Source organism: Musa acuminata, chromosome BXJ1-7 (assembly GCF_036884655.1).
Source record: "Musa acuminata AAA Group cultivar baxijiao chromosome BXJ1-7, Cavendish_Baxijiao_AAA, whole genome shotgun sequence".
Lineage (NCBI taxonomy): Eukaryota > Viridiplantae > Streptophyta > Magnoliopsida > Zingiberales > Musaceae > Musa > Musa acuminata.
This window is the reverse complement of record NC_088333.1, coordinates 39018959-39082299: the sequence shown is the minus strand read 5'-3', so window position 1 is coordinate 39082299 and position 63341 is coordinate 39018959. Positions and strand designations below refer to the sequence as shown.

The following is a 63341-nucleotide window of genomic DNA, read 5'->3' as shown; positions in this document are numbered from 1 at the left end:
TATAAAGTATCAATTAGCATATCATTCAAGAACTATCTGAAGGACACATGGTTGGATGGGCATTTCGGGTAGTGTCTATGGCCGATTCGCTATCTTGTTCCGTAGCAGTGTCATATGGGTACTTGTGGGGATTTTTGATTGCGATAGACTATTTTAGACCCTTTGTCATACAACTGTTCAGAGCTTGCAGAATCTATATTTGTAATTTGCATTGTCTATTAAGTGTTTGGTGAAATGACTACTTATGGGATCTTAGGTTAAACACTTTCTCTAACCCATTTTCTTTTTTACAAGTTCTTAAGGAACCATAAAAGATTTTGGGGAGGTTGACCATTTGCGAACGGACAACAATGGTATCACATGACCTAGGCAAAACCAACTAAGTCCATAATAAATGGTATTAGAGTGGGATAAGCACATTTAGAAACACTTAGCATGCAAATATGAGGGATCTAGTAGTGCTGCATTGAGGGCAACCAGCATGCGTGACCGTTTGAGGGAAACAAGCGTAGAGACATGGGGAAAGGAGTCCTTCAGAAGAGCGGATATCCGAGATTAGCATTTAGAGGAATAACTAACCTTTTTATATAAGAGGCACCACGAGGACAAGCGAGTTGGGAAGAACACGTAGCGTACAAAGGTTTTGATGGTTGAGTTCAAGCTATGGCTCGACATTGGTAACCAAACTTGATAGTGCTTAAGACAAGTGGGACGCTTGGCAAAGGATAAGACCATGCAAGGAGAGATGAGTTGCTTAATGATAAAAAAAGTTATGCAAAGCTCATAGATGTGAGGGAAATTGTTAACTCGAAGACTTCAATACTCATGCAAGGGCTTGTATACGAATGATGGACTATTTGTGATAATCCTAAGGTGATCAAAACTTCAAGGAGCATTGAAACTTTCTCTTCAGCATAGGAATGATACGTTTGTAGGAGGTTGAAATGTATAATAAGTTTAATATTTTACTAGATTTCTCTTACTCCAACGAGATAAATATCCAAGAAGGATAAGTCTCACTTCTCTAAAGAGAAAATCATATATAATAGTTTACACATTGAAAAGTGATATCTCAATATAATAGTTCCACAAAGCTTAATGGACCGAGTGAATGATAAGGTGTCATTGCATGATCTCGCATGAGATAATGCGTTAGTGGATGCATTGTAAGATCAAGTGAGGGAGCAATCCAAAACAATACCAAATGAAAGCACACTTAGAGTCGATGTGGAGATTAGACTCAACAAAGGGTTGACTAGTAGAACAATAAGCGCGAGGGCCACAATCAGCTCAATGCAAATCGAGGGGCGTAGTAACAAAGCGTAAAACTTGGTAAAATGTCCAAACCATATGAAGTGAGTCGGCATAAAAATTGAAATATTAAATAGAGGCACAAAGCTTTCTTTGGATTGAGGTCAATGATACAAACTTTTACAAAGGCAAGAGCGAGATCATGTCATTTCATGGGTCTCTCAATCTAATGGAGCGGACTTATGTTGCATGGTGCCAAAGTCGAAGAGAGCTTCTAGGCACATGCACTTTATTTCGGTAAAGCATTTGATGGTGGAACTAAGGTGACTCAACTTGTAGAGATAAAGTTGGGGTCGGAAGACCTCGGCACAAGGCAAGAGGATATGAAGGTGTGTACTTTTGAAAAACATGTTATATGTCATAATGTTGCTATTTGAGTTGCCACGAAGGAAGCAGTGTATAGCGAAGATTGTGTTGGGGGGCAAGAACCCCAGATATAGATAATGGCGTATCAATTTTAGTAAGTTGGTGGACTTCAAGAGCTGCTAGCTGACAAACTATCCTAAAGCTACGCTTCGTCCGAGTGTGACATGAGAGTAGGTGGATTAAAGTCGATTATCAAAGGAGCAAATACAATCGGAGGTGGTGGAGGCCTTGCGATGTGCCAGTAAAGGCCACATATAGAGCGATCGTAGTCCAAGTTCATCCCATAAGGATCAGAATGCAATAGAGATATCACCAGAAGGCAACATATTATAACAAATTATGGTGAAATAGTTTGAGGCAATGCAAAACACACGGGACAAGTCTCACGAGGGATTTGATCATACAAAGGTATGATCTAGAGCTATTGGGAGCATCACTTTAGTAAGCAACACAATAACAATAAGGGCTATGGATTCAAGGAATGAATGTCATGGTACCACAAAGACGGATCTTACGTGCGTGTATCGAATTTTGCATTGGATGAAAGCATACGAGGGTTGTATACCATTGAGAGACAATTTTAAATGCAAGTAGCCCCATGAAGGAGACGTGGTCATACAAATATATGATCGAAATGGTTGGAGAGTTGGACTATTCTAGAGCTCATATTCACTTAAGAGAGCCCAAAAAGTCAGAGGACAAGATCGAGTAAGCGAATATTGCTACCAAGGACACAAAGGAGAATAGAATTGACACAAGCCCTATAACATGATAACAAAAGCGATGCATGAAAGTTGTAATTTATCTTTCTATCAATTAAGAGAAATTATTCAGATAACACAGAGGTGTTAAAGCAGGTGGTCGAAAGGGGCGAGGAAGTGACAACGAGTCCAAAGGGACTTAGCTACCCAAAACCAAGTATCAATTAGAATGAATGTGGACTCGAAGGAGTGTCATAGTATTGCAGAGATATATCTATCAATCGCGAAGAAAGGAATGCAAATATGAGGTGATGGATAGCAAGGCCATAGGCATGGTAGTGCCATGGTACTACAGAAGTGAAATTTTCATACAGTCATCGATCCATTGTCTCATGAAGGGAGAGTGCTTAGTCATGAAATAGGCCGAGGAGGTGGAGAATGTAAAGACAAATTCCAAGTACTGAGGCAAGGTTGAAAAGAAAAGACCAAGGTACTTCGTAAGATTAGTGTCAACGAGCTTCTTATCAAAATAGCTGAAAGTAAGAGACTTTGGGTCGATATATGAGTGCTTGACTAATGAACAAAATAGGCAGTATGCAATGCTATACCTTTTCTTTTTAGAGGAGTAGATGATAAAAATGATAAAGAAGATGGTACAATCCCAAAGGCAACCAAAACTATTAGAGATTTGCTTCAAGTTAGGGTAAAATTTTACTCTTTTCAAGCAAAACTTTTTGCATTCCAAAAGTTCGATGGTAATGAGAAAGTGAATTGCAGTAGCTAACTCAATGCAAGGAGTACAAACACTTCGGGTGTATGAAGTATAACCCTTTTGATACATGAAGTATAATACTCAAGGAGGCAAGCGTAGTCAAGTAATCTTTGTCTTCTTAACTCTTAAGAAAATTGGTAAAACTGAGTATCTCAGTTCTCTTATTTATATAGCAGAGGAGGAGCTCTACATAGGTTCAAAGACCATTCAAAGAAACTTAGTGGAAGATAACAATTGTCAAATCCTCATAAATAGTGATTGATGCTACCTAGAGTAGATTGTCCGCTTCATTTTCCAACAAAATACCAATCGAAAGTAAAAGTGATGAGGACATATTTTGAAGCAATAACTAAGTGGAAGAGGAATTGATGGACATTTTACATATGAAAGGCTTCAAAAACTTCAAAGTTAGTGAATCGATGCTCATTAAAGCTCCAACAAGCATCTACCTAGTTCAATCGGTGCGAGATATTTAAGAGACTAGCGCAAAACAAGAAAGGTCTTTTCTTTCATCTGAAGGATCTGCAGGAACTAACAAGGATCATCATAAATTGGGTAACCCCACATTAGAGTCAAAATCATTGGCAGGTTGAAGTAGCATAGCGGATCAAAGTTCAACTACTCAAAAAATAATTACGGAGAGCAGTTGAGAGTCAAGAGGATCCGCAGGAACTAACAAGGATCACCATAACTTAGGTAACCTCACATTAGAGTCAGTCATTGGTAGGTTGAAGTAGCATAGCAGATCAAAGTTCAACTACTCAAAAAACAATGACGGAGAGCAGTTGAGAGTCGAGAGGCATGTTGCAACTAGAGCAAAAGATTAAATATTTAACGAAGGCGAGGAGATGTAGTATCCGCAAAGGCTTCGATGAGGACATCGAAGGAATAAGTGTGGGAGAATGTCACAGACAAAATTGTAAATAAGAGGTTCCATATAATGCTCGTGTATATTCGTGACTTTTGTGGTCGTTTCAAAATTATAAATACAAGTTATATAATGCTCGTGTATATTCGTGACTTTTGTGGTCGTTTCAAAATTATAAATACAAGTTATGTGTAATCATTATGCAAAGACAAAATTGCATATAAATAAATTATACAAGTAGTCATTTTAAATATTTTTTAACTCCACATAATAATATTTTTTAAATATTCTATAGTAATGTCATATGAACATTTATGGAGACTTTTGACCGTGGTGAACTGTCTTGAACACTTTTGTCATTTAAAAGTCTATATTTGTAATTTATATTATCTTTTTATAATTTATATTATATTTTAAGTATTTGTTGAATCTATTGCTTACTAGATCCCGAATTAAATGATTCTTCTCACTTGTATTTTTTACTATAGGTCCTTAATATATTATAAGAAGTTTCGAAAAAATAGATCACAAAATCAACTAAGCCTGTGATAATCTGTAATATCAAATTGAAAGTCTGCTGTAGCCCTCCATTTTGAAATGGATCCTTCGTCAGTTTACCAGCAAAGAAACCCAAATGAAACCTTGATGCATTAGAAACTCTTTTGTTACATAATTTTACCTCAGCACAAGTAGAAACGGAGACATAAACATACAAGAGGCTGATCGAGCCACATTAACAGAAAACAGCTTCCCACTCTTAACAGCAGGCATTTAGCTCAGGGAAATAACCTCATCAATAAATTTCTTCTATTTAATATGTTCAATAATTGCACATATATTTTCACAGTAAATCTTCATCCTTATGGATCCATAAGAAAGACAGATGCGAGATGGACAATGGGCAAGCATCAAACTCCAGGCATAGAAAAGTAATTAAAAGAGTTCAATCTTAAACATACGAGTAGAACCCCATAAAACTTGCAACTCGACTACCCCTCTGATTCTGCAAAATATGATGGTCTCGTTAGTGCAAGAAGAACATTAACCTGTATATTCACAAACATAAAAGCAAAATATTAATAAAACAAAAAAGCAGATAAAAAAGTGGTTTCTTGCTTCAAGTATGGAGTTCATTGTGATGTCAAATTAGCAACTTTGAACAGGAAGTAAAAAAATTAATGTAATGCTGAAAATAATAAGAACATTATTCTTAATGTTATGGTTTCGACATCAGAGCATATGTATCAAGAATGGTCTATCAAGCATCAAGAGCATAAAGATCTATCAATCTCCAACCTCCTATTATCTGTAGTATAAGAATACTACAGATGTCTTCTTTTAGTTTTATCTGTAGGATAACTAAACTAACAATGCAGAGCTGGAAACATTAAACAGCATGCTTCAGGCAATAAGTAGATGTGACTATTAAGGTTTAACATTTTAATCATTTTTACAGGGATGAAGCAGAAGCAGAGTAATGCCAAGATAAAAGAAAATCCATTGTCTAACTTAGTCCAAGTATGAAAGTTGACCAGACTTCTTAATTACCTCCATTCTTGTCCAACTAGGGTTGCTTCTCAGAAATCTTCCTAAGTTTGCATGTTTAAATTGGAGAGGAGAGGAATCCGGTGTTTGATGACTGACACCACCTACACAGAATTAGATGAAGATGTTCATGCATATTACATCAAATAAACCTTCAACTACAGAGGATACACCCAATACAATTTCTGCGAAAACATATTTGTAATCATGAGACTGATGAGGAAAATGTCACACGTACATCAACTTAAGCCCACGAACAGTAAGTACGATGCAAAGGATACACCCAAACAGTTTCTGAGAAAACATACTAGTAACTATGAGATTGATGAGAAAAATGTCACACGAATATCAACTTAAGCCCAAGAGCAGTAAGCTGGAAAGAAGTAAAATTATCAGCGCAAATATACAAGAAATTGATGATCAATTTTATTTCCTCAAGAAAGTGGCAATAACAATGAAATGGCTGAGGAGTAGTACACTGTAAAGCTAACAAGCTCGAAGAGTTCCAAGGGAACCAATGAACATGCAGCTACACCGAATTATTATGTGCCATATTCCTGCATGATCCACGAGAACACTATCCTGTTGAAGGGCAATTTGGAAGAAGTTAAATATATTTGGCTTTAGATTAGATGAAGGCAAAGCTAGAAGATGAAAGGAAGAAGATGTATCTCGAGTTTTACATAGTAGAAAGTGATTGCCCTATCAAATCTGAAAATTTCGAAAGCCAGAGTGCCCTGGCACAATCGGTGTTTTATGCCCTTTGACCAGCCAATCTTGCACATACTCGTACTGCAAGAAGATATGCAGCATATCTTCAGACAAATCTCAGCAGCCCATTACAGCACAGTTATACACAAAGCTTCCACAGTGCTTCCTAGCAATCAGTTTCCACTCTGGAGGTCCATCTCTCGGTGTCCATGAATTTAGTTCAATCATCCCTCCTCCAAGCACCCTCGGTCCACCGATCACTAGGAGTCGATCACCACAAGCCCGAAAAGCTAGACCCCAACCGTTCACTGAATCTGGTCTCTCAGGCAATCTTCCAAGAGTGACCCAAGAGTTATTCTCCTTGTCATACTTCCTGACCTCCTTTTCTGCATAATCAGCTGCATATAGCTCATTATTGACTACTGCCACCAATGGAGGTGCACCACTTGGACCATTCAGTCCTAGAGACATATTTGGAATGACCCTCCAGCTATGTCTCTCCGTATCATATTCTTCCCCGCACGTCAGCAATTCGGTAGGGCTACGCATTCCGCCAATCACATAGAACTTGTTGTCCATAAAGACACCTGAACACATTTTCCTTGGTTTATTCATACTAGGAAGTGTTACCCACGTTTGCGTCTCAGAATTATAGAGCTCTGCAGAACTCAATATAGTATTTTGAGCATCTACACCACCGGCAACGATAGCTACTTCGCCAAAGCTGGCGGATCCAAACAAGCACCTAGGGGAGTTCATTTCAATACCTTGGGACCAAGAATTCGTCAGAATGCTATACCTCAGCACTATATGGGCAATACGAGAGGTGTAGTCCCTCCCAAAAACGAGGAGCTCGGTGCCCACAGCCAGCGATTCCTTATCAGAGCGCATGAAGAAATCATTCTGAGGCATTTTTGGAAGAGTAATCCAGTGCCCACAATAGGGATCATATGCTTCCCACTCAAGTATGTTGCAGGAGAAGTACACCCAGTGCTCGATGATCCCAGTCTGCCGCCGTAGCTTGTAGAGCTCACCAGTCCGGAACAGGGAATTGAAAGCCCGGTTCAGCGATGCAAGGGCACCATAGTCCGACCGAGAGCAGTGAAGGAGACACTTTATAGACATGTCGCAGCCGATTTGACCAATAAGAGAATTTGTATCAGAGTGCTGGCCATTATAATTGGATTCATCAAGAGGCAATGCTTTTTCTTCCTGAAAGGGAGGTCCCAGGTCGTCTGCAGATTTAGCCTTCTTTATCATAGCAGCTTCATTTAGCTCGAAAGATTCCACGATCGTAGGGCGTTTGTTGGTAGTGATCTCAAGGAGATGGTAAGTCATGTAAGCCAATTTCGATTCTTGCTCACAGGAGCTCGGCAATGCTCTGGAGATCAAAAACGACTGGCTCTCCAACATGTTTTCGACGCGCGACCGAAATCCAGGCCCTCACTGGAAACAAGTTTGAGATATCTCCCTATGCCCCTCTCAAAGTTATGAATCCACAATCTGCTGGAGAGGAATAAACATCAGCATGGTAAATAAATTAATACAAGAAGAAAGGGGAGAAAAGAAAGAAACTTCATTAACAAGAATACAGATCAAGCGAACTATCTTGCGGATCAAATTCACCACTCAGAACCGAAAAAATTCCCTCGAGAAAGACCAGACAAGCAGAAATTTCCATAAAGATCCAATCTTTCGTGTGTTCTGGGGAACCCTACCAATCAGGACGAAGAATTGTCGATCTTGCTACACAAGAAAAGGAAGCATCCTGCAATATGCAAACGTTCGGGTAAGAAAAGAAAAAAAACAACATCAATCACCAAAAGAAAAAAGATCTTAAAGAGGTAAAACCCTAGCAAGGACGACCGCAGACACAGATGTCCCAATTTCTACCAAAACAACACCAAAGATTCCAAAATTTTCGGTTCTCCGCAATCTACAGCGGGCGATGCAAAGATATACTACCAAAATCCCACAATATCTGCCAAAAAAATCATCCTTTTTCTCCTATCATTGTCAACGCGGGGGTATGGGAAGTAACATGGTAAGTAGAAGAAAAGAAGATTTCTTGAACTTACATGTGGACTAACAACATTGAGGAGGAGGCAAAGAAGCCTTGCCAGCTTGAGAATCAAAAAGAAGCTGGTAACGATCTCTTATTCCTCGCTTCTTCCTCCCCCTCTCTCACATTTGTTGTTGGTACTCCTCCTCCTCCTCCTCCTGCTCCTCAGAGAGAGTAATCTTCTTCTCTTTCGATTCGACCCGTCCTTGCGATCCTTTCACAACGGTGCCCAGAGTGCCCAGCGCCTCATCCGCTTCGACCTCCGCGAGCAGCTCGTTTCCTTCCCTTTTCTGGCTGCCTCCCGCCCCTCTTTCTATTGCCTTCTCTTCCCTTCCCTTTTCCTCTCATTTTTATTTTATTTTCTTTTTTCTTTTCCCTTTTTTTTTCCTTTAATTAATTTATTTATACTCTCCCATCTGATTCTTTCCCTCAACTGCTTTTTATCCCTTCAATTATTTTAATTCAAAAAATCTTACTAAGGTTATTTATTCTTCCTAAAGAAGAATATTTTTATTGACTTATTGAGTTTTTAGAATAATAAAAAAATCATATTTACTTTTCACTTTTTAGTTTTCCCCTCACATCTCTTTTTTCCTCAAAAAAATATTTTTCTATAAATTCATTACATTAAATAGCACAATAGACTTCAATTCGAGAGCTATCACTTCCACAATAATTCACTAACCAATCAAAAATCTGTTCATAAAATTCTTTTTTATCCAAAATATTCAGGATTTTTTATTTTTATTGTTGAAAAAATACTATTTTTTATTGAATTATTGCAAAGTTCTCCTTTTTTATTATTAATTACAAAAAATACTCATCTTTTTCTCTTCGAATCAAATAATTACCCAAATGGAAGCATCCGAAACACTCGTAAGTCTCTGTGCATCAACTGCAGCAGCTCCGAAATAACAAGCACCGGTGGCCGCCGCCACCACCACCGACGGTGCTGCTCCGGCGGCCTCGCGTGCGACTTATCGGTGTTGTGTGGGCGAATCGAGTTCCGGGTGGATCCGCCACTTGGGAACGGCAGCTTCTTATGACTCGCCACGAAAGATGTCGACAGCATTTGGCACGTAAACTTAACCTCCACAACTATTACTGGTGATGGTCATGGAGACGGAGCAGAGGAAGGTTAGTCCTCACTGCTGCTCACATGGAGTAAGAAGACATGTTCTTACTTTGCTACCCCAATCCGAAAGGACTATGGATCCCACTCCATCTTATCAAGAACTGATTCTGGATTTTGTATTTTGGCAGGTGATAATTTTAATGCTGTGAAAGGAAGCCTCTGCAACGAGCCTGCAGCAATCGGGAAGGGCTTAAGACTAGCCAGGAGAGAAGGAATCACTGACCTCGTGATGGAATCGAATGCTGAGCAAGCTATCATTGTCCTCGATAAGCGCGCAATTTCCCCATGACGAGCAACGAATGCTGTCCCCCATATATTTCATCTACTCTCTTGCTTTGAGCATATAGCTCTCTCGTCAATTCGACGAATTGATGAATCCTTTGTGATATCCTAAACTGACACTGCATAGCATAAAATGATGAAGACTCTAAAGAAGTTGAGAAGCTGATCCAAGCTTCTACCGCACACTGATGACAGTTTTCCTCGGCTCGATGAGATGAACTTAGAATAGCATCTGAATTGTTCTTTCTGTCACTTGATCACAAATCTGAATCAGTTATGTCTTCCAGATCTGTAAATTGCAGTCTTTTATGTGCAGGAATAGCTTTGGTCCTCCATCCCCAGTGGCAGGAACATGCTCATCGAGTAAAGATTCTTCCAGGTAAAGTTCATCTTTTTGCCGGCAATCTTTTGGCCTTTGTCCTTAAATCCATAGGCAAATCAGGCTGTTCTTTAGGTCATCATGCTCCACTTTCGCTTGTCTCAGGCACAAGATCTCATTTTGTGATGGGATACGCAATGCAACAAAAATGTTTGTGGAAATGAGAGGTAGCCCACCTCAACATATCTATGCAGCTCGTTCTGGTTTGTCTTCTGTGCATGCAACTATTCTTGTTCAGATTTAGATGCAGCACCAACCTGGTTATCACAGAGCGGATTTAGGGTCTGAGGATCCAGATTGACCAATCCAGGTTTCTGACACCAACTCACAGCATCCTTTTAATTCTTTCAGATCCTGTGTTCAGCAGACTATGATCCATGATATTCCAAGAATTGCTTGCTCAAATTTCTTGGGGGAAGAGAAATGATCCAATGCTAAGGAGTGCAGTGACACTGTTGTATCTTCAGATTAGTATTTTTGGGGTGATATGGAATACATTCTTCTCTTTTGGTTTCAGATCGAGTAATGTGTGCAATTTCCAGAGGATCTGAATGATCTGTAAAGCTACTGACCCTTTGTGGTGACAGTCCACCTATAAAGTTCTGAAAACAAATCTTATCTGTCATAAGCACTGTAATGTGAGGCCACATTAATCTTAAAAGTGGGATAAAGTATTGGTCTTTTCAGTGATCTCAACAGTGACAAGTCCCTGTGAAGGTTGCACTGCTTGCCTCAGAACCGTAATGTGTGGATTTTGACATGCATCAAGTTGTTGGATTGCAGCATCAACAATGGAATTGTCTTTGAGATTTCAGAATCTGGAGAGGTGTGGCCTACCACCCAACGACCAAGAATGAGAAGCTGAGCTTTCAAATCAGCACAGCTAGAACAGAGGATTTGATCCCTGATGTCCAGGTTGTATTGCTTTAATTTTATTACATGGTGATGGGTTTCTCAGCTGTGTCTTCCTCACTCAAGAACACAAAGCATTGGATGATGATGAAGAAGAAGAAGAAGAGGAAATGGAACTGAAACAAAGAAAAAGACGAAAGAAGCTAAATAAACCTTCCAAAACTCCTTTATGCTTCCTTCATCTCCTTCTGTACATGCAACAGCAATCCGTCGAACACTTGGCGCAGCGTCAACAGCACAGCGAGCACCGCACGAGCCCGTTCTCGTTGCAGTCGGAGCACCTCCGGAACCCTCCGACGTCGTCTTCTTCCTCCTCCACGTACACCTTGCAGCTCCCCCAGCACGTCTCGCAGGGCACGAACCTGACGTCGCCGCACCCCTCGCAGGACGATATGACGCTGCCTCCTTTCCCCCGCGATGGCATCGTCTCGCAGCACTCCAAGAACTTGCCCAGTCGCGCCGCCTCGTGCAGGTGCCGCACCTCCTCTGCCCCGCCCAGGTAATTCCCATCGGCGAAGATCCTCGGCAGCCTATGGCCGCCGTACACCGGCCCCAGTATGTCGATTAGCTCTTCCTTGAATCCTGCATGCAACGACACGTCTCTTTCGTCGACGCGAACACCGTAGCCTTTCAGTATCATGCTGACGGCCCAGCAGTCCTCGAAGGTCTTCCGTATCCCACGGAGGCTGGTGAAGTAGAGGACGACCTTCCCCTCACCGCCGGGCGGGCATTTGGAGGAAGGCGCCACCTTTGCCGAATTGGCGTTGATGTTGGTCTTCCTAGCGTCGATCTTTCGTTGGAACTCGTTGATCCTTGCTCGGACAATGCTGGTGTGTGTTGGAACTTGGCGGCTGTCGACGGACTCTGCTGTTCGTGTTCTTGGATGAGATAGCTTCTTCTCCACCTCCTCCTCCTCCTCAGGCTCGGGAAGTTGATAGATGGAATTGGATTGATGATGTGGTCTTTCGGCAGGCTCTACTGTTCGTCTTCTTGCATGAGATGGCTCCTCTACCTCCTCCTCCTCGTCTTCAGACTCGGGAGGCTGAGGAATGGAATGGGACTGATACGGTGGCCCCTTGGCGGGTTCTAATGCTCGTGTTCTTGCATGAGATGGCTTCTTCATCTCTTCTTCTTCCTCCTCCTCCTCCTCCTCCACGTTGTCGGGCTCAATAGGCTGATCGATGGAATAGGATTGACGCTGCGGCGACAGCTCGTCGAGGGCCTGACGGAAGGAGGACAAGATCTCCGGGTCGAAATCGTAGATGACGGAGTCCCCTGGGCTGAGTTGCATCCACTGCGGTTTAGGCGAGGACGAGCCACTCGAAAGCTCGGAATCCGGTGGCGAGCGACGGGAGTCATGCGAGGTGTGGGAGGAGGAGGAGCGGTCGAGGGCGGCAGGGGGGGGGAGGTTGAGGGGGCTGGCGTCCTCGAGGCCGGCCATGAGCTCCCAGGCGTTGATGACCTCGGGATCGTCGGGCGGAGTCATCGTCGGGGTCTTGGGGATCCGGCGGTCGGTAATCTCAGACCACGTCCTGGCGCGGCCGAGCTCCTTCGCGATGACGGCGGTCGCCATCTGGAGGTTGGTGGCGCTCTTCACCATCGTCTCGTCGTCGGAGCTGAGGTCGCCGCGGTCGAGCACCAGGGAGCCGAGAGTGGTGGAGGAGAGGGCGACGGCGTTGTGGCCATCCCCGGACCGGCCACCGGCGGCGCCAGCATAACGGATGGGAAGGGAGTGGCTGCGAGAATAAGGACTGGGGCTCCGCCCGCTGTCCCGTCGGAGCTGCTTCGAGCCCGTGCAGCCCATGGCGAAGAGAAACAGGGGAAATCGAAGAGAGATGAGCTGACGGACTTCAGCAACGCCTTGAGAGATCGTCACGCGATCCGAAAAGAGTAATCTTTAGGAACATTCCCAGAGAGAGTCTTCTTTCGCATTTCTCGATGACGAGAAACCCCAAACGGATGAAACCTTCTATCGATCCGAGAGACCCAAACAGAGCAGAAATTGCGAATTCACGATCAAACACAAAAGGAAGACACCGAAAGAAAGGGAAAGAAGATTGAATTGGAAGGAATTCAGATGATAACTGAACAGAGACATTAATGACCAAGCGGACGTCTGGAAACTGCACAAAAGCTTCGATTTTGATCGGAGAAACTAATTAAAGGTTACAACTTGATAACTGAAAAGGAATTCCAGAGGAGGATTCGAATCCAGCAATTCAATTTCAGATGGAGTCGAATCCAAGAAGAGCCAACACCTCATTCCGCCATGAACGAGCCAGAGACAAACGGAAAGACGCAGGGGAGGCAAACATGCAACAAAAGAAAGAGGCAGAAAACTACGAGGAAGCAATCAGAATCCAAATCAAATCCCCGCAGGAGTCAAACCGAAGAAAACATCATCATCCTCCCCCTCCATCTCTCTCTTTCCTTGACCCACCTTCTCTCTCTCTCTCTCTCTGTCTTTTCTAAATAATCTCCGGTGGTAGCGGTCTCGCCGAGATCTCCGGGGGGAAGCAAGAAGCCGTGGTCCTCTTTCCTCTCCCTCCTCTTACTTCTCCCAGTGGGCGACGCGCTTCAGCCTCTTCGAGGAAGGAGCGTGCCGGGAGAGGGGCCCACCCAAGCCTGGTTACGTGGGAAAGGTGGGAGGAACGATATGCTGCACGGTGTACCGGAGAGAGTTGCCGATCCAAGAAGCCGTGTGGGTCGGTGATCTCTCCTTATTTACGTCTTCGCACGTATACGTGTACGTGTACGTGTACGTGCGAGGGTGTATTAGATAGATAGGATTATATTAAGACTGAGAAAAAGACACAATCACAAAAAGTTATGAATATATATACAGATAGTTATATCGGTTATTTAGGTTAATTAAGCTACTAATTACTGAGACTTATTCTTCTGCACATCAAAAGCATTCCCAACTACTGTGGAAAAAGACTACAAAATAAATTATAAATCAAATATTACAATTTAATTATTTTTTTAATTAATTTAATGATAATAGGAAGATAAAAAAGATATAATTTCGGTATGATTATAAGTGTGATAGAAGCTGACTAAACCATCTACACTTGGTCAAATTTTGACAAAGAATAAACATATATTAAGGAATGTGGAATTCTTTAGGATAGAATTATGATGATATTTTAAGATTTCTAGGGTTGACAGTGTGCCCACTATCTCATCTGCTACGATTGTTTTGATTTCTGTCAACTAATTCGATCAATAAACAATGATATATGGAGAATTTGCATTTACGTCAACTGTGTTGTTGCTTTAGTTGCAATACAACATTGCCGTATGTGTTGCCATCAGACATGGTGGGTTGTCTGAGGATTATGGGGGTTTCATCAGCCTCGAGAGTCAGTACTTCTGCTTCTTCTTCTTCGATGAGGAGATTGCGGTGGATGGAGAAACCTTGGAATCATCAAGAAGAGTGCCCTCGCATGCACATGGGTGCATTAACTACTGTGGCCACCCATCTGCAATCATGTCACATCAACGACGCCTCTCTTCCTTCCTTCCTCTCTCTCTCTCTCTCTTTCTCTTCAATGCATGAAAGCTGCTGCTACGTATACTACGCATCACACTTGGAGCGGTGTGCATGCAAACTGCGGAGCAGCAGCAGTGCATTGATGATGATGACTCGTTTGTTTGATCCAAAACTTACTCTTAAAGTGTGCCTTTAGTGGTTTCCTATGGTAAGCTTGTAGGATTCGAGCATGCCTTTGGATTGAGAGTGTGACAGCCTCGACTCTCAGCCTGTCACATCTCTCTCTCTCTCTCTCTTCTCTTCCCTTTGTTTCTTGAAAGTCACAGGCATCCGAGAAACATCAAGTCAACTCTTTGTCATTCACTGGAGAAACAGACGGACAGTTGTTTACAGTTAAATGCGTTTCTTCTTTGGATACCCATCTGCTAGATTTGTGTAGGCGACAGAAAGGAAGACTGTTTTCCTGTGATAAAGATTTGAGTTGGTTTATAAAGATTTAATGAGACACTACTTTACATATTATGTCTTATTGGATTATATCATACAAGATGATATTAAGACCGATCTAATATTAAATATCGAGTGTGATTTTACTATTATTGTTTTCAAAAATTAGATTCGATAATCTTTCTAATCGATTCGAGCGAGATTTGAATAATTTGAGGTCCGCAGAGAAGTATTTTTCTAAAATGAAGGAGGCCTCACCAATGAACTCAATCATCAGTGCAGGACAGATTGAAAGAACTCCACCACAATAGTGTTGACATGCATACACCATTCTTAGGCCACAATAGTGTTGACTTCTAACTCAACCAATGTCAATTGAGGTGCACATATCACCAATGGGTGCAACTGTGCACAGCCATTAGCAGAAGTTCCACATGAAATAAATGATATGTATTATACCCAAAATATATGTATTTTATACGTATAGACCAATACAGAAAGTACCCATTGTTAAGGCAGCTTTATCTATAAGCTTGATTGGTTTTGTGAGTAATGCTTTGAAGTAGTTCGATTCACCAAAGTTGAATTGATTGAACTCTTGAGTGGTAGCTGAAACAGTGAGAACAATGAGAACAATAAGGATCACATTTGAGAGTGCATTCTTACCGAAACATCATCTGCGTTTTCCATGCCATCATCGTTCCTCGGTGAGTAGCAACCACTGTATTCTGGAGTCTCATCTCTCGAAGCAGCAAATCCATCTTCCTCGTGTATGAAGATGATGGAAGAGCTCCAATGCTTGTCTGAGAGCAGAAAAGTCTATGGTGGTAGAACGTGAGGACGAGACCATGACTGTGTCACCATCCCTTGGATTCTGGAGCTGCGTGAAGGAGCTGATGCCATCTGCTTCACCTGCCGATGATGGCCCTCTACATCTCCCCAGCTGTAACCTGGACTCCACACCTTGTCCTTCTTGACAGTACACATATCTTCCTTTCATATACTCCACCGATGAGTCCTTCCTCCTCCCACTACCATGCATGTTTTTCTTCTCTCTTCTCCAAGCTCCGATCTCCCTCTTACCACTGCAGCAATCAGTTTCTGCGTCCACCAATGTTTCTGAACCAGATGGCCTGCAATAGGATGCCGCTATTCTTCCCTGCAAACTTGGTGCTGCAGACCGCTCATGTAGAGAACCACGAGCAGCAGCTACACACCTCCACGTCTCCCCTGCTCCCCACCGATCCACCACGATTCGGAGGTGAGAAGCAGCAGTACCTTGCAAGCTGCGGCATGGGAAACAGATCCATTCCCTTCTCGAGGGTGGAGGCCTGCGAGGAGATGAATGTGGAGGAGGACCTCTCCGACGACGCGCTGCAGCCGGGGGGGGGGAAGAAGAGGAGGCTGAACTCGGAGCAGGTGCGGACATTGGAGAGGAACTTCGAGATGGGCAACAAGCTGGACGCGGACAGGAAGATGGAGTTGGCCAGGGCGCTGGGGCTGCAGCCGAGGCAGGTCGCCGTCTGGTTCCAGAACAGGAGGGCGAGGTGGAAGATCAAGCAGCTGGAGAAGGACCACGACGAGCTCAAGAGGCAGCTGGAGATCATGAAGACCGAGAACGAAGCCCTGCAAGCCCGGAACAAGAAGCTTCTCTCCGAGGTAGGTACATGGTTCGTCTTCCTCGTCATCTCCCTGCCTCCATACTTGCATTCTAATCCAACTCTTCAGCTTCTGGCACTCAAAGACAGGGAACCCTCCGAGCCCATCAATCTCAACAAGGAAACAGAGGGCTCATCCAGCTCTGATACCGATTTGGATTTCTCCAGGCGTAGGCCATCGAGTGTCTCCCAACCACGTCGTTCCTCCAAGTCGGAGACAGCCAAGGATGAGGGCTTCTGCAACATGTTCTGCAGCACAGATGAGCAATCTGCACTCTGGGCGTGGTCAGAGCAACACAACTACCATCACTAGTGTTTGCACACTGGTGCATGGTGAAGAAAGCTGCCTATTTGAACTGGAAACAGGGGGGAGTGGCTATGTACTAAATAATTATTGATGATGATGTATCTTGTGAGTCAATCTGTGTTACCTCTCTCTCAAATTTAAGGTGGATCCTATTGGATCATGTAGGGTTTATGACTTGCATGTTTGTGGTTGTTCTACTTGCTGCTTGTTCTGCAGATTAATTCATAGGTACAGGAAAAAGCTCTTTCTGCAGTTAGTGGGAAAGGTTGTTCTAACAAGGAATGGCTTTCTTTAGCCTTACACAAACTTGGATTCAAGATATGAAGGGAAGCATGCATACACTAGCATGGCATCCACTGTCCTACAACCCTCTGTGTAGAGAGAGAGAGAGAGAGAGAGAGAGAGGATCCTAAGAACTACCAGTTGTGATGTGCCACATCTATTTACCCCAAGCTTTTTTTGGTCACAAGAGGAACACCAAATGCTAGTTCCAAGTTATTGTCATTCAGGTCTACTAATGATTTGTTTATCTATTAGTCTACTGCATGTCACATATATTGCAGTCATGCAATTTACTACTCATCAACAAGTTCTTGTCATTCAGGTCTACTAATGATTTGTTTATCTATTCTACTGCATGTCACATATATTGCAGTCATGCAATTTACTACTCACCAACAGAGAAAATTCATATTACAGCTCATCACATTTTGGCTTCTCCAGGGACAATCTTATGGTGGGAGTACAATAATGCAGCTAATGACAAAGTTCTCTTTCCTCCACATCAAGAAAGCCCTTTCACATCATACACTGTTGAATCCTAAAAAGCTTTCCTGTACAACTAACACCACCATGATTTATTCAACACAAGAAGCTTCAGGAATTGCAGAAGGAATACAAAACATGGTTTCCTTGTCCACTGCATGTTTGTGACAACTAACTTCTTCATCTACACTGTGGCAGATATGTTGGATGATATGCCATAGATGTAATAAGCCCCCTTGATATCTCTTCATCCGCAAAGAATTCGGGACGTGAAAACACAAAGACAAAGGGCTGATCTTCGAATAGGAAAAAGAATGAATCTGCAAGGTCCCAAATGAATTGGCTTATTCGGAAAAGAAAAAAAACCTTTGGTGTCTGATACTGCATGGTTCCAATATTGCTACAATCAAACAGGCAATTCTATTGGCTTTAGAATGAGATGAAAGTAATCCCCAGTGTCTCGTACAAGCATATTAATAATGGCAGGAAAGTTTGCCTTGTCCTCCAAGATTCTTGTACTGCCAATTCCCACTAGAATGTTTACAGAATCCATTTCTTCCTCTCTCTGACAAGGAGGGAGAGAAGCCAAACTAAGTTAATCAGCAGACAGATCTAAGCAACAGGAGTGAGATGGTAACACTGTTGCAGAGGTCGCTGGCGCAGCCATGAGTGTCCTGATCCATGTCGATGTACAGTGAACAATGTGCTGATATCAGACGACATGTCTGGGAATAGCATCTCAGGTTGATGCATTGTTCATCAACATGGAGAAGTATGTTCAGCAGGGGCAGTCAAATTTGCAGACTATGCTAATGAGATCATTAGACTAATATAAAACCATGCCTCTGCAGATAACAGAGTATATTCAGTAATGAGGTCAAGTTTGGTCATCCGACAAAGTTGAATGCTGGTGCAATGTGTTGAAACGAGTCCCAGGTTTCGACCTAGGGACTCTGATATTGGGGTTCCGAGGTTTTAGCTCTGGAATCAGGATCCGACCTACAAGATAAAGGGACAGTGGGGTGTTGAAGCTTAGCATGTCTCTCTTTGACAACCTAGTATATTACAGATATGGAATATATTTATGAGGATGGAAAAAGAGCTCAATGATAGAAAAAGATCGATATAGTGGAATTCTAAACAGTCAGAACAATGAGTTGTATAAAAAAGGAGATCACAAGTATCCTAAAATAGTTGGTATAATTGTACAAACCGGAGATAATTGACTAGCCATAATGGAAAAACCCAACTCTGATCATACGTGTCACAAATGGAGAAGCATAGCCTAGGCACTCGGGCGAGGCGAGGCGAGGCCCGAGCGCCTCGTTAATCTCCCAGGTGACACGCTTCAAACAAGCGCCGCCTGGGTGCTCGCCCGAGCCCAGGCGCTGGGCGCTTCGGGCAAGCGCTTGGGTTAACCAAGGCGACCGAACCAGGATTTTAGGTCTGGTTCGGTCCTGGTTCGGTCTCTGATGGTTAGTCGGTTCAATCGAACCAACTAAAATCGATATAAGTGAGAACCCAACCCTAACCCTCGTTGCTGTCATTGCCGCTCCCGATCCCGATGCTCGCCGCTGTCGCTGCTCGCAAGCGCTTCCGTTGTCGCTGCTCGCAAACGCGGACTCTGTCATCGCTCGCGCCTCCCGCTACTCGCCGCTCTTGCTCTTGCTGCCGCTGCTCGCCGCTGTCACTGCTTACAAACGCTGCCTCTGTTGTCGCTCGTGCCTCCCGCTGCTCGCCGCTCCTGCTCCCGCTCCCACTGCTCGCCGCTGTCACTGTTCGCAAACGCTGCCTCTGTCGCCGCTCACGCCTCCCGCTGCTCGCCGCTGTCGTCGCTCGCCACTATCGCTGTCATCGCTCGCCGCTGCCGCTTCCTCTTTTCTCAGTCAGCAGACTCAACACCCCTTTACACTTCCTTTTAACAATATACGTATACTGTATAATATTAATATTATTAAGTTTATTTAAAATAATTAATTTTTAATATTGTTAATAGATTAATAATATATTATTTTGATTTTAATACTGCTAATTTTTATTTATTTGAAATTATTGCTAGGTTTCTTAATACTGTTAATTTTATATCTTAGATTTTCTTAATTTAATAGCATATTTTTATTTAAAATTTTAAATAATTATATTAATTAATTATATTATATTTTTTATATTTTAGCGCCTTGCTTCGCTCGGGCGAGTGCCTGGCACCTCGAGCGTTTTTGGACCTTGACGCTTAGCGCTTTTTAAATCACTGAGGTAGAATATTGATATGAGTCATATATGAAGAAAATGAATCGGGTCTCGTTGATGACATGTAAGTTATCATATGATAACATTTGATAAACAAGATGATTGTTCAATCCAGCTCTGGGACCAAATTACATACTACCTTGTAGACATATGAATGTGACATGCATTAGGTTTCTGAGAATGGACACGGTTCCTGAAAATATGAAGTCCACTAGAAAGCATACTCCAAGAATACAAGAATGAGGCAGCCCAACTTTGGAACACATCTATGAACTCTTCACAGGTGTGCTAAGCTGACATCTCAGTCTCCTATATGTGGAAGCTGTGATAGTGCTAGAGTTCCCTTAGTTATCAAATCAGATTTGAATTTGTGAAACAATGTGCATTGTGTGTATGTGAATACAGTTTGACAGAAAATACAAGATAAACCTATAACTAATGTATTACATTTGCGATTAGGATTGTCACTAGTGGAAGATCATAAATTGTAGAATTTGGAATTTTAACACTTTGGAAGAGAGATAAATTTATGTTTACATGTCAAAAATGAAACCCTGCTTTTTGATCTGAACTAGTAAGATGCAGTCTTTTGAACATGGCATGATATCAGGATTCAATTACTAGCACAAGCAAACTATGCTCCCAAATTCGTCGGATATAAGAAAAACTCACAAACCATCATGAAATCAAGTCTCAGTAGTCAGTACTGGAAAAAAAAAAAAAAACTTGAAGAATAATTCTTTACATGCAAGAAAACTCGGAACTTCTAGAAATATAACTTATAAGCCACTGGTAAGAGAACAGTGCCCAGAAACTAGTCAAATAATGAGAGAACAAGCAGATTAAGCATCCTGCTAATTTCAAGAGGATTAAACCGAGTAAACTTTCAACAAACCTGATACTGCTGTTGTTATGCACATGGCACACCCACTTCAAACTCTTATCTTTTAACATGTCAGCTAGTCTTTTTTAGTATTCTTGCCTCGTATCCCCCTTCTTGGCGGGTCACCAAGCTGAATGGCATGTAGGTGCCCAGTATCCTGTCCCATATGGAGAAGAATGGCTGTGAGTAATTGTATTTTGTGCCTTGGAGCTGATGATGGATATCATGGTAGGCAGTGTTGTTCTGAAAGATGACGTGGAAGATATTCCCAGGCAGGCAAAGACCACAATGATCATCAACAGTCTTGATTACTGCAAAGCAGAAGAAGAATACAGATGTCCTTGCCGTCATCCCCGAGATCAGAAATGAGATGGCCCCACCAAAGGTGTCCAGAAGTAGGCCCTCCAATGGGTGATTGTAAAGAGCACCTATAGCATAAGGAACAACCAGCCTGTGATGCTGGGAGTGGACATGGCGGTACAAGAATTTGTTCTGGTGCATATACCGATGGATGAAATATTGCCACGTGTCCATTATGAACATCGCCACCAAGATCTGGATCAGTTGGACATGCACAGGCGGTTGGATTAAGCTACCAGCTATGCTTGGCTTAGCAGTAACCTGCAGTATGAGGTTGCAGATAAATAACAATCCATCAGATCATAGTTTTCTGGTGTCATATATGTTATTTTAAGATTATCTCTACATATATGAAAAAAACAAAAGTTGACTGCCACATTATAGCCCTTGCATACAAGAAACTAGATAGTGCATGTCAATGAACGTAGTTATGGATCATATGTTTATGTGACCACAAGTAGTCTCTTATATTGGAACAGGAAACGATGAGTAGACACAAAGTTCCCCACTTGGGTCTTCACCACAATTGTTTAACTTTGTGATGAAGCATTGTAATGCTAACAAACAAGTACCACCAATTATCCTTGTACTTAAATTATAACTAGCACAAATTTGTATATTAGCTGATGTGAGAGAACACTTGAAAGGACTATATTTAGATATAAGGCAGTAAGGCACACACTCGCTTGAGGAAAGCAATCATCTGGGTTTATCACACAGAATAAGATTCACATATATTGCCAATTCAAGAAAGTCTCAACACGTTATATGGTAAGCAGCAACCACACACCACTTCAAAGTATAGCAGGTGGCTGTAGTTTCTAAGATGTTGAGTGAAACATGAAAATTCCAAGCCATTCGCAAGAGTTTTAGATTGCGTAGCTTGCACTTGCAGTTCTCAAGTTAGATTAATATCACATAGTTCTACAAAGATAAGTATTCCTGGATTGAATGGTCTCCGGATCACATCAGTCACAATGTAAGTACTATTCCTAGAAAAGAGGCATGATTATGGGTTCAAAAGGCATTTTTATACCATGTTATGAAATGAACTAATATAAGTGTTTCTTATGTAAAACAATCAACTCCTTTCGGAACCAGTCTTGGAAAATGATAATAAAAGAATGATTACAAAAGTTATTTAACATGAAGTAAAATGAGAAAGAACCCTCAGGAGACTCATAAAAGTAAATGTAAGATCATAGGATAAAATAAAACAGCCAAAGAAAAGACAAACCACCTCAACATAGTGTTCTTTTTTAACCAAAAATCTGTGCGACCCAAGGATGAAGAGCTAGAGGGACAAGTAATTTTCACCTACAAAGTGTAGACCAGCAATAGGCTCTGAGGTCACATCATGAGGGTAGGATCCTATCTAACCAGTTTATTTCATAAAAATCTGACAACATACATTGCTTCTGATGAAATAATTCTACATGCATAATTAACTGACTCCATATTTGATTTATAAACTAACATCTTAAGCAAAAAATTATAGTAATTGGTAAATGGCTGAAACTCCCTAATTTTATAACTTTGAGTATGAGGATTATCGACAAGGACTGAAAAGGGGACTTCAGTAAAATAATTCATCAACTCACTCTTTCCTCAATTAAGAATTGCAGGTACCTCCACCCACCCTCCATGTCCACCAAAAAAAATAAAATTATGTAAAAGGCACCCTTTCAGTTGGACTGAAATGATGACTTCAAAAAATCCTAACAAGCATACCATATATTGCGGCCATAGATCTGCACTGAAGATTTAGCATCAGGTATTCTCCTAACTGGTATTTGTGGACACATAAGAGTACACCTCTTATCATAATGACATTTGGCTACAATACACTGAAGCAATTTCAATTGACTTCCAGTTGACCATAAAGTATTTCCTCTCAGAAGGATTTTGACTAAAAGTTATGCAGCTACTGAAGCCTGCAGGCAATATGTGCCTTGTGGTTTGCAACCAGTAGATTATAAACTTGCACATGCATCAACCATCTTGCATATTTCATAGCAAGTTATGGAAGATGTCAACCCTTGCAATCTATCTCAAGGGACTAAGATATATATAAATTTCAATTTATGTAAAATGTCAAACTTAATAACCATAACATGGAAGGTTCAGATCCAACACAACGCATTTCCACCTTACTGCTAATAACGAGTTAGATTTCTTACCTCTGATAACGAGTCATTACTATGGAAAATGGGACAAGATTACTAAAACAAGCAATCAGAACTGCCACCACTGTTTAAGGGTTTCAGCTACTCACCAAGAACATCAGCCCTGCAACCGTGGCCTGAACCAGCTGCTGAAGCAAAACACCCTTAATCACGGAGGACAGCGGCACCAAATTCTTCTGTTCCTCTTCTTTTCTCGTGTGCAACCGGTACTGGTCCAAAGGGGGCAAGAGCTGATACATCCCTGCGTACAGCCAATAAACCACGATAGGGGCAAGGGTGCCCGTCAACTCATCACTCACGTACCCTTCCCAGAAGACCATCTTCGACGGGGACGCAGCACCACGGAAACAAAGCTTCTCTTTTGGCGCCGAACTCACGATCCCTGCTACTTCAACGTGGAAGACATTCCTCTATTGATCAGCCCGGTTGCAGATATTTTACACAAGATCCGGGCGACAGAGCAAGAGAACACCTTAGGATCGAGGAGGCGATTCAGGGCCGCCGGAGGAAGCAAAGATGGAGTCTTGAGGACAGCGGTCGTCCGGATCCAGCAATCGCGGATAATTCGAGGGAGGTAAACCTGGAAAAGATCGAGACTTGATGATGCGATCGGGGAACCCTAGTCGTCGGGAAGTCAACGGATCTGAAGGAAACCAACAATGGACTTCAGGGACGACACAGCAACGAAAAGGCTATGGCTTTTCTCCTTGGTTGCGGCCGCTGCCGTCCTTCTGTTTCTGTGTGCGTCTCTCTCTATTTGCCTCTGTCTGTGTCCATGTGAGTGCGTCTCTCTCTCTCTCTCTCTGTTTATTGGTGGAGAAATGTAACCCATAATATCATTATTTTTTTAATTATTTTCCATGATATTAGATTATTAATTATTCTGAAATGGTATTCTTCCACGTTCCTCTCAATTCCCAAATGGTGATGCATTCAACAGTACTGGTGACCATTTCATTTGGGACTTCATGTCATACAGACAGAATCTATCTGTACTGGCAACTTTTAGATCACAAATCTAAACTCTAAACTAATGGAGATGTGATTGAGATAGAGACTCAGCCAACAAAAGGTCAGGAAGGAAACAACACAGCAATTCACAATCTGCTAAAACCAAAAGGTGGATGCAATAAATCAGGAGCATCATTCAAGAAACAAATTATTGCTAAGGTGAATCCTCTTTCTTTGACTTTTCTTCCCTTGACATAAACTGATCACAATGTGCCAAAGAAACACCCCAATGAAAGACCACATACAACACAAGTGACACTATACTTCCTGGAAGCACCTAATACAGCAATTATTGATAAGAACTGGTGCCTGCAAGTCTGGAGGAATGGAATCTTACAAAGCCATACAACAGCTAGACACAGATCCTTAATTCTTCCACACTCCAATTCTTTTAACACCGTGTGGAGCGAGTACAACCCAACCAGACAAGATTATAGAGTTTTTGAGACAGACTCAGAGAACCAACCAATAATATAGACAACTTGTTCTACACCACATGCCTCTTCCCGATTAGGCAACTGCGTTTTGAGGGTACCGTGTGTCTAAATGAAGGTCATACCTTCCCACCGCCAATAGCATTCTTCACGTTACCTGCAAGCAAAGACATCAACCCACCGCCGTGCACTCTGCCCTCGGGGATCACCAGCCCAAAGCTCTTGTCCTGGCTCTCTCCTTCCTCTCTGCCCCCACCAATCAACCCAAAGGCATAAGAGGAAGACTGCATAGAGAGGGGAACCAGCACCTGGGGAGGTATAAGATGCTGCTCACTCCCCATGCTGTCCAAGGACTCGATGCAGTCGGACAAGGAGCTCACTCCTGATGAAGAGAGCTCGTTATCTTTGCTGTTCCCTGCTGCTGTAGAAGTTGAGACAATTCCTCGGAAAAGATCTGACCCTATCATGCTCCCAACGTTTCCAACCTCGTGCTCCCTTGGGGAGACCATCAAGCTCCCATGGGCTGCACACAAACCACTCTTTCCCCTCGCAAACTTCTCGCACCCCATAGCCCATGTGCAGCGTTTCCCTCCACCATGAGCTTTGCAGAAGTCCGTGCTTCCCTGAGCACTCTTTCCACATCCCTCAGACGTGCACCGCTTACCACCACCATGCCTCACGCAGCAATCAGTACGACCACGAGCACTCTTGGTACATCCAGGCATGGCACAACGCTTCCCCCCTCCATGAGCTACACAAAAATTAGTACCACCATGAACACTCTTTGGGCACACCCCACCGCCCTCAAAGAGGCACCGCTTGCCTCCGCCATGTCCTTTGCACAAAGGAGTACTTCCTTCAGCCCCTTTATTGCATCCTTCAAAGATGCACCGCTTGCCACCACCATGGGCTTTACAGTACATGGTACTCCCTTGTGCACCTTTGCCGCATCCCTGATACTGGCACCGCCTGCCCCCACCATGGGAGATGCAGCGCCCTGCTTGGCCCTCAGCACTCTTTGTGCAGCCTTCCACTGTGCACCTCTTACCCCCACCATGCCTAATACACAGCCCAGATTTGCCACGCGCCGCTTTGGAGCACCCAGGATGACCACACCGACGACCACCACCATGAGCAATGCAAAAGTCTGTCTTTCCCTCTGCACTCTTAGTACACCCAAGCTGCTGGCAGCGTCTCCCTCCTCCATGGGCTTTGCAGTATGCTGCTCGGCTCTCGGCACCTTTATTGCAGCCAGGCTTCTGGCACCTCTGCCCACCTCCATGAGCAATGCAGAGTCCAGATGACCCCCTTGCACCTTTTGAGCAGCCATTAAACCTGCATTTCTTCGATTGATGGTGATTGGCCCTCTGGTCAGCTGGACTGCCAGTGACTAATGGATCAGTCGTTCCACCCACTGAACCATCTGTTGCTGCAGAGGTCTCAGGACTGAACTGAAACTGATGATTAAGAACATGGTAATGATGACGATGATGGTGGTGGATAGTTGCATCACTTGCAACGTCTAACAGTTTCCCAGCTTCGGTTGGGGTTTTGAAACCACTGACATTCTCCAGTCTTGGAGCAAAAAGAAGAGTCGGCATATAGCCACCCGATTTCCTCTTGGCAGAAGTTGAACCCTCGTCAACAATGGGAACATGCATCCTTTTCTCAGTTGAAGGTGATTCAGTCTGGCAACTATTCTGTATGACAGCTGGGACTGTGTTTGAACTCCCCCTTGACAGTCCAAGTTCTAACATCCCAAAATCAGCTCCAGAAACACTCCAGCTAAATGAAGTGGCAGATTCTTTCGGTTTAGTAAGCATGGTTGGGTTGTAATCAGCAGAATAGAAGTTTGGAGTTGGACCCAGTCCAAGGACAAGGCGGCAGCCATCATCATGAGTACGGAGATCAGAATTGTTCTGAAGATTCACAGGCCTTCCAGATTCACATAATTCATAGCCTAGGCTGTCCATGCGTAATGTTGTGTCGCTCAAGTTGTTGGTCTGGCCATAAGTTGAAACCTGACCAGCATGTGTAACCGAAGTGCTGTCCAAATGTTCTCTTTGATACAACAAGAGATCAGTCATGTCAAGATTCATACTCTCTGACAAGGTGCACAGGAAATGGATGTGAATGAATTAGGAAGAAGTTTGCAGGCAGAGGATATCAGTTCAGTCTTATTGAAGGAGCCTTATAAGAGATTCTATGTAGATAAAATGGAAATAAGCATGGAATCTTAATTCATGACTACCACCACTGACAAAGCCAGACGTATCAGCACGATCCATTTTTTCTGGGGAGACAATTTAGAAGAATATGTAATCAAATAGTTACTGGATTTAAAGACTTGACGATGTTCAGTGGATAAAATCAAATAAAAAATGACTTTCACTGGCTGCCCACTGGAGGTTGCAATATCTTCAAACCTTATTTAACCTGCAACAAAAAGAGACAGATCCAGAAAAGCATTCTCAAAAAGAATATATTGCTAGTTTTCAGCAATTAGCTAACTCTATTAGTTTGTAATAATATAAACCAAAGTCAAACTAACAAGCATGCATGACATAGCAAAGCATTAAAAAGCATGCCACCTAATATGAGGTATGCAACCAACGCAGTCAACAATTCAGATATCTCTTCAAGAAATTTGAGAAGCTTCGTAAAGAAAAACATGGTGAGGAAGATGTGTACATGGTCAAACATCACTGTCACGTCCAGTTTTGCAAGATCAGATTATTTGACTATGCAATTCAGATGACAAAGGAAAAAAATATTATGCAAATAAAAGACAAGACTTCAGCCATAGATCAATTCTCATGAATTCACGGATGCTAATCCTGATTAAATAATACGTTCTAGGAGTCTTATATAACCCACCAAGAAACTGCAAAGTACTAATTCAAAGGCTATACCCGACACCATTGGTTGTGCACCATCTCACTTTATATGTTCTCAACACAAACCAAATAGACTCCAAATCCAGATGACAAGTAATCTCACAAATCAAAAAACCCTTACAAATGTATTTATCAATCCGTAAATACAGGTAAATATTCCATGGGAAAGTGGATGTAGCTAAAGTTACTAATTCAAACTAATCTGCCTAAAAGTGAAATGATGCTTTGTCATATAGATCAAATTACACCTAAAGATATGGCTCCACAATAAGCACGCGTCTCATGTAAGTACTTCGAACTCTAAAATCCTACTTAAGCTAAATGTAAAGGTAGAGAGACCAGAATCAAATTACAAAAAGACACGACCATGGGCAAACATCAGATGTTACCTTTTAGAGGACAACATCACTAAGACAAACGCATTTGTATTTTTCAAAAAGAGTGATCAAGAAGTGGTCTTGTTCTAAGTTTAAGAGCTAAAACTTCAAATTATAGAGAACATATTCCAGAAACAGGATCTGGAACATCTTGAGAGTCACGAGAGGCCACGTCTCACATCTCTCAAGATCTACACGTTCACAGATCCACCTCTGTTAGGAGAAGCCAGGACTAGCTTCAACATGTACTTTATAACACCAAGCCCGAAGCCTTCAACCATAAACCCGCTCATAATATAAACAAGAAGGACGGCAAAAGCCTACCTTGCTTGAAAGAAACCAAAATTCTCGGCACACCCAGAAGGACTAGATCTACAAAAACAAATTAAAGAAAGATCCGGAATTCGACCTTCCGAACGAGAAACCAACGGTCGAAAAGCAGAAATCAGTCACCCAGACACCAAACACTTAAAATTATAGAACAAAACGCCACACACAAGAAAACGGAGAAAACAACTCAGAGACGCCACCTAGAACAAAATCCGGCCTCAAGTCACAAGCTTTCGTCAACCACACAAGAAACTCAAGAAGAAAAAGGGCAAGAACCCACCAAGACTTGGTAATCAAACACAGAGGAACAAGAAAAAGGCGAAGAGCACACATACCAGACCATAAGGAGATCCAAACGCTCGAGGGCAAATTGAGATGGGGCTACGGGCAAGACGCAAACTCACGTTCGAGTGGGAGCGGAAAGGAGATTGCTTTTGGAGGAGCAGGCGCGAGCGAGAGAGATAGGGAGGCGATACCGTGGTGGTTATTATTACTATGTATTATATTTAGGGTTCGGGCGGACTCGACGGCGGGCGCGGAAGCCGCGCAAACGCCGTTATCTTCGTGTGGACCGAGACGCGACGCGCCGTTTGGTCGGGGCGGCGGCTCGGGTGCTTGCGGGCCCCATCAAAAAGAGTCCCGACGTGGACGTCCTTTTCTCTCTTTTTTTTTTCTTCCGAATAATAATAATAATAATTAAAATAAAAGAGAGTAACTTTTGGAAGACAACGATAGCTGTCGACCAATGATTGGCCAGTAGTAATTGCACATAAATGTAGACATACGTACACGCCATTTCGGGTGACGGAGAAGGAGGCTGTGAAGGATCCAGCAATCCGAGCCACGGAGCAGTAGAGACGAGCATTCCAAGCCGATTGGCCCCCAGATGTTATGCGACCGAGTTGATATTTGTTAGGGAAGGAAGGGGTCGCTGTTGCGACCTTTTTCCTGGAAAGAGACGGCGACTCGACCTCCGATGGCGATGGCAGCAAAAGACAAGCCCCCCTTCGGGCCACCCCACCCCTGCTTGGACCATGCGTCGTCCGACCCTGCAGCCCACCTCCTTAATGGCCATCGAGTGAAGCCAAATCAATCACTGTGAGAGACGAGCGTTCTGATGCCAGGTGAAGGACCACCCGGTGTCCGTACCAGAAGCCATGGCCCTTGACTTGCTTGGGTAGGTGGCTCGGCTTCCGGCGGCGTCGCCAACGGCGTCTCCTTTCTTCCCGTCGCCCGCGCGCTGCGTCCGACCACGTGTCCGTAGTTGACTCGAGGTTCCATCCACGTGTCGATGCCTAAGTCGGCTCCATTCCCCGGATCGCCGCTCCTTCGACGGGCGACGCGTAGCGAGGACGCGTTTCGCGCTCCCGTTGGCCTCCGACTTCGCGCGCGTGCGAGACCATATCGCCCGTTGGTTTGGTCCGCACGGAGGCAACGACGGTGGATCCGACCCGCCGCGTATAACGTTACACACTATTCCCACACTGGTTACCCGCCCGATTACCTGACACGCCATTGGAGCGCATAGCGGCCCCCAGCTTTCTCAACGTAAGAAAGCGTTTGTATTGGAGAGAAGAAGGCTGCAGAAGAGGCCAAAGCTGGGCGCTAATAAACAATGCACATAACCAAGCTTGAAGCCCATAATTAGAGGCTACATAACCTCGTGGAAATAAACAATGAGAGGCACCAAATGCAAGGAATTAAATACTGGAGAGAGGGGGGCCATCATGTCCTCTTCCTCCAGAGCAGGGGAACTGTTTGCCTTAGTTCATCCAGCCAATGAAGATCTTGGGAGTATTATAAAGGCCAGGGTGGATAACAGTTATTAGGGTGATTACAGGCTAAGAGTTTGCTAAGCAGCAGGCAATGACACAACAAAGACAGGTAGCAATGGTCTTCTTAATCATCATTTGGTATCTAACTCGGAACACTGTCCTCCCCTTTTCCTTCTCCTTTCAGTAAGGGTGCAAACTCTCACTGTGTCTTTACCTTTATTTCCCTTTTACAGAGACAAAGGGCATGCTTTTCTCTGGTGCAACTCAGAACACATAATATGTAAAGGAAAATACCTCCTAAGACTGAATTCTCCCTCAGAAAAGGAACTTTTCTTGCAAACCCACCCTCGTGTAGTTCTTGCAAACTTTTCTGATGTGTTCCCCTCGTTCTACGAACCCACACAACCTGATTACTAAACCTTTGTGAGTGATCGAGAAGACAGGTTCCAAGCAATGTTTGACGATGAAGCGGAGATGAACAATTGGCAGGGATGAAGAGAGCAGCTGTTGATCCACATTTCCGAACTCTCATTTCTTCCTTTCATTATGAGGGGATTTAGAGAACCGGATTCTGTGATGCGCTTTGTCGACCACTTGGAGAACAATTGACTACTAAAAGCAGCAGCAAGTAGAGCAGCACCCAACAGCGGATGTCGGTCACCATTAACCCGGAGATCTTAAAATACTCGGTAGGATTCCAAGCCTTCGCTTGTTCTTTACCACCCTACATGTGGCAGTGGTAACAACGTCAAGTTAAATTCCGGTCTCAGAGCCATGTTATTCCCACATCGAATGATTGAAACCAATACAAAAGGCTGATGGCGACTTGTGAGACGTTCTTGGCTTCAAGCGCAGCAGCTTTCTGTAGACTTCTGTGTACGAGTTGTTGGTTGGTCCCTGTTGTCGAGCCGGTCCATGGTGATTTCAGCGTGGGTAGGGAAGATTTCTGATTGAGGGTGGTGGTGGTGGTATGATCAAAAGAGAAAGGAGGAAGGACAGTAACCGATGGAGTGACGAGTTCCCATGAACGAAGCATTACGTAATGATAACATTGCCGAAATGTTCCAACAATTCCAGATCTGCAACGAGGGTTACAACCATCTGATGAAGAAGATAACGTGACATCAGCATCTTGCTGCAGAAAATGTAACGGAGGGGACATCAACTCCGTATATGTACACCCATACATATACACCATGCACAAATCTACGTACAAAATACGTCTATGTACTCCACTTCCACACTGTTCTGCATGGCCTACCCATGCATGCAGCTCATGCGATGTGCGTTGTACAGCAGCCGGAAAAGCCTCCACCTCCACCTGCTCCCTCCTGACACCTGCATGAGTAGAAGCAAGCGAAACGAGACCACGAGAGAAGATGCATGGTGAGTCTCCCGTCCTCCCTGCACGGTGCACTCAAGAGCGGTGCCGATGGTGTAGGTGCCGCCGCCGTGTCTCGAAACCAACTCTCTAAGGAGTACAAGGGAATACCAGAAGACATCTCTGTCGATCTTTGCACGCTTTGGCGTGTGCAGTAGCGTCTCCCCGGAAGGCCATGCATGGCTGGCACGTGGGGAGGAAACGCCTCCACAAACGTGTGTGCTTATAATGCTTGGACGTAGATACGTGCATGCAGTGTATTCAATAGCCTGTGTTCTCCAAAAGCAAACACTAACCCTCTTGGAAGATCCATTTGTCTAAGCCAAGGCATATTTGTGTGTGTGTGTGTGTGTGAGAGAGAGAGAGAGAGAGAGATTTCTCCTCCCCTAACCCAAGTAAACTTCTTGTGATAGAGACCGAAGTATTCTCCAGCCTCACTATATTCTCATTCCAAGGGACAACTATACCAAAGAGATCGCGTTAGGTGTGCTTGCCGAGGTGTTCGTGTTGTGTAGTGCTTGTTTCCTTCGACCTCATGGCATTTCTTCCACAGATTAGGTGACCTTCACCTGTCATGCCTATTCACTAAGCTCAACTCAAATTTACTCATACACCCCTAACACATTCAAACTACGTCTAGTATATATAAACCTTCCTGGATTCAACACAGAGAAATACATTCATGAGAACAGGAAGTGAACGACATCGCTTGGGTGTGCATTCATATGTTTCCACTGGTTTGTGCAGGGATTGGAACACTCGCCTGACTGCGAGTAATCCATCACCATGTCCACGCAAAGGTTGACTGGATGTCAGCTATTACATATGTATGTGAGTGTGAATTGGATGGACGAATGCTGTTGACTCTTATATTCTATTCACGTACATATATGTATATGTCTGCAAATGACAAAGACATGTAAGGGAAAGCACAGGGTACATAGGTCATTGAACATGGTCCCGGTACATGGTTGTAGTAGGTTATAGCGCGGCGTTGAAAGACCACATCCGAGGCAGAGACGCATAAAGGAAGAAGATAAGGGTTTTCATGAGAGAGAGAAAGGAAGGCAAGAGAGATCCAGCATGTCCGAAGGATCTCCTGCGACAGTATCCTTTAGCTTTGGCAATCATCCCTGCTCTTTGTTGCTCTACATCGTGGGAGCCTGTGCTCGCTGCCTGGGCTGCTCAGTTTCCTACGGTGGTGGTGCTCAGGATCCTTCCACGGGAGATCAAGCTAATGACATGGACCCCACTGTAATCTCTCTCTCTCTCTGTGACTCGCTGTAGTTCGTGTTGACTTTGTCTGTTCTTCATGTGATCAGCTGTGTCTTAGTGATGTATTATCTGAGATCTAACGCAGGCAGATGGATCTGGGGTCGAGACCAAGGCAGCGAGGAGGCCCAGGAGGCCACCACCGAGCGAAGGGCGAGGAGGTCAGATCAACTGAGCGAGCACATGTTACCCTCCTTTGGCATCAGTGCATGAAGGAATAGTTCAGAGTTGGTCGCAGTAAATTACTATGCAGCTATCAACGTTCTCTCAGTCCAAACACTTAATACTTCTGTAGATCTCTCTCCAAGTTCTTGTTATGTGCCTATTTGTCTGTGAGTTGATACTGTCCGAGTTCTTCTTTTCATTACTTCTAAACCACCATGTCATCAAGCCGAGCTCGAGATATACAAGAAGGAATGTTCAGTTCTCCTTTCCTTAGGTAGTTTCTGCGTACTTGTTTCATGTTCCATTCGATCTGTAGAAAGGGTCACACCAAAGCTTTCTCTGCGCCTACATGAACTCCTTTATCTCGTGCTTTTCACCTGTGTTTGACATGCAAAGATCCATTAGGTTCTACAGGGCTCTCTCGATGATCCAACTCTTCTCCTTGTACTGTAAAGAGAGAGGTATATATAAGACACACCTCACACCTGCTTCATTCAAGGCAACATTTGGTTTCAACTCCGTGCAGATAAACTGTCATGCAGCAGAAAATTTACTGAGATTTTCTCTTCATTTCCTGGTCCAGTAGGTGGTGGCATTGATGAAAAGAAAGGTCGTGATTTGTGTCAACATGCAATGTGTTCATGGGTCCCGAGAATCTTCGTAGCATTAGACGACAAGTCACAGCTCCAAAAATGGTCTCGATTCTAACACTATAAGGGTGCTAATTATGTCTTTGCAATACTCTTAAGAAACAATATATGTTGATTGGAAGGTAAAAGCAAAAACATCAGCTTGATTGCTGCATATGATATATCATATAATTGAAATTGTTTAGCCATTTCATCAATCAGTCCAAGAACAAGTAGTTTCGATGAGTCAACCTAGCAACTTACTGGTCAATGACAAGTGTCTAGCATTACAATGGTTCTATATATCTTTTTTTTGTATATTATTTATTGGATAGTTGAGCATATGGCAGAGATTTGCAGCTTTCATGTTGAAAAGTAGTAAGGAAGGACCACTTGAGAGCGATATTGCCACAAGCCTTTCTTGATGATTATGAATCACCTAACATGTTTTCTTTTTCTATCACATTTCACATCATCTTTTTGGATCATATGACCATCTGCCTCTGAATGTATATATAAAATTAACCTTAGTTAGAATTTTCGATCATGATTTGATGCATGAACTTTCTTCTGCAACTTTCAATTAAATTTTTCTGGACACTTACAAAGTTTAAGACCAATGCAATCTTAACTTGAGGTCACATCATCATCATAGATACACCTGACTATACCATTAGGTGGTCATCAAGGTATAATGATCCGTAGACTGCAACAAGAGCCAATTTGCAACACAGCTTGGTAAGGCTTAATTAAGTTAACCTTGAAGGTTTCATAAATATCAAGTTGATATACAGAGAAAATAATGGGAATAAAATTATTAAAAAGATTAATTTCCAATCATTTCAGTGAGTCAACCATCATCATTCAAACTTCAAAAATATATGACATTGTTTGATGTATTCGGGTGAGAAGCAACATGTTGCAAAGGACCAATATGGTATGATATTATACCGTACCGATATTTCGAGCTTGGCTCAATATGATATGATATCTTATACTGAATGATAGACATAATTTAGGTGTAAAATCCTCTGAATTAATCAATAGTATCTAATTATATACTTAATTTAGGTGTACCGTGTGATACACCTATTAGATACTTAATAGTATCTAATTTTAAAATAATTAATATTAAACACACTATTCATAATGTTAAAGATCTTAATTACTCTCTAATAAAAAAAAAAAAACATACCTTTTGATTAAAAAGTTCTTTCTCTTAATCTTCTCAAATTAGCTTTCATTCAATTCATAAATCGTTGTTTTGTAAAGTTTAGCAAAGCACAAATGTGAAAAAAAAAAAAAGAGTTTGAAATAGTTTAAAAGAGTATGAGAATGAAATTGAGTAAAATATGGGAGAAGAAGGATTTAAAAACATATGAGAAAGGGCTTCAACGGTCAATTTGACAGTTGGAGCACTGTTACAAAGCTGTAATGATCGATTTCGACTATTACCGAGGTGTGTCAGGCAGTAATGGCAAAAATTTCGATCGTTACCGCCCAATATAATCCCGTATCGTTCGATACGATACGTTTTTAAGTATTCCGCTCGGTAACGAGCGATCCGCGTATCAGTAACCTGTCGAACCGGTACGTATCACTCATACCGAACGGTATCATTCGAAACTATATACCCTAGTAAGGATTACAACAATCAAATTTAAATAGTATTTCTAACAAATAACTCACTTACCCAAGAAACAACCTAACTTGGACTTGTAGATTATCCCTAATTTAGTTTGGTTGACCATCGAAACACCCACCTAATCCCCTCACCATGTTCAGTTTCTTATAGAAGAAGTCAATGGTAATGACATGTTCCCTCTATGTGTCAATCAGTATCAATCCACATTTATTGTGTAAAAAAAGGGATATCAGCCAACTTCATTAGCCACATATATGTACGAATGTTCCACTCAACTTCTACACATACAAGAAAAAGGAACTATGGGGTTTATGCTCTTACAAGTCCCTTCTTTCTCACTCATACAACATTTTAGTCTTGTGGCCACCTCAGCAAGTGCCATTTCTTGTTGTTCAGCTGTTGCTTCAGTCACCCACCACACACTATTTTATTAGAAGAACCTATAGCCACTTTGTTGTGCTCTGATAGATCTTCAACTAAATGTTCTTTATCTTTACCATCGCTTTGGAGTTTTCATGCACTCGGTAACTCTGATTGTGTTATTTCATGTGGAAGATTCCATTATTTGTGGTCACCTGTGTTGCCAATTATGTGGAAGTTCAAACAAATCCTTTGAGCCTTTCCTTTTCCTGAAGATTACCCCCAATGATGAAGGATGACAGTCAAACAAAACCATTTCTTGGCTTGGCTGTTCTTTTGGTACTATATCGAGGCAATCTAAAAGAATCTGAGACTCTTATCCTTTAGTGATGTGCAGCAATGTTAAGGTGTGGCCTCACCGGTCCAAATTCTAGGATTGAGCAGAAACCAAGCTGTGACTGGAATTGCTTGTGATGCTTGCTATAGTGACAACCCTGAAGCTTCATCTTGACCATTTCACCTGGAGACGATGGAAGACTGTCGTCTCAGGATGAGCACGAGAAGTGCTATGAAGAGCCCACCTGATTCGGAAAGACAACATTTGTTTCAGTTCCCTATACGCTGACTTGTGATCTGAACTCACGAAGTTTCCTTTCTCATTAATGATATTAATCACCTCATCACGAGTCAACGCCGAGTCTTCCTGAGATGATAAGATCCAAACTGAAACAAAGAGAGAAGATTGGGTGCAGTCATCCTGTGATATATTTCGAACACAATAATAAAAGAGAGATTTTTCTGTAATATTTATTCCATCACATTTTTCTTTTCCTTGAGTTATTATTTTACATCATAAAAAAATAATATTTTATATTTATAAAAAATTAAACAATAAATCCACATGTTATTTTAGAGCAAAAAGAAAAAAAAAATCTTTCAGAGAGATGAAAGTGTTGCTGAAATAAATCTCCAATTACCGTTGAGAGAAAAGTTAACGTTGTGGGAAACGTGTCCCCGACCAAGAGAAGCCTAAAGATCCGCTGCCGACACGTGGCAGGCCCAGCATCCACCTAATGAGCCGTCAAATCTTCCCCCCTTTTCCTTTCCCTTTTTTCCTTTAGGAAAGATTGATTTCCCTCGAAAATATAAAAATATATTTTAAATATTTTTCAAAAAAGTATTTTTATTTTATTTCAAATAGTATTTTGTTAAAAATTTCGCTCATTTGTAATCAATTTTTAATAATTTTATTATTAAAAAAATATAAAATATTATTACAAATATCATAAATAATATCATACTTAATTTAATTAAGGTTAATAATATTTTATTATATAAAATTACTGTAACATATTAAATCACTGTGATAGGTAAAAGATTTTAAGGAATAATTAAAATATTTTTAAATTAAAAAAGTGTTCTAGAAAATGTGAAAAGTTGCGGCTAATAAGGAAAGCAAGAAAGATCTGACACCGGTAAATCTACTCGACCCACACTAAGGGAAAGGAACGCCACACGCTTCTTCTCCGCCCTTAAATCCCACCGACCGCTTCGGCATCCTCGGAATCTTCTCCTGCCTTTCTTCCTTCCTCTGCTTCCCCCTCCGGCCTTCCTCCCCCATTCTTTTCTTTTCCCTTCCGCGGATCTTTCTCTGATTCCTCTTGACTGAAGCTGTCAAAACGCCCAACAAGTCCTGTCTCCAATAATTCCTGCTGCAACCACCATGTGCGTCGACAAGAACCAGGTTGAGGAGGGTGAGAGTTGTGAAGGATTGGAGTTCTCCGAGAACCAGACCGAGAGGAGCCCTGATTCCGAAAATCCCTGTGTAAGATCTCCAAGTGCTTGCCTTTCTTGGCTTTTTTCTCGGTCAGAGATGGTAGATCATTGGCTGTCTAGGATAGATTACTCCATGTGAGTCTATGTTTTGGTGGTGATCTGGTTGTTCGATTGGATTCTAGATTGTGGACGATCTTGTTTCTTTGGAAGTTTTGAACTTTGATGAACATAAATCTGTCGAAATCGTCTTTAGATGGCTTTTCTTGTCTGGTAAATGCATCTTGATCACCATGGTGGGTTGTGCCGTTATTTTTTGGCTGGTGGCTTGTTGTCTTTGGGGTTGATGGTGTTCCATGGCTGTACTAAAGGAGAGATGATTGTGTGTTCTGCTCCACTCCTCTGTGATGAAAGGTTAGACTATTAGGTAGTAGTGTTTCATATGCCCATATGAAATCTAAACTCCATGATGATTGTGTGGCAAGCAAAATTCTGGGTTAAGTATCTGATTAGTTCTGTAAACAAATTTGGGTTTGCGTTGTTCTTTTCCATGACTCTGCAACATTGGCAGACAAAAGTTTAAATGGATCTGTTGCTCAAGCCTTTTATTCTTCTCGAGGTTTCCTGCTTTTCCTGCTTTTAGTTATTTACTAGAATTTCATGAAAGGGCTGCCTGTTTGATGAAAGCCATCAGCTATTAGGATGAGCATCCAATACTAATCTGACTCTTGGATCTTGGCAGAGAATCTTGATCTGCAGGTGGTTTCTGCTGAGACTGATTCTAAGGCTGCTTCCTTCTTTTTCCCTTTTCTAAATGATGAGTTGAAGAGAAATCTGATGAGTACTTAATGTCAAAGGAATGGAAATGAGACGAGAATAACAAGAAATGCCCATATTTGCTTGACAAAATGTATTATTAATTTTTTGCTGAACCACATACTTCACGACGTAGTCAACATGTGCTTGCTGTTTCTTTTCTTTTCCTTCTTAATTTATGCTACTTATTCTATTTTCTACTTTGTATTTAGTTTTGTTATTTTCTAGAATTCTATTATTTCTTATGCATTCAGAAGGTTTTACAGGTTCTAAGAAAACAATATGTTAAGGTTTGTCAACACAAAGATAGATGATTACCACTTTCTGATCAGATTTCCGTGGCATGCACTACTAATGATTTTTCTTCTTTGCTGATTATGGCTTGCCCATGCTAATATGTTGGCAGATGGAGAGAATATGCGAGAATTCAACCACCGTGAACAGCGGGCTAAAAGAGTCTGTGGATTTTGTCCCAGTCATCCGATCAGGAGAGTGGTCTGATATTGGCGGTCGTGATCGCATGGAAGATACTCATGTGTGCATATCCGATCTAGCTAAGAAGTTTGGATATCATTCTACCGATGAGAGTGTCATTTCTTTCTATGGAGTAAGTCCTTGCTAATCACATTTATTTTCTTTCTTATGCATGTACTATGCAAATACAGAATAGGAATGGTAAACCAAATGTTTTTGAGGCAAACGATGTGGAGCTTGCTATTGCCCATAAATAAGGGTTCAATTATGTTTGAGGAAGAAGTTCATATTATAATAAGTCAGAGTTTTCTTCATAGTTCGACGATGCCTACGGACTTGAAAGTTGAATTATAATGCAGGAAAAGTATCTAAACAGTGCTCTGATACCGATAGGATCTAGGGAAAGCGGTGGAAGGTGCTTCGAGTCAGATGACAACGATGCTGGAATTAATGCATTGGCATGAACCATATCGACTATGTATAGGTCGCCAAAAAATTTTGAGAGACTGATGCCATCTTTGAATGGATTTTAATGATTGGGTTCTAAAGCTTGATTTTAATTTACATGATTATTCAAAATAAAAATTGTTATGCTCATGTAACTGAAAAGAAACTTAAGCCAAATAAATATTGGCAGGAAATTACAATTATGATAAACGTTGATGCTCCTTTCTTTTGCTTATTACAACACAATTTCCATGAAGATGCTATTTATTTTGGCACCATCCTTCATCTTTCTGAGTTTTAGGTTTTTGATGGACATGGAGGACAAGGTGCTGCACATTTTGTCCGTGATAATTTACCTAGGGTCATTGTGGAAGATGCTGATTTCCCTCTTGAGCTCGAGAAGGTAGTCACAAGGTCATTTAAGCGAACCGACACTCAATTTGCAAGGACATGTGATCTTGAATCCTCACTGTCTTCTGGCACCACTGCACTCACTGCGATGATATTTGGGAGGTGTGTTTCCTAATCACTGAATTGGATTTACAAATGTTGATGGATTTGACCGAGAGATTCAGTTTTATCGCTTTTGTATGCTTGAATTTGTTGCATTGTTTAGAAGTGCATTTGCAGTAACTCGGACATACTGTTTTATATTAGTTCTTTGAATGTCCTATAAACCTATTTCTTCCCTTATAAGTAGAATAATACATAATAAGGTCCTTTTTACATCATTAGAACAAATTTGCCTTATAAGATAAGGTGAGGAAAATATCGCTTAATATGATTCACATGTTAAAAGAAATGATGAGTTCTGCACCAACAAAGGGAACCTGGTATTGTTCCGAGAATCTTGGGCTCTGAAACCACTTAGTATTCTTTTCTGTTTCTTATGCATTTATGGTCTCGCTTTTTATCTCAGAGCTCTTTTCTCATCCTATCCTATTGTTTTTCATCAATTCTCTCTGGTATATTTGATTGTTACGTTTTAGCTTTTATTGCCATTGTTGTTATACTTATTTGTGCAGATGACTGTTCATCACAGATCTCTATTAGTTGCTAATGCTGGGGACTGCCGAGCAGTGCTTTCCCGGCTCGGGACGGCAGTGGAGATGTCCAAGGATCACAGGCCTTGCTGCATCAACGAACAGACACGTGTGAAATCTCTTGGCGGCAGCATCAACTATGGCTACTTGAACGACCAGCTCGAGGTTACCCGAGCTCTAGGTGATTGGCATCTCCAAGGCATGAAAGAGATTGGTGAGCCAGGTGGACCGTTGAGTGCCGAACCGGAGCTCAAGATGGTGACCTTAACAAAAGAAGACGAGTTCTTGATCATATGCAGCGACGGGATATGGGAGGTTTTCACGAGTCAGAATGCGGTCGACTTTGCACGCAGGCAGCTCCGGGAACACAACGACGTGAAACTGTGCTGCAAAGAGCTGGTCCAGGAGGCATTACGGCGAGGTGCCACGGACAATCTGACTGCTGTGATGGTATGCTTCCATTTGGAGTTGCCTTCAAAGACAAAGATTCAGAGGACAAGAGTGCACAGAAGCATCTCTGCAGAAGGGCTGCACTATCTCAGAAGCATTTTAGAAGGTTAATCCATGACGGTATTGGCCTTCGCATTCTGAGTCTCAGGCTGTGTTCGTATGTTGGTAATATAGTTTATATTAATGGTAAAATTAGTTCTTAAAAGAGTTTGCAAATGAGAGGAAGAACAACTTTATCGTTATACCAAGTCTCATCGTTGTCGTAGAAATATGCCGAAGGAATTAATGATACTTGAAGTTGCATGAATGTAAAGTGTCTGTAATCAATTACCATATGCAAGAATGAGGACAAGGGTAAAGGACTGACACCTCAATAGCTCATGTCAATTACACGTTCTGCTGCTTCTGCTCAGTCTTCTCCTTGGACAATAATTTTTGCTCCTTTTTCTTCCTTTATGATGGTTTCTGCTAGTGATGTGTTTGAAGATGATTCAGCTGTGGCGCAGACGATTTCGACAGTGAATAGTTAGTCATATGAAAATGTCACATTTATTCTAATAATAATAGTAATAATTTACAGCTGATTGAGAGTGGCAGAGTGTCTACTGGAGAATCCAATCACTGAGAACACTCCTTTTTTCCTTTCTGATATCTAAACCAACATTTTGTAAACAGGTATTTCAGACATCCATCATAAGGCCATTTGATTCACGTAAGGAACGCTGTCATCTGATCAGAATTAAGAATTTTGAATTGTTCAAAGAAGTATAAACAATCATGCATCCATGGTAACAGCAAAAAGCTTGAAATAAAATAGTTATTGAACTGAACCAAGATAACCTAATAGAGGATTCTTAAAACATTTTAATGCATCCCATGTAGAAATCTTTATAACTCCAGCCTCTTAGTCCTCCAAAATGCCTTCAAACTGGTGCAAAAGCCTTCTTCCCACCTCCGCTTGTTGATCCAGCTGGAATGACTTTCAACACATTGAAAGTCACAGTCTTTGCCAGGGGCCTGTACAGAAGGATGAAATTATCAATATTTCAATTCATTGATTGTCTCAAGTTTGTGTGTGCAGAATAACTTAACATATGTTCTAATCCCAAAGCCTAATACGCTAGAAAATGGACATGCAGTACTTTGTTCCAAAATTTTATACCACAAAATGACTGAATGTAAGTCTTTAATTTGACGATAGAATTTCTTGCAATACTAACAGCTTATGCCCTGGTATCCATATGCTTCAGGTGCCAAGGTTTGATCCATGAGAGAAGTGACATAGACGGGTTAGTGAGCAAAGTGCAACCGAGAAGGGTGTCCATTGTGTCTCATTTTCTATGGGTTAACTTACCAATCAACCTTTTTTCCTCCTCGGTAAAAAATTACAATTGAGTAATTATATAAAAAGTTCCACACCACAACTCATTAAACAGCAAAAGGATTCCAGCCCAAAGTGCTTTGTGAAGGCTGAATCTGACGGAGACCAATGACATGGCATTTTAATAGGAAAAACAACTAAGCCTGCATTCCACCTAAGTTAGTATGTCTAGTTGAGAAACAAGCTCACCTGCACTGGCCTATGATAACATGGTCACCTTCCTTCACACGGAAGCAGGGAGAAATATGTGCAGGTATATTTGAGTGCCTCTTCTCATACCTAACAGAAGAAACAATTTAAATTAGATCCCCACTAAGAAACATAAACAGCAAAAAAGGTATCACATGCCTTTGATATTTCTTCACATAGTGAAGATAGTTTCTGCGTACAATAATGGTTCTGTTCATCTTGGCACTGTGGCATGTACCAGCTAATATGCGGCCCCTAATTGACACATTTCCAGTGAATGGGCATTTCTTATCAATATAAGTCCCTGCAGAAAACACACAATTCTTTCACGTTGGCATCAGTGTGTTCTATAACTTAAATCATGCTGAAGCAAACAACTGAATCATCAAGGAGAAACTAGTATCACACAAGATATTACAACTATCAGCTTCCAATAGATATAAAGAAAGATGAAAAAATTATCTGTGACTGCATTTTATTTCCTTAGAATAAAACATAAATATTGGAGAAATGAAGAACACGCTTAAGTTTGCAAGTATCAAATGTGATGTACAAGACAAGTCTATATATTATTTACATCATAAACAACAGCACATTTGATGTGATTGTCTTAATAGAGAGAACACATACATATATATATACATATGCCAGTAAGTAAAGTTCTAAATCAACATAACTAATGAGCAAAACTAAAAATTCAAACCCAAATGCTGCTAATCCATTGAGACAAAACAGATACCATGCTAGTATTGGACATGCAGAATACCGGTACATTGAGCAGTATATCAACCTCTATCATCCAATACCATTGAATAAAATGATAAAAGTAAAAAATGAACAATAGTGTGTCAGTATCAAGATATACATTTTTGTACCGGTATTTAGTCTGACTGGTAAATACAGTGTATATCAGTCCAACCGAAGTTTGAAACCTTGATTATAACCATGGGCATCGAAGAAAAATCCAGTACAAAATATCAACTTCAAATTATTTACATGATATGAAACTCAAACTACCTAAAATATCTTGTCATGTGTCGTTAGGAAAAAAAAGTGAAGCTATCCAGAAAAAGATGTGAACCATTGGAGAATGATAGATAAAACAAAAATAACTATAAACATTGGAGTATTAACAACAAATCAAAGTGAATGAAACCAATAGATTATAATTCCCAAAATTATTAACATGGAGGATTTAAGAGAAACAAACTTATGCAAAATTAAAATCATGACTTGATCAACTAACACTACAAAAAATCTGTCTTAGATCACTTAGTTTCCAAGTCAATTGTTTGCTTGATATTTCCTAGCACAGCCATAACTCAGAAGATAATTAGCAAGATACTTAGTAAATGACCAAGAAAATTGCATTTTTAAAGGGATGAATTATCCATCAAAAAGAGACCCAAACTAATAAATATGAAGAAGCTAAAACGAGACAGAGAAATTAGATCTCCCACCTTCAATGGCTTCTCTTGGGGTCTTGAATCCAAGTCCAATGCTTTTCCAAAATCTGTTGCCACCTTTGCCAGGCCTCTTCCCCTTTCCAGATTTCTTCGAGCTGTATTGTCCACTATATCAATGATCCTAAAATCTAACAAAACAAAAAGCTTATGACATTAAGAAATAACTGGCTTACCAAAGAAACACCTTTGGCTGCTTAAGGAATGCCTTTTCAGTCTGCACAAGATTCAATTGAAGCACAAGAAGCAGCTAGTCAGAAAGGGACATCACTCCCAATATGCAATAGTCCCTAAATAAAAAAAGCATGATTTTGTAATCAACAAATGCCAAATGAAACCAATTTCATCTGGAAACTTACAACGTCAAATGGACTCATTCTGATCGTCAACCATAGCAAATACATGATTTACAAAGTTTAAACATAGACTTTATCAGACTTTACATTAGATAACAAGCGATTATTCCTCAACGAAAGTATATCAAGGACTGCAAACTCTACCAACTAATGTTCTACCGTCTCGGCCCAAGAACCTCGCTTAGCATTCAATTAGGGTTCCCCAAACTCCAAAATTGGAATTTGATCCCTCTCGGCCCTCTTGTACCAAAAACCAAAAAAAGGACTTCGAATCGTCACGGAACAGCTCCAGGCGTTAAAATCCAAAACATACAACAGCATGGGGCAAAACAAGTACTTGGAGAAAAGAAACCAAAGGAGATTCGCGCCAACCTGTTCCGCCATGATCGAGGAGCAATGTGACTTCAATCAAATCAAGCGCCGCAGCAGAACGACAGTATCGCCTCGGCTAGTCCGGTCGCCAACCCTAACACTTTATGTACGGTGGCGGGTCGAAAGACGGTAGAGCTCTTCGACCCTACAGCACATCCACTGCAGAGCACCATCTGCGTCCATCACGCTTTGGCCACCATCAAGATTAGTGCTGCAATTGATCGACTAGCAACGACTATTCTTTACCCATGAAAATTTTCGGGGTGCCGTGTGTGTATATATATATATATATTAGTTTCGGCCTAATTCAGATTAGAGGTAAAATAATTAAAAATAAATCATTCTTACTTAGTAACCGATTAGGATAGTAATTATGATAAGACTCGACTGACGTCGGTCGACGCACCTCGATCGGTGCAACTGCACTCGGTCGATCGAACCTAAACACCGGCCGAGGTGCATTAACGCCTACTCAGGCGCGATTCTTCACGCCACGCCAACGCTCATGTCATACGCTACTAGGTTGCCCCCTACAGGGGGCACATCAAACAACAGTAAGCTTCCCTATAAATACCCTCTCGTTCATCCGAAAAGAGGGGGAGACTCAAAACACTTCTTCATCTGAAACCCCCTCCACTATCATCTGACTTGATCGTCGGAGGGGTCGGGTCGAGCACCCTAGCTCGACCTTTGTGCAAGTGCGGAGTCGAAGGCCCCTGCCGGACGTGCAGGTGAGGAGTTTCTGTCCGGAGGAAACGGCGACCCCGTCCCGATCGGACTATCGCACCCGACCACCCCAGCGGGCTCGAGGAACGCCCCAGGGAGATCCCCGTCGTCCGGACCCGAATCGAGCCGCGTCGGCTCCGAGACCACGGCTCAAAATTGTTTCCCACAACAGTAACACGATTTTAATTCTTTTAATTTAGTTGCTAAATTAATTGAACAGATCATCTCTTTGCTCCTCGATTGTGTTTCCTGTTCTGTAAACGAGACCGAGTGCAAAAGAAGACACATTAGGCAATGGTTCTTCCCGCTTTGACTCTTCACACGAGGCTCGACCAGAGCGAGCTGCAGAGGAAGACGGAGCAGAAGGCGTCGACGCAGGTCAACAACAGGAGCAAGATGGCGGCCAGGAACGTCAGCACCTGCCACGAGCCGGTCACGTAGTTCTTGATGAACCGTCGAGCCCTGACGCTCCACCTGCTATTGTAGTAGCCGTTCACGTCGGAGATCACCTTGTCGAGGAAGTCCACCTTGGTCGGCCTCGCCGACCTGCTCATCCCGTTCCACAGCTTCGCCACGTCCTCGTCGTTCTTCATCCGGTGCAGGACGACCCCGGATCGTCTCAGCAGCCGCACGTCCTCCTTGGTGTCGATGATCCCGTTCACCAGCTCGGTGTAGCGAGTGAAGACCAGCGGACCCGGCTCCGCCGCCGTCTCGTATGCTACAAGGTTCCTCAGCACGACCTCGGAATTAGCGTCGAAAAGCATGGTCGGCAAGTAGAACGTGGCGGTCTTCGTGTCGAACTCGATCGTCCTCAAGTCTCCTTCGGTGGCCGCGAACTTGACGCCGCTTTTGATGAGCTCGGTGACGGATGGGATCTCGATCTCTTCGGCCAACAATGGTTCACAGGGAATGGGGCTGTAGGACCTCCTCACCCCTCTGAATACGGCAGTCACGACAGGCCATGGGACCTTCAACAGGAACTCGATGGGCTTCACTATGAGCAGATTCATGATGTGTAGGGCGGACGCCGAACTCCAGACCGAGTCAAAAAGCTGCGTCGAGTATTGCGAATCGACTTTGTTCTGCTCGTTGTTCGATTCAGGCGCATCGATCACACACTCTATCTCGTTGTTGTTGTTGCTGCTGCTGCACATATCTTTGGCGTTGGCGACGATGATGCAGTAGAGCAGCTGCAGCAAGTGCGCGTATCGCTTGACTTGGACGATCCTTGCGAGGCTCTGCGTGGCCGTGAAAGGAGAAACCGCCTTCAGGAACCTGACCAACATCATGGAGAGCTCATCCTCCGCAGCTTGACTTGAGGAGCGCTGGAAGCACAGCATCTTCCGAATTAGGAAGAGTGGGATCTGATTCTCCAGCATCACGACGTCTCTCAAGATCGAGTTGCAAGCCATCTTGATCCCCATCAAGTCCGTCATCTGCGACATCGATGGACCCTTCTCACAGGAGAAGTTGCGAAGGAACTCGAGCAAGAACGAGGCATCGATCGCCATCATCCATGCTAAGGTATCCACATGGAGATCGATGTGCCTGAACATAAGCTTGGGAGTTCAGAACGCGAGACCGAAGAATGTCGAATCGAAAAGTAGGGACGAGGCTGACCTGTGGTAGCAGGATCGAATGGCGTGCTCCTTCAACACGCAGTAGTCGACGATTTGTTGGAACGTGAAGCCGTGGAGCTGGAGCTGGTTTTGGATTCTTTTGGTGGCGGCGAGCTTGTAGTGCTCCATCTGGTAGAGCTGGCGATCCCAGTGGTGGTACGGGCCAAGCGCGACGATCTGTGGGATGTACGCTTCCGGCTTGACGGAGAGGAAGCTCTTAGGCACGCCGAAGATGGAGACAGGGCCTCGCGAGTAGTCCTCCTCGTTCATGGTTTCGAGAGTGCGCTTGACGTGCATCACCCATCGGACCTCGTCACAGTGGCTCCGGTTACCAAACGAAGCAGACGCCTCCTGTGAAGCTTCCATGGACGTTCCTCCACCAACAACCGATGTATGTCTTCGCTGCACAGATTGTACTTAAAGGGGAAGATGGCACTGCGAGATTAGCGTTCTCGCACTTACCATCGATCAAAGCGGGTATTGCTTTTGTTGACATGGAATCGGTTCTGTGTATTGACTTCGATGCTTTGTTCTCGGCCCAACAGAATGACGAATCTGTGCTGTGATGATGAGCAAAGTCATGAAGGAGACATGGGGAGTCATCTTCAAGCTCTGTTTCGGGCCATTTCCACGATGAAGGCCAGGCCAGGCCAGGCTGCAGAGAACCACACAGCGAAGAGAAACACCCATGTTTCTTTCGAGGTGTGCGTGGACGCGAACCGATCCGACGTACCTCAGGTCCTTAAGAGGCCGCGTCAGCCCTTGAGAGAAGCATGGGTGATTCACCCTCAAATAGGGAGAAAAAGATAATTCATTATTATAATGATATTATTTGTTTTTTGAAGCGCTTAATTTCGTATAGTAAATTGCAATATTTCTATTCCTATATACACAAATTTTTAGTGGATATTTTGACTATTTGAGTCAAACTTGATACACTAATTCGTGAACAGATCGGATTCGGGTTGATTGAACGATCGGATCCAGTTGTTCTATTGCCGGATCCGACAACAGGAGTGAAAATTTCGATATCGGGGCGGATTGTGTCAACGAAACTCGATACTGTTTTGGGAGAGCAACGGATTCGGGTTGATCGAACAGGTCGGATTCGATTGTTCAGTTGCCAGATCCGACAAGGAGAACAAAAATCTTGATATCGGGGCGGATTTTGTCCATAAGACGCACACAGTTGTGGGGGGAGGCGCCGAGGAGGTCAGATAAGAGAGCGCGCTATCTCACCCTCTCGCAGCCATGGCGGCGGTTTCATCGGACTTGGCCACGGCCTTCTTCGGCCTCGCGAGGCGGCACACCGCCGTCGCCTTCAACCTTCGGGCTTCGATCCTCGCGGTCGCTCGTCGGCGGGCACCTGTATCCATCTGTGCCCGGGCATACGCCGTTGGGGCGAAGCCGGCGGTTGTGGCCGGCCCCGGACGGCTCGCGATCTCGACACGATCGCGGGCACACGCCCGACGCTTCGCTGCCTCTGCAGCCGCAACGGACGAGGGATCCGACCTCCTGACGAAGATTCCGCCGGACGACCGCATCCCTGCCACCATTATAACTGGGTTCCTTGGCTCCGGGAAGGTAAGGTGTCGAGGGCTTTGCTATCAGTTACCCCCTGTGCTCGCGGATGCTTCTATGTTTGTTGAAGTCACACAAAAAAGATTCCTCCCTGCCACCCTTTCTACGCTTAGCAACAGAAAAATCCTGTCTTGACGATGTTAGTAGAATAAAGATTGTAGAAGCTGGTGGAGGTAGCTTAGATATGCTTTTTTTCTTGTACCTGGTTTCTCCCTAATCCTTTGGGATTTTGCACTCTCTCCTGTATTAGATTACATAAGCATTTTTTTCTAATCCAGTGTCTATTTATATTGTTATTCTTCTACTTTGGATTCGTTTAATTGCATCCGTTTCATAAGGTGTTCTTTCTGCATCTTAAAGTTTGCCCTTGCATGAGGAGGAATGGTGTGTTGGCAAAGCAATAATAGTAAGATGTATAGGTTGATTTGTCTGACTCCTCATTTTCTCTACCCGCCAATAACATGTGCATATATTGTTTTACAAAGGATCCAGCCTGGATAGTAACATCCTGTCCAAATAAGAGCTAAGTGTTCTGGTTTTATTTAAGACTGCATTTTTTAATTTACACTTTAGAGACCCCTTGGCATAATTGGAATGATGGGAGGAAGAGTAATTAATCTGATAGCACCATAGTCACTTTGAAATCCATGGCATCCATTTTCAGGGAAAGCATGCCTTATATCTTATTTTAACTTGGTACTAGTCTACCAGAGTAGCAAAAAAGGCTGTTTAGGTATCTTATCCAAATTCTGGTGGGCCTGTTTGCATAACAATCTTTAAATAAGAAAGGAGTCATTGTTGCCTGTTTGGACATTGTATTTTGGCTGCCTCAAGATTTTTTATTTATTCTTTATTCATAGAGGATGAATTCAGCAGACCTTTTCTTGTTCATCAATCACCTTTGTTCTTGAAATAATCTGACATTTCCTATGATCCAGTTTCAATCTTAACATTATGCGTTGAATATGAGGAACTAAGTTTTGTTGCCAAGAATGATACTTCATCTGATAAAAAATCTGAGGCTTCTGTCCGAATATTACTCTCACACACCAATTGTATTTTGTGTTGCTGAAACTGTGAAAACTGTTAATTGTTTGTTTGCTGATTCTTTGCTTTTATCTAAAGTCTAAAATTCATTTCAAAAATTACAAAAGGTGCTTGTAATTGATGAATGCCAACTAAATAATATGATCAAGCACGTTAACTAATTGACTGAATGCATTGCTAATCTAAGAACCCAGTAAAAATATGCCAACTAAATAATATGATATTATTTTGATCAATGTCTTTAGTTAATTAATTGCTACATAGATGTATTTGATGCTCCATGTAACTTGATTAGACCATGTTTTCCATTGACAGACAACTTTGCTAAACCATATATTGACTGCTGATCATGGAAAGCGCATCGCTGTTATTGAGAATGAGGTATGTCAGATAGTTCTTCAGTAGCCTATATGATCATGCAATTTGTCAGCAACCCATTGAACAACTTAATATGGTTGTACGGTACTAGGAATTTCTGATAATTCATTTTCATTTTGTTCTTCATTTGCAGTTTCTCTATGCATACTGTTCTTTGATGCTGAATGTTTTGTTTCTCAATTCACTAGAAAAGTTTTGTTTCTCAATAAGATGCACAATCACATAACTGATCATGGTTTGTTTAGTTACTGAAGTTGTGGCGTTTGCTTTTGTTCTGAAATGTTGCTGTCCTTGTCTATGATTGCCTTTACTAGTTTACTGGAACCTTGACAATTAGGAAAAAAAGAAAGAAAGTAAATACCATTACATTTTCTCAAGATACTATCATTAACATTTGGGGAAGGATAGGATATATGAACATAAGGAGAAGATTGGGCAAAATTGAACCATTTTTTCAGATTTAAACTGTTTTTTATTGTTGACATAGGTGACTAGAATATTGGCTATAGTTTCTCCGATGCTTCAGACATCCTATTGCATGTGAAAGTTTTAGTTGCTGTTTGTTTGTTTTTAAGTTGTCGGAACAAGAAAGATCTTAGTTCACTCCTCTGAAACATGGTAAATAACTTGGAAAATGGTTCCACTAATTTTGTTAAATCAAATCTAATTAACAGTCCAGGTTTTGATCTTTTGATGATAGGGTCATAATTTTTAAGATTCTATCTATTGGCATTTTTTCTTTGTAAAATACCATCTTTGCTGCTAAGTTCTTTGTTACTTTTACAGTATGGCGAAGTTGATATTGATGGATCATTGGTTGCTGCAAAAGCTGCCGGGGCTGAAGATATAATTATGCTCAATAATGGTTGTCTTTGCTGCACTGTTAGGGGTGATCTAGTTCGCATGATCAGTGAATTGGTTTCAAAGAAAAAGGGAAATTTTGACCATATTGTAATAGAAACTACAGGTATGCATAAAATTCTTGCAATGGAACATTCTTAGGATTATTTATAACAGAGTTATAACTTAGATCTACTCATTCGTCCTGCTCCTTGTGCATGAAATGGTCCATATGCAATATGTTTATGTAGAACTTGACATTACCAGATTAGGCTACATGTTCCTATGTTAAGTTTTCTGATCATCAGGTATCATGCATTTGTAGTTTATTTTTGTTTGTGTATAATGTGCAAGGGCTAGATTATTCTTGCTCTCATGGACCAATAGAGCAAGGTAGGTTCATTTAAAGGGTAGGGAAGCTTCACCTAAGAGGAGCATTCTTTTTAAATATCATCTACCACATAATTGGGTTTATTCGTCAGTGTCATGTCGTTCGAATATATATTTGGATAGCTCTTTTTTGCTTTTACAGAAATCTAGTTTATGCAGATCAAATTAAAAACTGTAGACCCTCCTTTTTCTGATTTATATTGCCTCACCTTGCTATTTATTCCTTTGCAGGTTTGGCAAATCCAGCTCCTATAATCCAGACATTTTATGCAGAGGATCAGATTTTTAATGATGTCAAGTTGGATGGTGTTGTTACATTGGTAGATGCAAAGCATGCAGGTTTTCATTTGGATGAGAAGAAGCCCAGAGGAGTAGTCAATGAGGCAGTTGAGCAGATCGCTTATGCCGATAGAATAATAGTGAACAAGGTAAATATGTCATTAGTTACTAAACTTACCTACACTTGGATGTCCTAATGGGTTCAGTTGGCATCAACTTTTTGAAACCCTTGCATCTATTCAATGTGTGTTTGTTCTCCTGTTTTTGTTTAGTGTTATTCAACTCAAATTATGAGTTTGATTCACAAGATAGATTTAGATGCTCTGTTCTAGAAAGGTGACCACTAACAACAAATAAATTTTGAGGCAAAACCAAAGGGCAGCCCAGTGCACAAGTTGTGGGGTTGTACATACTACATACAACTTTATCCTGTAAGCAGAAGGTGGTTTTTGTGACTGAACCTTAGTCACCTAGGTCACAAAGGAGCAACCTCATGGCGGCGTCAAGAATTGCCTTCTAACAAAAATTTTGAGGCAAAACTGGTAACCAAATTATTGTTTATTGAGACAATACATATCTTTTTTATTGGAGACTAAAATTTTAATATTTCCATTTAGGTATTAATAATTTTTCACTTGAATAAAGTCCTCTTGATACATGCATAGTTCAGCAATCCGTCATTGCAAATATATATCATGGTATTTGAAAGTTAATACAATGATCCTTTTTTTTTTAATGTGGAAATCATGGTTCTAGGCTTCTAGCCTTCTGGTTAATAATTTTGCTTGCATGTTTACTGACTCTGTAAATGATTGCCTGATTTGATTAAGTGTATACCATGTAAATCTATGCCAATAATCATGATTTAAATGGTGATTTCAATGGAAAAATAAGAATTAGTAAGCATATCATTGTGACTATGTCATAATTCGGGTTATTTCTTTGGGTCCAAGTTACTTAACAGTTGTTTTGCATTAGAGCCATTTTTTATCTTGTTAGCCTAGTGGATACATAGTGATACTGTTACCAGCTCATTCTAACTTCTTCTCACAGCTCAATTTTAGGGTAACATATCTGGTACATAACTCATTTACTTTCTTTCATAAATGCTGTAAACTTGCTGATTATGAAACTAAATTTTCTCTGTATGATTGTAGATTGATCTTGTTGGGGAGTCTGACGTATCCTCACTGATTCAGCGGATAAAGGTTAAGCCTTATAACTTGGTACCTTGTATAACTACTGATATATACTCTTTCAGAGACTTCACGTGGTTCATGATATTAACATTCTTGAATGCAGAACATTAATAGCATGGCCTATTTAAAGCGAGCAGAATACGGAAAAGTTGATTTGGATTATGTTCTTGGGGTTGGTGGATTTGATCTGGAGAGGTTCTTGTCCTTCTCTTATCTTCTTTCGAGTTACTTAGATTGAGTATGACTTAATAAAGTGAAGATGATCACCGGTTTGACTAACTTTATATTTTTGTCTGGTGGTTGGTGTTTACCATAGTATATATTTGTGCATGTTGGACTTTTCTGCATGTAGATATTTGGACACTTGCTTTTCTCATTGGAACTTGGAGTTTGAATGACCTGCAATTGAATTAATTATTGTAAATGCAACTTGGTTATCATCTTTATATATAGAAGAGCACAGAGATGTTTGACAAAGAAAAGTTTTTTTAATTGTATTCCCAATTTCTGAAACTATTATTGGAATCTACAAGTTTGTTAGATGCCAACCTTCATTTTTGGTACTGTACCATTTTAAGCTGATTGTTAAATTTATGGCTTAGTTCCTCTTCAAGATCCATTATGTAAGCAGAAACGAAGACCAATCCTCTCTTTCCATTTATTGTTTCTGCTTGCGATCTTAATAAACTAGTCATTTTTAAGATTATATGTGATGTATATGTACATGCATCTTTCTTGTATGTGCTTGTGTTCATGTCTTCCAATGTGATGTTAGTGTGAACATTAAGTAGATTACTTTTATACTTTATTTCTCATTTTTTATGTGAGAACATGATGATCTGGTAGATGGTTATCTGATCTTTTAGTACCTGCTTGTGAGATAATCCCATATTTTTCTGTCACCTTTTCAGGATTGAGAGCGTTGTAAATGCTGAAGCTTCCACTGAAGACCATGATCATGATCATGATCATCATCATCATCACCATGATCATCACCACCATGATGAGCATGACCATGAACATGGTACGTTGTGCAACTGTCAACTTGGGACTACTCTAAAGATGATCTATGTTTATGAAGTACACTGCAGTTATCTAAAAGGTACTCTCGATCATCGATTGCAGAGCATCATTCTCATTCTCATGCTCATGATCACACCCATGATCCTGGTGTCTCATCTGTGAGCATTGTCTGTGAAGGGAACCTGGATCTTAACAAGGTCTGCTTCCGGTTTCCATTCTTCTGATGCCTTATACAAAACAGTGATAGTTACCAAGAAATTGAAATATATATTGTTATTTTTTGTTGGAGTGTTTAAAAGTTATAACATTATACAACACCTTCTGCAGGCAAATATGTGGTTGGGAACATTGTTGATTGAACGTAGCGATGACATCTATCGAATGAAAGGTCTCCTGTCTGTTGATGGCATGCCCGAGCGATTTGTGTTTCAGGTGTGTTTGGATAATTCTCTGGTTGATTGTTTGTTAAATACTAATGTAATTAACTTTCTCTTAAAGTTACCATAAGCACAAGTTGTAGAGGCTCGGAAAATTGCAACTGAATTTGACGTGGCATTTCCCATTCGACAGGGTGTTCATGACATTTTCCAGGGTTCCCCCGATAGATTGTGGGGCGCAGAAGAACCCAGGGTCAACAAGATCGTATTTATAGGAAAGAATCTAAATGCTGAGGAGTTGGAAAAGGGGTTCAAGAGCTGTTTGCTGTGATGATATTTCCCCAGTGGAAGGTCCATACCTCATCGAGGTAATGCATTATTCTTCCATTTCACCTCTGAATTTTGTCGTCCCAGAGATCAATCGAGTTACAAGTTTTTTTTTCTTTTTTCCTTTTTCTTTGTTGATCTTGAGATAATATGTTTATCACCCACGACAATGGACATGATGCATTATCCTTACCATATAGTTGATGCTGATGACAGCTTAAAAGTGACTTTGTGTTCTTGTGATGCCCTATTACTAAGAGATTTAGAGTACACTATAACATTATCCTTACTAAGAGTTTTTACATGCGATTGATTCTTGGATAATTATGCAAATTTGTCATCAATATTTTTTGGTAAAATTGTGTAATGTATGTTATATATCTCTTTCATGTCAATAGTAATCTCTCTCTCTCTCTTTCTTCTTTTTGTTTCATTCTCTTCTCCTTTTATTTTCTTTATTTTTTTCTTTGAATTTTTTTTTCTCTTCTCTTCTCTTTTTTTTCCCCCTTCACTATGGTACCTTTTCTTTTTCATTTCTTTTTTTTCTTCGGATTTTTTTTCCATCATCTTCTCTTCTTTTTTTTTTCCCTTCACTATAGTACCTTCTCTTCATTTTTATTCCTTCATTGTGGTACCGATCCAATCTTAATCGAACCAAGACTCGATATGGGTCGAATATAACTCTGGATACAAACCAAGACTCAGAGTATGACTCAGCTTTTCTTTCTTCACTATGGTAACCTTTGGATTTTTTTTCTTTATTTTTTTCTTTAGATTTTATTTTCATCGTCTTCTCTTTCTTTCTTTTTTTTTCCCTTCAATGTAGTACCGATCGAATCTTAATCGAACCAAGGCTCAATATGAGTCGAGTCCTTAATCGAACCAAGGCTCAATATGAGTCGACTCGACGGATACAGATTGAGCTTTTTTCCTTCATTATGGTACCCTTTCTTTTTTTTCTTCTCTATCGTCTTCTCATCTTTTTTTATTTTTTCCTTCGCTTTGGTACCGATCCGATCTTAATCGAACGAAGGCTCAATATGAGTCGAATACGACTCAGATGCAAACCAAGACTCGACGGATACAGATTGAGCTTTTTTCCTTCATTATGATACCCTCTTTTTTTTTTTCTTCTTATTTTTCACGATACGGGTCGATTATGACTTGGATACAAATCCAAAGCTCGATACGAGTTGGGGGATATAAAGACGGGTTGGATGTGACCCGAACACCTAATAAGGTGAGAAAACAATAACATAATTACTCAAGCAAATTTTGTAGGCTGTGAGTTTTCTTTTTTTGACCTTTACGAAATCAATCACGTATGCTTTGTATGATGATTAATAATATCAATTAATCTTAATTTCAAATCTTGGGTTGCATCATGTATGATGATGACATTAGACACCCAACTCCCTATAGCTATGGCCAGCAGAAAACTTATTGGTGAATCATTTCCAACTATCATCACCATTTAAAAGAAAAGAAAACTGTCAACACCATTATCATCATCACCGAGTACAAGAAAAGCTTGCTTGGCTCCAAAGTCCACGATGGGGCTTTGCAGGTGCCGACTTGCATGGAACTACAACACGAACTAACCATAAAGACGGAAAACTGGGTAGGCCAAACGGTTGACAGGGTGACAGAGGTTTGGCATCAGTAGCAGAAGAACATGGAGGTGGAAGTGGAGCTCGTGGTGGTGCCTCCGTACCACTCTCGGTCCTCCCCCTCCCATCTCAGAGGATCTTGAAGAGGAGGCCGCCGTGAGCCGCAAAGAATGGTGCGAACACGAGCGACTCCACCGCCATCAGCTTGATGAGGATGTTGAGCGACGGCCCCGACGTGTCCTTTAGAGGATCCCCGATGGTATCGCCGATCACTGCAGCCTTGTGGGCATCGGAACCTTTAGGGCCAAGTGCCCTCGCGTGCTCTGATGCACCAGCCTGAATGATACATTATTGACATCAACAATGGTTGCGTTTGTGTTCGGATGGAAGAACATCATCAGGATGAGAAGATATCAATAAAATTACCTCGATATACTTCTTTGCATTGTCCCATGCACCGCCGGTGTTTGATGCAGAGATAGCAATCTGTTTAACAAACAAGAACAATTATCGACATGATACGCACAAGATTCTCATAATGAAAACATTATGCTAGCTACTTTCCACATACCTGAACTCCGGAAACAAGGGCACCAGCAAGAACCCCAGATAGGGTCTCGACACCGAAGAAGGTCCCGACAATTAGGGGGGTGAGCATCACCAGAGCACCAGGAGGAATCATCTCCTTGATGGAAGCATCTGTGGAGATCTTAACACAGGTTGCATAATCGGGCTTGGCAGTACCCTCCATGAGCCCCGGGATGCTGTTGAACTGTCTGCGGACTTCCTCGACCATCTCCAAGGCTGCTCTACCGACGCTCTTCATGGTCATGGCTGAGAACCAGTAAGGCAGCATTGCACCAACGATCAACCCAATGAAGACTTTTGGCGTGAGAACATCCACTGTGGAGATTGCGGCTCTACTCACAAAGGCACCAAAGAGCGCAAGCGACACCAACGCAGCAGAACCGATGGCAAACCCCTAAGAGGGCAGGTTAGATATATATAAGCCTAAGATTCATAAACTACATTCTAGCAAGATACATGATTAGATCAAAGCATACATAAATCAAGAAAAGCATAACAAAGAGAAAGCATTCAAATCATTATGAATGCCAGGTAATAATCAACAAACAAACCAGAAAGCATCATTTTGAGTTTGGCATGATGATTTCATAACAGCTTTGCTCGCTACCTCCATAACATAAGTTGTCTTTCTAAGTAGATATGATAACATAATTGAACCGAATTATGTAAAGCTAACGACACCTTTCCGATTGCTGCGGTAGTATTGCCTGCGGCATCCAGCGCATCGGTTCTCTCCCGAATCCTGTGGCTCATTCCGGCCATCTCAGCAATGCCTCCAGCATTGTCACTGATGGGACCATAAGCATCGATCGCCAGCCCAGTCGCAATGGTGCTCAACATGCCAAGAGCAGCAACTGCAATGCCATACATGGCGGCAAGACTAAAACTCACAAAAATGCTAACTGCGATAGCGAAAATGGGGATGATGACAGATTTGTATCCCAAAGCAAGCCCAAAGATGACATTAGTGGCAGCACCAGTTCGGCATGAGTTAGCAACATCTTGCACAGGGCTGCAAAAAGGACAGTGTCAGAAGAGAGCCAACAACCTATCGCAGTTTGATACAATCCATGGAAGGAATAATATTAGAAAGTGTTCCTAACCTGTACGCATTGCTTGTGAAATATTCAGTGACAAACCCGATAACCAAACCAGCCCATAATCCAATTGCAACACAGAAGAACAGCTCCCTAGCAATTCAACTACAGGAGGTAAGGTGTTGCTTAAAACCCTACTACTCTAATAAGCGACCGAGTTTGTATACTACTCACCAGTTCTTCACTTTCTTTTGCTCACCAAAATTGAAGATTGTGAAGGAAGATGGGAGAGCTATCCAGCTGACGATTCCGATACCAACAGTCATAAGAGCAGTGGAGATTATGAGCTGCCTCTTAAGTGCAGGCTCGATATCTTTCACCGCCTTTATTTCGAAAAAGTCAGTAGCAAAAAGTGTAGTGATCAGACAAACAATGATACCCATGGAGCTAATAAGCAGGGGATAGCACATAGCAGTGAAGTCATGGTTAATTCCAAAGGAAGAAATTGAGGCGACGACCAAGGCAGCACATGAGGACTCAGCATACGAGCCAAAAAGATCAGATCCCATCCCTGCAATATCTCCGACATTATCTCCAACATTGTCAGCTATCACCTGTAATTCGCATTTAGATGATTAGTTAGGGCAGAAAACAATAGAAGGTCACCGATAACAAGCTTTGGATGCAGAACTTACAGCTGGGTTTCGAGGGTCATCTTCAGGGATGTTCCTCTCAACCTTACCAACCAGATCAGCACCAACATCAGCTGCCTTTGTGTAGATACCACCACCTACTCTTCCGAAAAGAGCCATGGAGGAGCCACCAAGACCATAACCAGTGATGGCTTCAAAAAGGCCTTCCCAGTCATCGCCATAGTACAACTTGAATAGGTTGATTGCAATGTAAAGCACCAAAAGGCCATTTGCAGCCAGCAAGAAGCCCATGACTGCACCGGACCTGAACGCAGTGATAAATGCTTTTCCAACACCCTTCCTTGCCTCCAAAGTTGTTCTTGCATTGGCGTATGTTGCAATTTTCATCCCAAGAAATCCAGACACCACAGAGGTGATAGCACCAAGCAAAAACGACACAGTGCTAAAGACGGCATTTGCAAGTGCTGGCTTGCAGTACTTATCCTTGCTATAGGTGCATGGCTGGCTTTTTGTACTAAAGCCTTCCACGGATCCAAGAAAGAGGAAGATCAGCACAGCGAAAACAGCCATGAAGACTCCAACATACTGGTATTCAGTGAAAAGGAAGGAAGTTGCTCCTGTCGACAAGCATGAGGAAACATGTCAGCTACCTATTTAACGAGTCCAAAGTTGGCAAAATCTTAGTTGGTGAACCGAGTAAAATGAGGCAAAAAGAAACAACAAAAGAAGCAAATAATACAAAAGAATTGACTCGGTTTATCTGAATTTTGAACATAGTCACTTTATGCAGTAAAATGTCCGCAATCAACAATTCCGCATAATCTTCATTCATTATATGAGATGCTATCATAAGTTCTTACCACTAAATGCCCAAAATAGTTTCAAGAACCACAAAACACTTAGACAAAGGCCAAGATATCTACCATGCTAATGGAATTGACAGATCGAGATTTAGCAAACCATGGATCATAAAATTAATCAATTTAAACCTTCCTCGAATGTTGTCATTGACAAGTAGTCAGAAGCAGCAAATTTAGAAACAGAGTTCAGGCTACAGAACACAGGTGACTTGCATCTTATTAGTACAGAGATGAACAATGCTTGAAAAAGGTGATAAGACTATTGCACACAAGCACAGGTGACATGCATCTAATTGAAGACGCTGCTAAATCCTATGCCTACTTCTAACTTTCTCTCCAACTGCTTCTACCTTAGTCTCTCATACATGAGAAACTATATACACAATAGTAAGAATCACAAAACAGAGTGAAGCCAAGTGAATCAAAACATAAGAAACTATTTCGGTACTCGTCCAAAACAGTTTCAGGTTGTACTATAAGCCTTTTCAAGACCCACACGCAAAAGAGTTGTCAGATCATATTCATGGTAAACAAAGCACGCTTCTAACAACCAAATACAAGCAAGCATACTCATATAGCAAGATTAGATGGCCGCAGTAAAAGCAGTCTCCACATTGAAGAAAATGAAGTGAAGGATACCAAAACAATCAGAATACCAGATGATATCTATTACTCTGTTACAAAGAACAAGAAAAGGAACTCGTTGCATCACTGCTTCAGTCCTCAAGCTAACCTCCAAGCAACACAAAATCTATGTCCGTAGTTGGCCCAAAAAAAAGAGGAAATTCGGCATAAAAAAAGTCACAATAAGTCAAGTAAAGAATTCGGAAGAGACAACAAATCGAATTAAAGGCCCTTTTGTTTCCCCTTAAAAATCGGACTTTTATTATTACCCCCCATGAAAGCAATGATTTTTCGGACAGACTACTAGCAAATAGGAAGATAGCAGAGTAGGTAAGCTCAAGACGGGGACGAACCTTCGGAGATGGCGTTCTGGATCTCGGCGCACTTCACCACGACGTTGTGATCGTTGAGCCCCTCCTCCTCCTCGATGAGGAAGTCGGCGGCGAACCCGTTCTTCTTGTTACCCCCCGCGGGCGTCTGCCTCTCCGGCGAGAGCTTCACGGCCGACACCAGCATCCACTGGAGCAGCGCGAAGGCGATCCCGATGACGGCAGCCACCGGGATCAAGATCTCCGTTATCACGCCCGTCAGCATCGCCGCCCCCATTGGCGGTTCCTGTCACGTGAAGTCAAGCGGCAGCTGGCGGTGGCGACGTCGGTGAAGGAAGTGACCGACGACGAGAGACAGGCTCGAGGGTATACGGTGACTCACATACCGGGCGCCTGCCAGGCCTTATATAGAAGAGGCCGGAGATCAAACGATGGAGGAAGGGGGTTGATGAGAAAACCAAACTTAACGAGGGGTGTCTTTGAAACTATGTCCATGTTCATAACACATACCGGTATATCCGACCCAACACAACCCTCCGAAACCGTTACGTTACGGCATGTAAAGGTCGATTCGTCGCATGCAGTGAGCCACTTGTCCTTCGCGATCAGCGTACAAGTGGCACGTAACAGTTGTCACGATTATTAAGGCGAGGAAAGGGCGAGGAAAAAGACAGCGGAGATCGAGTGCAACGATATGGTCTTCGAAACTGAAAATACCGACTTTGACAGGGGTGTATCTGAAAAAGGGATAAAGTCGTTCTTGTTTTATGCGTCGCGGGTTTCGTGTCCGAGCCGTTTGATCGAGCAGAGGCGACACGCGTTACCACGAAGCTCCAACGTGTGCCGATCGGGTTGGTGGCAGGTGCCGAGTCGATGTCGGCCGTCGGATCTTTCGGGTCGGGAGATGATGGGGCGCCGGATAGAACCGAGTCGTGTCCGGCGCCGTGAGACGGGCCACGAACGCGACGATGAGGATGGACGGTGATGATGGAGGCAAGGGAACGTGCGTGCAAGTTCGGCCGTCCGTTCTTCATCGGGCGGCGTGCGCTCGCTTTTGGTTGCGTCGGAGATATCGAGGACTTCACCACCCAGCTTACGTCTTCATCTCACCACTCACGAGGCGGTGGTGGTCCCCAAGACCAGGCTGGTAGGGAAGCGGGTAGAATGGTAAATGTGTGTCGGAAACTCGAAATTGCTTTTTCTATTTTAGTCCATTTTTATTTAAACAATATATTTATTTACGCAAATTCCTTTCTTTTTTTTTTTTCTCATCAATCCGCCCATTTTTCTTGTATTTTCAAAATGGGAAAAACATTGGGGAAAAAGATCGATATATTCTTCTATCAATGCACCATCATCTTCATTTGACCTCGGTCAACGTGCCAAAGCTATAGGTGTTTGGTATACTTGCACTCCATGAAGAACACCATCAAGCAAGCGTGTCAATGGATTGCGTTCGATGCAGATATGAGTCGGATATGTGATTTATAATCCGAGTCGAGTCGTGTTGTTTGACTGATAAGGCCGATGATTAATACAAAAGGGTGTTAAAGACGGAACTAATCGTTCAAGAATAGAAGGTTGACCTGAAGAGTCATCCCTTCCAGATAGTCAACGGCAAAGGGGGTGGAGAAGGTTGTTTACGTCGACTAAGTCATCCATGAAAGCTACCAGGGATGATGTGTTATCTACAAAGAGTTTGGATTGGTTTGATGAGTAGATCAACTCTAGATTTTGAGAGAGAGAGTGGAAGAGTAGGTCAAGTCAAAGCAAGAAAAGTCAGGTTATGGCATCATATAGTTAGCTACATTAGATTTGGAGTTGACCTTGTGGGGGTAGAACTAAATAGGTCAACTTGGCCTAACTAGCACCTGCATTGAGCCTAATGAAAGATTAATAGACTTGCAAGCTCTAATATCATGATAAAGTCACAAGATAGGCTGCTGATAATACAAAATTACATTTAAACATAAGACAATCAGCATTGAAATGTACGCCATTAAATTTTGGATCTACGCAATCTAAAATTTGTAGCATGACATGGAAGCATAACAAAGATTGCAATAAAGATAGAACATATTTGTCACTCAAGAAAAATAGCAAAAAAAAAAAAGAAAGAAAGAAAAAGATTGCTAGTGTATGAAGAAGATAAGATGTCATGCGATGATTGGGTTATTGGTCATCATCAAAGGGTCTTTATCGGCATATATTATTCACACCATATATATATGTGAAGGAAGAGATGAGCTTTACCAGTTATGACAGCACATCAACCTAATGCAGTGCATGGCATCAATGGAGCTCAAGAATACGTGAGCATCAAGACAAGAACAAGAACTCCTGAGGTTTTGGTTTCTATCTCATCCATGAAAAGTCAATAGCTAATTAGCAGTTGCAGGAAGCTTACACATGCTGACAGCTCATGGCTCAGAGCTTGAGATGGGAGATGCTCATCCTGCTGTTGCTCGAGAAAATGACACATCATCTTCTCTTCCTCCTCCTCCTCCTCAGCTTAACCTTGAAATCCGAATCATGGTTTGGCAGACAAACCTGCCTGCGCATCAAACAAAAGTGTTCTCATGGCATGTGATATGATGCTTCCAAGATGAATAAGATCCCCACTGATCGAAAGAATGAAGAAAAAGCAAGCTTATTCTCTCTCTCTCTCTCTCTGTCTCGCTACTGTACTTGCATGGGCGATAGGGACCGTGGAATTAAACCATTTGCCTCCCCCACATGCAGACTCCCCCACCTAAGACACAGCCAATGGTTTCTGTGTGCAGTGTGTTGATGCAGTGATGAAGCAAACGATGCCATCACTGTTGTCGAGCGTTGTGGCGAGCATAGGCAAACATGAAACCGGAAGTAGATGCACTACAAACCACGCCAAAGCAACGGAGCAAAGGGAACGGGATGTCTACGTCTGCAGTGGAAGCCGTGGCTTCAGCGACGAACGATTGCGAGCTAATCGATCGGTGTGATGTCATTTCTTTGACAGCGGTGATGTTTCTAGAGTTGGATCGCGAGTGGGGATTGGACGAAGTCATTGTCAACCAAGTTGGAAGTATAGTATATATCTGACACATGTCTCACACAACTTCCTTGATATGACAAAGATCGTATAATATATATATATATACACACAGAGGAAAAGACTATTACGTCTTTGTTCCATGCGTATGTTCGCCGTTGCTTTAGCTTTAAGCTTCGTCGTCATTTGTTCGCCACATCATATCGTGTCTCCCGAGAGCTTTGGATGTTCGTTTGGGTCACTCAATTAGTTAGGTTGCGAATTCAATACTAATTCACAGTTAATCCGACCAATGAGAAAGATCCAACCAATTCGAACTCAACCTGATTCGATCGGACGATATATTATTTAAAATATCATGAGACATTCTTCTGTTTTTTTTTTTTTTTT

General features: G+C 42.1%; 10 protein-coding genes and 1 long non-coding RNA gene across 24 annotated transcripts; 4 read left to right on the top strand and 7 right to left on the bottom strand.

The window, feature by feature from the left end:
• Positions 1–4645: 4645 nt before the first annotated feature.
• Positions 4646–8657, bottom strand: LOC135584726 (F-box/kelch-repeat protein SKIP11-like). 11 transcript variants are annotated; one of them, XR_010515207.1, is made up of 7 exons: positions 8353–8657; positions 7993–8042; positions 6247–7780; positions 6041–6145; positions 5802–5857; positions 5567–5667; positions 4646–5021 (listed from the first exon to the last, which is right to left on the bottom strand). XR_010515207.1 is itself a non-coding variant. In XM_065192834.1 (3 exons), exon 3 carries the CDS (start codon positions 7685–7687, stop codon positions 6392–6394), a length of 1296 nt encoding a protein of 431 aa, XP_065048906.1. In that variant the 5' UTR covers positions 7688–7780; positions 7993–8042; positions 8353–8657; the 3' UTR covers positions 5968–6391. The 11 variants fall into 11 exon arrangements, 4 of the variants coding, with proteins under 4 accessions (XP_065048906.1, XP_065048907.1, XP_065048909.1 ...); XR_010515203.1 differs by having other exon boundaries at positions 6041–7780; XR_010515208.1 differs by having other exon boundaries at positions 5567–5936.
• Positions 8658–11028: 2371 nt separating this feature from the next.
• Positions 11029–13584, bottom strand: LOC103992421 (uncharacterized protein At3g28850). The gene has a single exon (XM_009412106.3). The coding sequence runs from the start codon at positions 12846–12848 to the stop codon at positions 11274–11276; it is 1575 nt and encodes a 524-aa protein (XP_009410381.2). The 5' UTR covers positions 12849–13584; the 3' UTR covers positions 11029–11273.
• A 2236-nt stretch (positions 13585–15820) lies between these two features.
• On the top strand, positions 15821–17123 carry LOC103992420 (homeobox-leucine zipper protein ATHB-23-like). Of its 2 annotated transcripts, none has more exons than XM_065192830.1 (2): positions 15821–16646; positions 16732–17123. In XM_065192830.1, the coding sequence occupies exons 1-2, from the start codon at positions 15906–15908 to the stop codon at positions 17041–17043; spliced, it is 1053 nt and encodes a 350-aa protein (XP_065048902.1). In that variant the 5' UTR covers positions 15821–15905; the 3' UTR covers positions 17044–17123. The 2 variants fall into 2 exon arrangements, with proteins under 2 accessions (XP_065048902.1, XP_009410378.3); XM_009412103.3 differs by having other exon boundaries at positions 16716–17123.
• Positions 17124–17592: 469 nt separating this feature from the next.
• On the bottom strand, positions 17593–24188 carry LOC135679292 (very-long-chain aldehyde decarbonylase GL1-9-like). 3 transcript variants are annotated; one of them, XR_010515202.1, is made up of 3 exons: positions 23483–24188; positions 20860–21468; positions 17593–18037 (listed from the first exon to the last, which is right to left on the bottom strand). XR_010515202.1 is itself a non-coding variant. In XM_065192833.1 (3 exons), the coding sequence occupies exons 2-3, from the start codon at positions 23711–23713 to the stop codon at positions 20920–20922; spliced, it is 780 nt and encodes a 259-aa protein (XP_065048905.1). In that variant the 5' UTR covers positions 23714–23781; positions 23866–24188; the 3' UTR covers positions 20729–20919. The 3 variants fall into 3 exon arrangements, 2 of the variants coding, with proteins under 2 accessions (XP_065048905.1, XP_065048903.1); XM_065192833.1 differs by lacking the exon at positions 17593–18037 and having other exon boundaries at positions 20729–21468; positions 23483–23781; positions 23866–24188; XM_065192831.1 differs by lacking the exon at positions 17593–18037 and having other exon boundaries at positions 20729–21468; positions 23483–23775; positions 23866–24188.
• A 364-nt stretch (positions 24189–24552) lies between these two features.
• LOC135679290 (uncharacterized) lies at positions 24553–28933 on the bottom strand. Its single transcript, XM_065192829.1, has 2 exons — positions 28778–28933; positions 24553–27274 (listed from the first exon to the last, which is right to left on the bottom strand). Exon 2 carries the CDS (start codon positions 26935–26937, stop codon positions 24958–24960), a length of 1980 nt encoding a protein of 659 aa, XP_065048901.1. The 5' UTR covers positions 26938–27274; positions 28778–28933; the 3' UTR covers positions 24553–24957.
• Positions 28934–32320: 3387 nt separating this feature from the next.
• LOC108953369 (uncharacterized) lies at positions 32321–33383 on the top strand. Its single transcript, XR_001979034.2, has 2 exons — positions 32321–32852; positions 32959–33383. It is a non-coding gene; the product is annotated as an uncharacterized LOC108953369 (long non-coding RNA).
• A 3790-nt stretch (positions 33384–37173) lies between these two features.
• On the top strand, positions 37174–41084 carry LOC135679288 (probable protein phosphatase 2C 27). Its single transcript, XM_065192827.1, has 4 exons — positions 37174–37494; positions 38665–38865; positions 39481–39692; positions 40222–41084. Exons 1-4 carry the CDS (start codon positions 37393–37395, stop codon positions 40781–40783), a joined length of 1077 nt encoding a protein of 358 aa, XP_065048899.1. The 5' UTR covers positions 37174–37392; the 3' UTR covers positions 40784–41084.
• Positions 41085–41402: 318 nt separating this feature from the next.
• On the bottom strand, positions 41403–44618 carry LOC135679289 (small ribosomal subunit protein uS17-like). Its single transcript, XM_065192828.1, has 6 exons — positions 44434–44618; positions 43882–43922; positions 43703–43803; positions 42402–42546; positions 42243–42332; positions 41403–41689 (listed from the first exon to the last, which is right to left on the bottom strand). The coding sequence occupies exons 1-6, from the start codon at positions 44443–44445 to the stop codon at positions 41596–41598; spliced, it is 483 nt and encodes a 160-aa protein (XP_065048900.1). The 5' UTR covers positions 44446–44618; the 3' UTR covers positions 41403–41595.
• Positions 44619–45330: 712 nt separating this feature from the next.
• LOC103992414 (putative UPF0481 protein At3g02645) lies at positions 45331–47214 on the bottom strand. Its single transcript, XM_009412096.3, has 2 exons — positions 46780–47214; positions 45331–46707 (listed from the first exon to the last, which is right to left on the bottom strand). Exons 1-2 carry the CDS (start codon positions 47142–47144, stop codon positions 45477–45479), a joined length of 1596 nt encoding a protein of 531 aa, XP_009410371.2. The 5' UTR covers positions 47145–47214; the 3' UTR covers positions 45331–45476.
• A 736-nt stretch (positions 47215–47950) lies between these two features.
• On the top strand, positions 47951–54446 carry LOC135679287 (uncharacterized). The gene is made up of 10 exons (XM_065192825.1): positions 47951–48362; positions 49722–49787; positions 50571–50751; positions 51246–51442; positions 52451–52501; positions 52596–52687; positions 53404–53516; positions 53618–53712; positions 53843–53947; positions 54086–54446. Exons 1-10 carry the CDS (start codon positions 48030–48032, stop codon positions 54221–54223), a joined length of 1371 nt encoding a protein of 456 aa, XP_065048897.1. The 5' UTR covers positions 47951–48029; the 3' UTR covers positions 54224–54446.
• Positions 54447–55692: 1246 nt separating this feature from the next.
• Positions 55693–60313, bottom strand: LOC135679286 (pyrophosphate-energized vacuolar membrane proton pump-like). The gene is made up of 8 exons (XM_065192824.1): positions 59945–60313; positions 58150–58724; positions 57689–58068; positions 57521–57607; positions 57099–57429; positions 56401–56811; positions 56256–56315; positions 55693–56165 (listed from the first exon to the last, which is right to left on the bottom strand). The coding sequence occupies exons 1-8, from the start codon at positions 60195–60197 to the stop codon at positions 55959–55961; spliced, it is 2304 nt and encodes a 767-aa protein (XP_065048896.1). The 5' UTR covers positions 60198–60313; the 3' UTR covers positions 55693–55958.
• Between the last annotated feature and the right edge of the window lie 3028 nt (positions 60314–63341).

What these genes read in the sequence shown, in the direction of transcription:
- LOC135679290 (XM_065192829.1), bottom strand. Translation starts at nt 26,937, where the DNA reads ATGAATCTTGACATGACTGATCTCTTGTTGTATCAAAGAGAACATTTG.
- LOC135679288 (XM_065192827.1), top strand. Translation starts at nt 37,393, where the DNA reads ATGTGCGTCGACAAGAACCAGGTTGAGGAGGGTGAGAGTTGTGAAGGA. An exon ending in CTGATTCCGAAAATCCCTGT is followed by an intron (nt 37,495 to 38,664) that starts GTAAGATCTCCA and finishes ATATGTTGGCAG; the next exon opens with ATGGAGAGAATATGCGAGAA. An exon ending in ACTGCGATGATATTTGGGAG is followed by an intron (nt 39,693 to 40,221) that starts GTGTGTTTCCTA and finishes TGTTCATCACAG; the next exon opens with ATCTCTATTAGTTGCTAATG.
- LOC103992420 (XM_065192830.1), top strand. Translation starts at nt 15,906, where the DNA reads ATGATGGCCCTCTACATCTCCCCAGCTGTAACCTGGACTCCACACCTT. An exon ending in ACAAGAAGCTTCTCTCCGAG is followed by an intron (nt 16,647 to 16,731) that starts GTAGGTACATGG and finishes TGGCACTCAAAG; the next exon opens with ACAGGGAACCCTCCGAGCCC.
- LOC135679289 (XM_065192828.1), bottom strand. An exon ending in CCCAAGAGAAGCCATTGAAG is followed by an intron (nt 42,547 to 43,702) that starts GTGGGAGATCTA and finishes TGTTTTCTGCAG; the next exon opens with GGACTTATATTGATAAGAAA. An exon ending in TATGTGAAGAAATATCAAAG is followed by an intron (nt 42,333 to 42,401) that starts GCATGTGATACC and finishes TTCTTCTGTTAG; the next exon opens with GTATGAGAAGAGGCACTCAA.
- LOC135584726 (XM_065192834.1), bottom strand. Translation starts at nt 7,687, where the DNA reads ATGTTGGAGAGCCAGTCGTTTTTGATCTCCAGAGCATTGCCGAGCTCC.
- LOC135679287 (XM_065192825.1), top strand. Translation starts at nt 48,030, where the DNA reads ATGGCGGCGGTTTCATCGGACTTGGCCACGGCCTTCTTCGGCCTCGCG. An exon ending in TCGCTGTTATTGAGAATGAG is followed by an intron (nt 49,788 to 50,570) that starts GTATGTCAGATA and finishes TTACTTTTACAG; the next exon opens with TATGGCGAAGTTGATATTGA. An exon ending in GGAACCTGGATCTTAACAAG is followed by an intron (nt 53,713 to 53,842) that starts GTCTGCTTCCGG and finishes CACCTTCTGCAG; the next exon opens with GCAAATATGTGGTTGGGAAC.
- LOC103992421 (XM_009412106.3), bottom strand. Translation starts at nt 12,848, where the DNA reads ATGGGCTGCACGGGCTCGAAGCAGCTCCGACGGGACAGCGGGCGGAGC.
- LOC135679286 (XM_065192824.1), bottom strand. Translation starts at nt 60,197, where the DNA reads ATGGGGGCGGCGATGCTGACGGGCGTGATAACGGAGATCTTGATCCCG. An exon ending in TTCACAAGCAATGCGTACAG is followed by an intron (nt 57,430 to 57,520) that starts GTTAGGAACACT and finishes TCCTTTTTGCAG; the next exon opens with CCCTGTGCAAGATGTTGCTA. An exon ending in CTACCGCAGCAATCGGAAAG is followed by an intron (nt 56,812 to 57,098) that starts GTGTCGTTAGCT and finishes CTGCCCTCTTAG; the next exon opens with GGGTTTGCCATCGGTTCTGC.
- LOC103992414 (XM_009412096.3), bottom strand. Translation starts at nt 47,144, where the DNA reads ATGGAAGCTTCACAGGAGGCGTCTGCTTCGTTTGGTAACCGGAGCCAC. An exon ending in ATTCGATCCTGCTACCACAG is followed by an intron (nt 46,708 to 46,779) that starts GTCAGCCTCGTC and finishes GCTTATGTTCAG; the next exon opens with GCACATCGATCTCCATGTGG.
- LOC135679292 (XM_065192833.1), bottom strand. Translation starts at nt 23,713, where the DNA reads ATGGTCTTCTGGGAAGGGTACGTGAGTGATGAGTTGACGGGCACCCTT. An exon ending in TTGCAGGGCTGATGTTCTTG is followed by an intron (nt 21,469 to 23,482) that starts GTGAGTAGCTGA and finishes CTCATACTGCAG; the next exon opens with GTTACTGCTAAGCCAAGCAT.